Consider the following 72089-nt stretch of genomic DNA (forward strand, 5'->3'; position numbering starts at 1 on the left):
TTAATGGTGACTCTTCAGTCCTCCCAGGAATTGACAAACTATAGGGAACAATTTCCATTGTACCCATTTAATGCCTCCATAAATGGGATGAAACCACCTTCCTTCAATATGTACCACACTAGTGGCATCCTAGCATTCTCCTCTATCATGGAAGGCTCAATTCGCAAAAGGTCACCACCCATCTCTACAATTTCCCTAAAGCTCTCTTCTCTTTCCAAACCTAGAGGCAATTACTAATCTAATGAATTCACACTTAGGCAGAAAAATAGTAGCCCTTAAGCGGACATAAAGGCCTTTATTGTTAATAATAGTAACGTCCCTTCTAGATAATTATTTTTTGTTAAATATGATTCATTGAATTTGTTTTGTCTAGACCCCTTTCTTTCGAAGGCTCACATGATATTCAATCACCATCAACTAAAAGATAAATATCACAATTTATTACATATTTATGTAACCAAATTTATCTAGTTATAATAGTTATCCTTTCTTACATATTTTGTATATATTTTAGGAGAGTATTTTGTTATTTTACATTACTAGTAACCATTGTGATATTTATTAAATTTTGGTAATTATTAACAATTAACATAGGTTAAAATAATAAATTAAGTTATTATTACCAACTATAACACATAAGTACAATTAAATGAATAGAGAAAAATAGATTATTTTAGTTTCTAAACTATAATTATTTTATAAACTAAAATTAGATTTTTATTAGTTTCTAAACTAGATAATTATTTTATAAACTAAATTAGACTATTATTAGTTTTTAAAGTATAATGACAAGTACATACCACTATGTGGCACTTGTCAGAAGTAAAAACAAACTATGCTTTGGCCAAAGTGATGTTGCCCATTTCTGTACTTTCTCCTTTTCACATCATTGTGTCGATCATACTACATTGTTAAAGGTGATATGCAGATAGGTTGCAATAGTGCATCAGATTCCATCTAATTTTCTAGTTCCAATTTGCTAGGTTCCACATGCACAGTCGGATGCTCAACCTTTTATGTTGAGCATTTGGGCTCAAAAAGCATATGGACCCCATTCTCACCCTTGAGCATACTGAGTAGATGGAGAGAAGCCCGCAGCTAGAGGAGGCAAAATGAATGCAATACCAATTCATCTTGTGTTTGTGCCTATTTTATCTATCTTCTCATGTTTTGAGATAATAGTTACAATTTATTTATGTTAATGATATAAGATAAGATAAGATAATATAATATAATTTTACTAATGTCCTACAAAACACCATAAAACACATAGATTATCTCTATTATGAGAGATGCTTAAATTTATTTTTTTTAATCTATTTTGACTAAGAAATCTAGAGTAAACTTTGGAAACTTATTCATAGATGGATTTGCGTACCTTACATTTGAAGGTTGCATCTCAATGTAAATATAAGGTTGTGATGTTTTTTGATAGGTGTATTTTCTTAATCACCTTTTTAGCATCCTCACACCTTTAAAATTCATAGTTTCTCAAAGTTGTAAAACAACATGAAAAGTTAATATTACATTTCTAAAGTGATACTAGAAGGTTCAAAAATGTCAAATTTATAATACAAATTAAGTTTAAATATACTTGTAGGTGAATGCAAGTGTGAATTGATATTTTGAATACAAATTATCAGATATCACACAATGTATAAGCTTCTTAGAAACTTCAATTGTAGGTTTGCAATGTTAGTTTCTTATTCCACCAATTTAGATTTAAATATGCTCACATAAATGGAGTCCCATGATTTAAATATAGTCCTCTAAAAATTTATAATTTACTTTTTACAATTTACAAATGGTCAGAGTTGATTTTAGACACAATTCTATTAAAATCAACAAAAAAAAATAGTGTATCAATTAAATTATTTATGTTTATATTGTTTAATTAGATGAAATCATAAAATTTGGTTGTATTCAACCATTCATCATGTTCTTATCTAATTGCTATGTGAAAAGTTTCAAGATTAATTGACTACATATAAATCATAAATGATAAACTAACCAAATTAAAACATCACATATAATAATTAAAAATATCTTTTGAAAATCTGATTCATCCTTAAAATATATAAATATTACCTTAAACAAACTATTATTCTATTATGTTGAAAGGGTAAAAACCGAAGAAAAACAATATTTGTACTAGAATATGTATTTTTCCTAAATAAAACCATTCTTTGTAAGCCTTTGACACAGCTACCCATAAAATACCATTTCCTTTCATTTCTCCAATATTAAAAACTCCTTTCCTTTCCCCAATTTTGAAAAAAAAAACGGTTAGATTCCATTCCCCGCATACCACGCTTTGTTTCCCCAATTCGAATCTGGAAAAACAACGGCTACATTCCTCTCCCTTTAATGGGAATGTAGAAGCATGCTTTAGTACATGACCTGGTCATTCATCTTTCATGCTTCTGAACTTTCAGATGCTTAGGTACTTTATTTTTAATGAATCGTTGGCCATTAATGTAGCATGTAAACAATTTCAAGGTTTCCCTGTTCACTCTTTCATCTGGGTTTTGCGTGAACTCCCATGGCTGCAGAGCCTTTCATTTCAGAGGGTTTTGCGTTAACAGGTAGATGTTTCTTTCATTTTGCACAGAAACTTGATTAAATGTGCAATTGCAGGCAAGAATTTGTGCAATTGCATGCAAGAATTGCAAATGCAGCATGAGAATTGTTCACGAGGCATGACAAAAATGGGAGAGTTGTGTAAATAAATAGATGACAGTTTTAAGAACCCAAGGAGAGGATTTAGGGAGTGCGTGTAGCATGTAAACAATTTCAAGGTTTCCCTGTTTATAAAGGACAAGAATATGGTTTTTGGGTGAAATTTTTGATAGGTTTTTTTTTCTAGTGGGAGTGAAAATTTTGGTCACTCTTTCATCTGGGTTTTCTCTTCTTTTCTTTTTCTCCATCTAGATACCCAGTTTTATGATTTCAAGGCCAATCAGTCCTTTGATATGGTATGCCTCTTTTGCTGTGCTAATCATGAGCCCAATGGATTGCAAGGGAAACATAACACAATGTCTTCGCTAGAATAAGTAAAATTTGACACAGGATCTAATGCTGAATTCATGTCATGAAGTTTTGTTTACTCCATGTCTAGAACTGGTGGAGAAAATATATAAATTACCAAATCTCCCCATCTTGCATCTGAGATGGAGATGTCCCTAAAGAAGCCTATATAATAGACGTGTAGAGGAAGAGCAGAGTTGTAGTAGTAATGGACCCATGTCATGGAATACTGGCTTTAACTCGCGCAAAAGGTCTACCTCAAGTGGAGATGAACCTAAAGATTTTGTTAGTAGTATACAGAGGAGCTCCAGCACTGTTGAGGGAAGAGTCAGATCTGCATCATTCTTTTATGCATGATGTTCAGCGCCTCGGTGGCAAAGCCAGTAACTTAATTTCTCAGAACTATCAGATTTCTACATTTTATAGGAATGCAGTGTTTGTGTCAACAAATTTTTTCATCAATGTTTCAAATTATATTGTATGTTTTATTTCTTTTGCTTATGAATTTTCTTGTTGTCTGACAATAAATCATATCATATAGTATGATTCAAAACATTAATGAAGAAAATATTCATATGATCTAGTCCAAAAACTTGCGCTGCGTGTCAACTTGTCTTCTGCTGATATGTATAATTATGTATGGGCATTCTGTTCAATCGAGTTTGTTATGGAGATTTTGTGTAGGAATGATTCAGAAGGGAAATTAGGCAGGATCCTTCGAATAGATTTCCCTTCTGATATAAGAACTCTTTCAGGAGCAACAGCCAAACTTGTGCTACAGCTAATGGACGTGAAGGGATTGAAACCACCTGCAAAATTCATAAACGAGGCAACATGTGTGGAGGAATTCAGGGAGTTCTATGTCATAAATGAGGCTCATATACTGCAGGGAATCAAGTTCAAGCCCGAGGTTGTCAAAGTCATTCTGGCCCAGGTTTGTTCCTTGTCTCTTTATTTTGCACACCTCTAATACAAACATTCTGTTTAATATTATCTTTAAGATTTAAATGTATATATTTCATTCTTGCATCTGGAAAGCCCTTAAAATAGTAGAGGTCATAGGAGCCCTGCAATAGGTACAATTCTTCTTATACTTCTTTAAGAAAATGGATTGACTGCACAGAGTAATACAAAAATGGATGGACTGGACAGAGTAACACAAAAATAGACTGGATTTAGTAGTGTTTTAAGAAAAATGTTGTTGTTTACACATTCTTCACGTCTGAACTTAAGGAGAGGATTTAGTTTGGGTTGGTGAATCGATCTGAATTTTTTTATTTGGTCTGTTCAACTTCATTACTACTTAGGAGATTTTATCAGCAGATAGGTTCATCGTTTCTTTGTTGTTCTCTGATGTTCTCCACTGTAAAAAAGTCTTCTCTTACCGAAAAACCCTTCAATTGTGGCCACTATACGATTACACCATTTATCCTCTTATCTAACCAAATGGAGTCTTCATCGTTGTCCTCTTATATAGACAATGCAAACTGCGAAAAATGCATACTCAAGACTCTTATGTTTGCATTAAGGTTTCTCTACTTCTTTTCTGATATTAAATTGGGTTCGATGTAAGGATTTTCTGTTATTGCATTCTCCCCTGGCCATTTACCATTTGTGCTGCCCACGCAATCAGGGGTATATTGAGTTTGTTTGTTCCAATTTTCAGTTTTGGGTGTGGGTTTGGTTTAGTGTAGGTGCATGTATGAAAAATCCAAATACACCAAGCCAATTAAAATGTCAATGTTATGTTATGTAGAAGCTAAACTTGACAACTGAGAAAATCAGGGTTATGTTGTTTTCTGGCGTTCTCACCTGTTGAGAAATTCAGCTTTGGCCAATTGGAGTCAATCTGATTTGTGTCAGTCATGTTTTTTCATGAGTTTGTAACCAATTGGATTCGTCGCATTTTGTGTGAGTCTTCACGCCCTGTGTGAGTTTCAAATTATTTTTTAATGCAGAGTGATGTTTGCATTAAGGTTTCTCTATTTCTTTTCTGATGTAAGGATTTTCTGTTATTTCATTCTCCCTTGTGCTACACGCGCAATCACAGGTAGATGGAATTCCTAAGTTCCTCAAACTTTGATGTTGGTTTTTTATTGGACTTTAATTCCAAGTTACAGTTAAAATCATCTTATTGAAGATCATGTAAAATACACCAAGCACTTGTGGGGGAGAATTGTTAATTTTCTTCAGGAAACACTCCTTGCTAAATGTGACATCGGCGGGGGTTTGGATTCTATTGATGCTGGTATTTACTCTCGCCTCTCCTTTCCTCTTCAGGGTTGTTCTCCCTCGATCCCCCACACCTGCTCTGCGAATTGAGCTAAGCAACACCCTCAGCGAGTTAATCGTCAGGGACGTTGGTCTCCTCCTGAGGTGGGCACTCTTAAAATCAACACTGATGGTTCTTCTCGGGGAAATCCTGGTCCGGCTGGTATTGGGGGAGTTGGGCGTGATAGTTCTGGTAATATCCAGTTTTTGTTTTCTACTTACAAGGGTTACTATACTAATAACTATAGTTGGAAAACTCGCCAAATCCAAAAACTCGCCGAGCCCCCCAAAAGTTTAATCGGGAAAAACTCGGCCATTTAAAAAAAAAACTCGGGAACCTAAAAAAACTGCTAAAATTTAATTCAAAATACATTTTTTTGCAAATTTCAATGAGAAGATGCATCTAATGAGTTCATTATAGAGAACACAAAAGAAAGAAGCAGGAGTTTAGATATATATAAATGCATAGTGGGTACAAAATCACATTCTCATGCTGAATGCTGATGGCGGGAAGCATAATAGTAAATAATTTGTGTCAAACTAGAAGTAAAAACATCATTACAATCACATTTTCCTCTTCCTAGCTCTACTAGCATATTGTAACTCTCTATCTTACATAATATATATAGGCTTTTTGTCTTTTGGTTTTAACAAATTTATTTATTTTTTTTAAAATTTAACAAAAAAAATTTTTTTAAAAAAAAATTTTAAAAAAAAAAGAGTTTTTCTAAAAAACTCGCCGATTTTTTGCAAAAACTCGGCGATTAGTCGGCGATTTTTCACAAAAACTCAGCGATTTTTTCTTACGATTAAATTTGGAAAAAACTCGTCAGTCCCAAAAACTTGGCAATTAGTAGAAACTCGCCGATTATTCGGCGATTATGCCAACTATGCTAATAACCTCATGGAAGCCTTGGCTATCTTGGTTGTAGTGGAACAGTGTTGTCTACGTGGTTGGAAAAGAATCCTCTGTGAGACTGACTCGCAGGTGGTTGTGAACTTATTGTATAATAGGAACCTTGTGCATGTGGATTGGCATTGGCTCTGGTTATTCAGCAGCTCATTCAGTTATGCAATTCTCTGGATTCTGTGTCTTTTATGCATATCCCTCGTGAGTGGAACGGTGTGGTTGATTGTCTGGCTAAATGGGCCTCTGAGCAGGGGCCGACTTGGAACATTCTTGATCCGAGGATGCTTCCCCTTGATTTATCTCAGATGCTAAATCAACTTGTGGGCCAGGATAAAGCTATGTAGTTCTCTTTGTTTCTTGTGTTGTTCAGCTCTCTTTGATATTCAATAAAATTTTTACCCCTCTTTTAGTAAAAAAAAATACACCAAGCCAATTAAAATCATCTTATCAATAATGTCAAATACCAATGTTATATTTTGTAGAAGCTGAATTCAATAATTGATTTTCTGTGTTCATAACTTTATTAGTACGGAAAGTTGTTATAGTTGTTATTAATAGTATCACACACGGGATAGCCAAGGCATGAATAGTATCACGCACAGGGGATCACACATGGTATCACTCTGTTCGTCTAGAATTACAATTTCCAAGGATTGCAAAACCAAAGTAAATTTCAATTTTAATATTTATTAATAGTTTTACAAAATGCACTTGGGCAAAGGCACAAAGGATTTAGCATCCATTGTCATACAATTCAGATCGATTCACTTTTAGTTCGACTTCTTTATTAGTACTTTCTTCTTCCTACATCAAACATATTTTTGCCTTTAATTTTCCAATTTGTGGAAAAATCCAGATGTTTAAATGAGTTCTATTTGCACCCAAGGAAAAGTTGGTAACACACCTACTCTGGTTTCTTTCTCTGCAACTGACTTCATCAATAACTGATTATCAAGATACGAAATGAACTTTGAATGGCTCCTCTTCGGCTGTCAACTGTTTTTAAGAACAGTACTTAGTTTCTTAAGACCAGTACTCCTATTTCTTTGATTTCGTTATTTTTGTAACCATTCTTCACAAAGATAGGTTGATTATGTTAATTCTATTAGCTTTTCTTTACAACACTATGGACATATAAGTTCAGCATTTTACATCTCCCTTTTCTTCCTTTCTCCTTAATAGTCATATCACCTTACATTTGGCTGGTCCAATTCAAGCTTCACATTTAAGAATCAATATCAATTAATACATGCTTGTGAAAAGCAGCATTAAAACTATTTAAAATGAAATAATTTGGTGAAAAAAATGAATAGCTACACAATTTCCAAATCCCATTCAAGACTGAGAAGAATACATCCAATCTCTTTATTATTGTGTTGTCTTCTTGCCCACAATTCATCCTTCAAATGGTTCCCATTTTAGATTCAATATCTATTAATGCACACAAGAAGAAAAACATGTGACTCTTCTACATTCCTTTCATGTTTTGACTAAAAAGGGGTAAAAATTTTATTGAATACCAAAGAGAGCAGAACAACACAAGAAACAAAGAGAACTATAGAGCTTTATCCTGGTCCACAAGTTGATTCAGCATCTGAGATAAATCAAGGGGAAGCATCCTATGATCAATAATGTTCCAAGCCGGCCCATGCTTGGAGGCCCATTTAGCCAAACAATCAGCCACACCGTTCCACTCAAGAGGGATATGCATAAAAGACACACAATCCAGAGAATTGCATAACTATGTGATCTACTGAATAACCAGAGCCAAATGCCAATCCACATGCACAAGGTTCCTTCTATTCGATAAATTCACAACCACCTGCGAATTAGTCTCACAGATAATTCTTCTCTAGCCACGTTGACAGTACTATTCTACTGCAACCAAGATAGCCAGGGCTTCCATGAGGTTATTAGTATGGTAACCCTTGTATATAGGAAACAAAAACTGAATGTCACCAGAACTATCACGCCCAACTCCCCCAATACCAATCGGACTAGGATTTTCCCGAGAAGAACCATCAATGTTGATTTTAAGAACTCCAGCCTCGGGAGGAGTCCAATGCCCCTCACGATTAACACGCTAAGAGTGCTGCCTAGCTCTATTCCTAGAGCGGCTGTGGGGGACCAAGGGAGTGCCGCCCTGAAGAGGAAAGGAAAGGCGTGAGTAAATACCAACATCTCTAGGATCCAAAGCTCGACCAATGTCACATTTAACTAGGAGTGTTTCATAAAGAGAATTAACAATTTTCCCCCATAGGTGCCTGATCTCAAACTGCACATCATGAAAGAAATATCTATGTGTTATCTTATAACTGCTTAATTCTTCGATGTGCGAGCTTCAAAGTTCCATTATGCATTAGTGGACCATCATTGTTTGTCAACCTTTGGCCAGTCATGGGAATCTGTAAAATCCTCTGATTGTTGCTTTCTTGCCATCTCCTTCTTTCATAATAAGTTTTCAATGCAGAAGTAATTTTATCTTAGCTCCAACATCATTCTGGTAATTTTGCTAAAAACAGAAATGTGCTTCCTACTCATTTTCCTAAAACTTTTCCTTTGATGAACTTGAAGTTTTTGTATTTATGTCCTCAATTGTGTTACATTCGACCTGCATTATTTTATTCTTTACAGTAGAATCCTTGAACAGGGAGTTTGTTATATGATTCAACCTGAAGAGTCTCAGATAATCTAGGAAGAGAGAAAGCAATGGACACTTTAACTCTTGAAGATGGAATTGGGCTGCACATTACCATGTATTACCATGTTGTCTTATATATTAGTGCTCAAGAAAAATCATTTCCTTGGGTACCAAAGCTGTTTGAAGGCATTGTTTGAAAATTGATTATGGAGTATGATTATTTAAAATCTGCAAGCTTCTTGTTCTGAAAAATAAAACATCAGTTTTGTTACTTAATTATTATGTAGTAATGATTTTGAATTAGAGAAAATTCTTGTTCTGAAAAATCTGATTTTTAACATGAGTTTTCTTGCTACATGGAATGCAGATTTTGGGAGTTGCCATAATTTAATGGGCTGAATTGGTTTCTGATTTTTGAATTCTGATTTTAATTTATTGCTTAGATGTTCTATGATTTATTCAGAAGAAGAAATTAGTCGAAAAGATGACTAATTGAGGGAAGAGATTCATGTCTGATTATTGCAGATTAACTTATATCGGGTGACACCAATAATGCTTGTGCAGCAGGGGACTCCTTTGGTAAGAATAGTTTTTTCCATGTTTCAGTTCTATTGGGTTTTAAATCAAGCAAATCTGCTATTTATGATGCTTTTTATTTAGCAACGTATATCCATACAGTCATTTGTCCAAATTTGACAGTATGATGGAAATATAAATGTGGTTTTGATTAACCATTTAAGTGCTTGTAAAATCAAAGGAAGTCAAATCGTAATCTTTGTGTTGCTACGAGTTTTTGTTGAATATTTAAAAGTGGTGATTAAAGTCTCTTTAAGATGATTCAAAAAGTAAAGAAGTTTGTTGATAGAGGTAAAAATAATGAGCACCTATATTTGAAATTGTGAGTTGTGAAATCTTCTTCCGCATCACTATTGCACTTGTTTAAGAATTTACAAATGGTCAAAATTGATTCTAGGCATGCTATTAGAATTAACAAAAAATTGTTTGTCAGATCAATTAAATTGTTAAATTAATATGAATCTATAAAATTTGATTGCATTCGCTCATCACTCATCATGTTTATATCTAATTATAATGTAGATAACTTTCAAAATTAGTTGACACATATATAAATCATAAATGATAAATTATCTAAAATTGAAACATCACATGTAATAACAAAATGTACCTTGTGAAAATTTGATTCATCAATATTATCTTTAACAAACAATTATTTTGAAAGAGTAAAAATCCAAAAAATACAACAAATTTGTGGGAGAGAATATGTCTTTTGCCAAACAAACTAATCCATTTTAAACCTTCCTTTATAGTTGCCTTGGCATGCTAGGCATAAAATATCATTTCCTTTGATTTATCCACTTCAAACTATAAAATATCGAAGGTTCCTTTCATTTCCCTACTTAGATTCAAAGGCTCTTGCATTTCCCTAGTTAGATTCCATTCCCAACATACCATTCTTTGATTCCCCAAATGAATTTTTGAAAATATTAAGAAACCCTTTTGTTTCCCCAATTTGATTCCATTCCCATTTTCTAAGCATGTAGAAGCATGCTTCGATACATGATCTGTCCATTCATCTTTCACAATTAGCTAAGGGTATGTACAAGCATACTTTTGAACTTTTGGATGCTTGGGTGCTTATTTTTTTGAATCATTTCATTGGTTTTGATATTTTGTTCATTTTGATTTTACTCATCTCATGGGTATCGACATTCATTAATGTCATACTCCATTCTTCGGGTTATGTACAAATCGTTATGGGTGTACAAGTATTCTTCTTAAAGATGGCATGATTAGGGCTATAGAGCTCAAGTTCTATATTGAGGATAATGCATACCTTGATAACCTCTCTAATATCTTCAATAGGTAGATGTTTCTATTTCACATGTTCAGTTTTATTTATATGCAAACTTGATCACCATGTTAAACATGGACAAGCAAGTTGAACAACTATTGAACAAGTTTTATGAAATAGAGTTGAGAGCTCATAGTTTATTTTCTTAGGTGCATGCATTATGCATAAAAATTGGGGAAGAAGAGTTTATGAGCCTCCAGAAACATTTTCAGCCAGAATTTCTGAGCCTCTAGAGACATTATGCAAGATTGGAAGGTGATGTCATTTTCAGCAACGAAAAAATTGTGAAAGAGCTACAGAGTTGGATGAGAATGTTATTCTTTATATCGTGTTTCCTTGTTATTGCCTTTATGATTTGTTTAGGGTGTACTATTTGGCTTTTAGTGATTAAGGTTAGGTTGGTTGCAGTTATTTCCTTGGTGCTATCACTCGGTCATATATTTCTAGCCACACACCATTGTTTTCAATATAGGTTTGAATGATAGCACAAAGGAAAGAACTCTAGCCAGCTTGACCCCAATCACTGAAAGCCAAACCCTACACCTCAAACAAATCATAAAGAAAACAACAAGGAAGGAAGGTATAAGGAATCAAATTCTCATCCAACTCCGTAGCTCTTCCACAAATTTGTTGTCAATAGAAATGGCATTGGCTTCCATTCTAGCATAACGTCTCCAAAGGCTCAGAAGTTTTGGCTGAAAATATTTCTAAATATTTTTCACCCCTCCTCATTCCAATTTTTGTCTAATTCTATTCAATTGCGCATTTACTGGAATTTCTTCCCCATCTTTTATGCATAATTTGTGCACCCAAGAGAACAAACTATGATCTCTCAACCCCATTTCATAAAATTTGTTCAAGAGTTGTTCAACTTGTTTGTCCATGTTTGACATGGTGATCCCTGTAACATTTTCCTCTGTATTTGCTAGAAAATTGTGAGCTTCCTTCTCTATGTAAAACATACTTTTTATTTTTCTATTGACACATGACTTTTGAAGGTTAGACTCAACATAAGATTCTTGTACTTCATTGGAGATGCCATGGAATATCTTCAAACTATACTCTCTAGCATGGATGTTATCATTGCTTCTAGAAATTCAAGTCCTTTGTTTTTTCACAACCTGTTTAGAGTTTTAATTATACACCATACTATTGTGTATGACTTCATGGAAGGGATGGAGTGACCACGATTCATAGAAGCTTTTAAAAGTGAAGGCCATTTAGTTAAAGGCTTGAAGATCATTGCCCTTAAATGGGGTTATGGTGATGATGATTAGGTGCACACAAAATGGGATTATGCCTTACCAAAGCATTAGGTTGATCACCAAATATTTTGTGATTGGGCTATGACTTTGGTTGTGTCTCTATGTATACCAAGGCATGAATACTATCACACATAGGGGATCACACTCTATTCCTCTGGAATTACAATTTCCAAGGATTGCAAAACCAAACTTAATTTCAAATTTAATATTTATTAATGGTTTTACAAAATTCACTTAGGTGAAGGCACAAAGGATTCAACATCTCTTTTCATACAATTCAGATCGAATCACTTTAGTTCAACTTCTTTATTAATACTTTCTTCTTCCTGCATCAAACATCTTTTTGCCTATAATATTCCAATTTTTGTGGAAGACTTCTATGAGATTTATTTGCACCCAAGAAAATGTTGGTGACATAGCTTACTCTGGTTTCTTTGTTTGCATAACTTCATCAATAATTGATTATCAAGACCAGAAATGAACTTCAATATTTCCTTGAACAGTTCCTCTTGATCATCATTATTTATTTCTTCTTCGTTTGTCAACAGTTTTTTAAGAATAGTACTTCTATTTCTTTGATCTCCTTCTTTTTTGTAACTACTCTTCCCAAATATAGGTTGATTGTGATAATTCTATTACCTTTTCTTTGCAGCACTATAGACATGTAAGTTTAGCTTTTTACATCAGCAAAAATCCCTTTCTTCCTTTCTCCTTAATAGTTATATAACCTTGCCTTTGGCTGGTCCAATTCAAGGTTCTTTTTAAAGAACCCATATTGATTAATACATGTTTGTGAAAAGCAGCATTAAAACTATTTAAAATCAAATGATTTGGGTGACAAAACTAAATGAATACACATTTATATTTCCAAAGCCCATTCATGATTGAGAAGAATATATCTAATCTCTTTATTGTGGTGTTGTCTTCTTGCCCACAATTCATCCTAGAAATGGTTCCCATTTTAGATTCAATATCAATTAATGCATATTTGATTAAGAATTGTTTAAAATCAAAATAATTAAGAGGAAAGACTAAATTATTTACACAAATCTCTTTTGGATTCATGAAAGTGTTGGATTCAGTTGTTCAAGAATTTACAAATGTTTCAATAATCTTTATCTAAATTTGTATAGGACTGTAAACATTTGAAAGGACAAAATTAACTTCTCTTTATTATATTTTTAGAAATATATCAAATTTTATAGTGGGTTTGACAATTGGTTATACATTTAATTTTAGTTGTTCAAGGTTTTGTAAATTTTTTAATACTCCATTTTACCTCAGACCTTATTGAACCATAAACAATTGAAAGATTAAAATTCACCTTCTCTTTATAATTTTTTCTGGAAAATATCAAATTTTACAATATATTTGGCAGATAGCTGTACCTTTTATTTTTTATTCCATAAGACAATCATATGATTCTTCTACATTCCTTTCATATTCAGCTCAAAATACATTCTACCTTCATTTCTGCAATTAAAAAAATATCTATGTTTTATCTTCTTATAACTGCTTAATATCTATGTTTTATCTTCTTATAACTGCTTAATCCTTTAATTGCCAGCTTCAAAGTTCCATAGTGGAACCATCGAAAACTTGCCCCTTCCACCAGTCCTAGAAGTTCTATACTCTTATAATCATGGGATTTACACCTTTGACCAGTCAAGGGAATCTCTAAAATCCTTTGATTATTACTTTCTTGCCGTGTCCTCCTTTCAAGATGAGTTTTCAATGCAGGAGTAGAAGTTATCTTAACTGCATCTCTCTTGATCTGAAGAGAAAAAGTCATTTTTCAAAATTCTGCATCACTTGCTCCAACATTACTACAGAATTCTTCTTCCTACTCAATTGTGTTACATTCAACCTGCATTATTTTACTCTTTACATTAGAATCCTTGAACAGGGAGTTTATTATATGATTACAACTGACTAGCCACTACTATGGACCTATACATTATTTCACATATTGATGAAACACCTTGTTGAGACCAATTAGCTACCACTAAAATATTTTTTGGAAAATTGAGATTAGAGACATTTAAACACTAATGCACAAGAAGGAAAACAATCAAGAACTGAGAAGATAATCTACGAAGGGAGAAAACAATGGACACTAAACTGTTGAAGCTGGAATTGGAAATGATGCTAATTTTTTTTAGTATGTTATCAATAATGACCAAGTTCTTTCTGTAGGTCTTATTTTGTGACATGGAATTAACCTCTAAAAAGAAATAATGAACAAGTTCTTTCTGTAGAACTAATTTTTCTGGCACATGTTTTGATCTCTGCCTATTTGCTGAATCCACCTTATTAAGCAGATTAAAATTCTAGAATTGATACAGTTAGGGTTCGAACGGTAGTAAAGTAAAGGAGATGGTGTGTATTTAAGGAATCAGTCCTATTGGACTTAAAAAAATTGGCCAACATAAAAGCTCAAATAGGTTTGGACTCAAAGAAGTGTTTCCACTGGTGGATATCAACTACAAAACTAGTGCAAAATAGTCTCTTTATAGTTGGAATTAATTGAAATATGTTGAAATATGAAGACTAGAAATATAATCCTATAGAACTCAAGTTCTATATCGTGTATCCTACTAACTCTAATAAGCTCTCTAAAATCTTCAATAGATTGATGTTTCGATTCCACATGCTCAATTTCAATTTTGCACACAAACTTCATCATATACTGTAATGGGCACTTGCTCAACACAACTGATGGGATTTTGTGTGCTCATTTTTTCAATAGGACAAACTTCATCATATAAAGTTGTCTCATGAGGGACTTGTTCATACATTTGAGGCATAGCATGTGAAAAGAGTGGTGTGACTTACAAGACACTGAATGTTTACAAGACACAATGCTCTAGAAACAACATCATGGGGTTTCCCTCAAGCGAATCCCTCAAAGAAAGCTATTTGTGAGGTGATTTATCTATTCTGAATTTTTGTATTGGGTGTGTTCATTACTATTTCAGAGATTTTATTCATCGTTTGTTCCTCTTTTATTAACATCAATAGATCATCTCACTGAACATTCAGGTACATTCATCATTTCTTTGTGAGAGGTTTTCATACAACAGGAGAATAAATATAGAGAGTGTGAGTCTCTCTCCTCCTATTTCTTTTTTGATATTATTTAGGGTTTGATGTTAGGTTTTTCTGTTATTGCTTTTCCCTTGGTCATTTACCATTTGTGGTGACTGTTGGAGTTTGAAAATGTTACCCATTTCCAATTACCCTGATGAGAATATGACACATTTAGGGGCAGCTAACTCCCATTATCAACACATCCATTCAGACACCAGGCCAACTATAAGGCTATACTCCTTCTGCACTTCAGGCTCTGCAAAACCTAGGCGGGTGAACCTATAGATTCCTTATATGGTACCAGTTATCAAAGCATACACTGAATCTAATACAAAGCAGATAGAAACCCTTATTTCTCCTAATAATTTATGAAATAACATATATCTGCAGTAGCTAGATGCAAAACAATGAAATTCATAGGCTGAGTGAGGGCATTCTGTTTATAGCTCTTCAACATGAAAGGGAAATTCATTTGATTAAAGATGTTGATTCAACAAAACCTCAAAAATGCAACAGTATAACCAGTGATCCTATAACTGATCAGTGCCTACTCCATTGGGCAATTCCATGAATTCAAAACATACATATGTGACATCAGGGCGTATCTCATATACCCAGACATCAGATCTATCCAACCACCTTGTGATTCAGACATCAGTGTTCATTCAGATCTCATTCTCACAAAATATCCTTCTCAAACAACCAGTAACCTTGTTTAAACATATTGAGCATTTACTTGGCCCTTTGGTCCAATAGCAAAATACATCAAACATACAACCTGAAAGGGATGCAAATGGGTCTCAAATCTTTGTTCCAAAACCACATAAGACTTACAGATTACTGAGACACGAGACAAGAACCAAAACAAAACTAGTGAAATTGTTGCTCATATGTATTCCTTTCCTTGAAACTATACATTCAGATGCATAAAATTAAAACATGAAACAACCTAATATCTCAGAACTATCTATATTATCTCTACAATGTTGTTCACATGAGAGTTCTGCTGAAGAAAATGGTGTCACAGTCATGGAAACATGTCAAAATACTGGAACCAATGGTCTCACAGTGCAAAAATTGGAATCCCCAATGGTATCACAGCAATGAACTTTTTCTTCCCAGAAACTGGAACCCGCTCAAAGTATCAGAGAAAGAAAGATATAAACAAGAAAGAAATCTCGGATCTGTTCTGAAAATGACAAGTGTCCATTTGAAAAGCAATCCTCTGTAACTAAAAAACTTCTTTCTTCCATCTCTCATTCTAATCTGATCTTGTTTCATCATTTCTGTTACTGACTTGCACAATATCTCTGTTGAAATGATGCAACATTGCTGAGTCACCACAATATCTGATTTACCCATTGAAATGCTTGGCAAAAATCGAGTTAAATTGAGTGAATGTGAGAGACGTGAACTCCAACCGCATTCTTACCAAGTTTTACTGATCCCCTAATTGGATTTTTAATTTTTTACCTCTTACATTGAGAAAAACTCCAAAATTTACATTTTTGGCTATAACTCAAGCCAGGAGGCACATGTGCAAGAACCAACCTCAAAATCGAAAAATTCAGCTCTTCCCGGTTCTGGTGCTATATTGGAGCATCTATTTTGGGCAAAATTTGACCCAGATATAGCCCTCTGAAGTTCAAGCCTCTCCTCATGTCTCTATGACAATATTTCACAAATATATGAACTTTCAAAAGTTAAAACTATATCAGAAGTTCAAACTTTATTTTTAAAAAAAGTCCATGTCAGTTTCTTGGCAAAATAATTTTAAAATGAAAATTTTAAAATCATTTTATTTTTCCTAGCCTCTTTAATTTCGGGTCAACTCCAGGTTTGACCAATGCCACATGTCACTTTCTGATTGGTTGTTGACTCTTGCCAGATTCCTGAGTTTTCCAGCGACCTCGCTATGTTGCTAGCCAGATTTTTCAAGATTTTCCAGCTAGCGAGGTAGCGACCGCCGGATTTTTGGACTTTTTCGGTCGAATTTGAATTTTTCGGCAAACTTGAATTTTCCGACAACATTTTTGGATTTTGCTTCAAAATTTAACATAGGCATCCTGCCAACTGGCCGACCATAGGCCCATGCACATGAGTTGGCTTTCACAAAAGCCTCTTGTCTTTTAGACATTATAAGATGTGTAAGCCTTTGTATTTAAAGACATAAGAAAATCATTTCCCACTCAATGTGGGATAATACTTGTTGCATTTTCCTCAACTCCCCTGTAGATGTTGATTTCTACACAATGAAGAGCTATCCAGCTCCTTTGGCATGAGTTGCTTATTCTAAATGTGGAGCTCCATCTTGCTGGTCATTTTTTACTATGAATCTACAAACTTTTCATGGTAATAGTCATTTCTTATGCACATGGGCATTTATAATGTTGCTGCTCCCTTCAAAAACGTGGATGCACCTTCAGAGAAGCCATGGGCTTGAAAAATGGGGGTTCTTTGCTTCCTTTTTTATGCACATATGGTCTTTTATTGATTGATTGCTGCGAAAACGTGAATCACATGCTGCCTTGAGCTTTGTTTCACCAACAAATTTGTTCATTTCTCTAAAAAAACGTGGATGCTTCTTCCTCTGTGGATGTTTGACTCTTTTCCTGGTGATGCCTTTGTTATGGCATGAAAGCCCTCTATTTTGCTCAATGCATCTGCACATTTTCTTAATTTTCTTCTTGTCTTAAAACATTATATTGTCAAAACAAATAGCCCCTCACATTTATTTGATTCTTTTATCATTGAGAAAAAGTCCAATCTCATACATTTAGTGAACTAAGATAATGGCAATGACTACAGTGAAGCATTGTAATGATTGTATGTAAAACAATCAATTTAAAATTTCATTTTAAATAATTTTCGCACTAGTGTGAAATTTGTGTCTAAAGGCCCGCCAGGTGACCATAAAAACTAACTCAATCAAGTAACCAGGCCATGAAAATCGGCATGAGTGTTCAATCCTGCATATGATTACTTCAATTACTCTGCAGGCAAACAATGTTAAAAAACATAAACTAGGCTCGGATTCGGCATTATAAACTGGGTTATTGATCACTTGGGGTTTTGAAAACTAGGATATAAGTTCTTTGCCATGAAGAGGATATAATTCCATGTTTTGGGCTCATGAAGAATCACAGGGCACATTTGGCAAATTTTCGAAAACAGGCACTTGGAAATTTTAACTGGCAAATGTGTCAAAAAGTGATTTTTGACAAATGTACGGACATAAGAAAGTATGCAAATGGATTCATCATGACTTAAGAACTAGCATACTTCAAGGATTTCTAAGACACAACACAATGGTACAATCCATTTAGGCTAGCCAATCACAGGATCAAAGTTATAACATGCCGAACAGGGGTACGGATCAATCTGGATACCTTAGCCGTAACAAAACAATGCAAACTGAGTTTTTGATCATGTTAGCAAACCGATCAAATGGATTCGACATGATCTCAAAATTGGAACATATGAAGTGTCTTACCCCTAGAACACAATGCAAAAAGAATTTTTTCATTTGGGTCAACTGGGTCAAAGATATGATTGGTCGAACAGGGCTTCCCAGAATTGTGAACAACTAGTTAAATGCACAAAACAATAAATGACCAACTTTGCGGGGTGCAAAACCTAGTCAAACGGATTTGAAATGACTTGAAAATTGAAAAATAGGTTCTCTATTATGGACACTAAACATCTCCAAAGTGACTAGTCATGACACAGTCCTAAGTAAAAGATATTCAGATGCAAACTAGGCCTCTGATCGCTATTTGACACTTGGTAGAATTGCAAATTTTGACACTAGCTCAAAATGGGACTTCACAGAATGATTCGGGATGGCAAAATAACATTGTGGATCATATGCATATGTCAAATGAAAGGTGTTAAGCCACTCAAACACCATCTAGGCCTCAAGCTACCAACTAACCACATGCATAAAAGGCACTTTAGGACATGATTTTTCAAAATTTTCAAAATGTGACTAAAAATGAAGCATGCAATTTCCACTCCCAACAGTGGCTCTGTCTGGGGATGCATGCCCCTTGCGAGCATGGCAAGGATTTAGATCTCTTGGAGAAGTAGACCACACAACTGAACAACAAAACTCTCTCGAACAGCTTTATTGAAAACAGGAAAACTACTCTTAACTATGTACAAGAGATGGCCCCAAGCCACCAAAAATTTTCAGAACTCTTTACCTTTGTCATACACCTTATTTTCATTTACATTTTCCTGAGACAAACTGAAACTCTCATCCTTATTTGTTTCACCCATCATATCAACACTTTCAATTACTTCGTTAGGCAAAACAAAACTGCTATCATCATCTTCATAGTGCATATAAAAATCAGACAAACTTTCTACACCTTGCTCACTGTGAAAATATGAATCAACGTGATCATAATAACTTACATCAGACTGAAAATGAAACTGATCACTACCGATTGAGTCATAGATTCCTTCCACCGGAAACACAAAAGCTTGATATTCTACATCATTCACCAAATTGCAAACACCAAAATCTTGCAACTCACCTTGTGCCTCCGGCTCCAAAAAATACAATGGATCTGAATCAACTTCATGTATCATGTCATCACATACCGAATCAAATCTGAAACTTACTGAAAAATTATCACCATAGTCTTCAAACAAAGATTCATCAGACATATGAAAAGAATCTTCAATAAAATTCTCATCAGCAGGAACTCTACTGACATCAATATTCTTATCAAAGAAATTGCTAGAGATACTTGTGAATTCGTCAAACTCACTAGCATAAGACTCACCAACCTGTAGAGAAGATTTAACTATAGATTCATGTGTACCACCGTCGGTATTCACTTTATTGCACGAATCATCAAATCTCATCTCAAGTAACTGCAGATTACTGTCACATACTCCATCTGGATCAGATAAAAAACCAACTGATCTCTCGTCATCATTAGTAACATCAATCATAGGAATTTCTTCATTAAATGTTAAATCAGAATCAAAAGACGTCAACAACCTCTCATTATCATCTCTATAACATAGATCTGATTTAACATCACTCATGACTGTCATGTCCCCTATTCAAATAACTAAAAAAAAATAAACTTTGTTAAGGCAGGCAGGCTCCAAAAAGGTGAAATTTCAGAAAAAAGGGTTAATCTTTGGAAACCAATGGACTAATAAATAAAAATTATTATTAAATTATATTTTATTAACCCCTCTTGGACGTGAGTTAGGGTTATGCCCTCTTTAAAAGGGGTTTGGAGGCATTTTGGGCTCATTCTACATCTTGATTCTTGATAATTTTCTTGTTGTTCTTCAAAGGCTGCCAAACCTGTGGAGAAGGAGATCCAAGAACGGGAGTTTGCAGGTTTCCAAGAAGGCTAAGGACGGGAGTTTGAAGCCATTTCATGTGCATGCTCATACAGAGTTTGCCCTTGTGCTGAATAGTGCCGATTTGGGTGTTTTCGGGGTTGTTTTTGGTTTGAATTTGGGTTTTCAGTTGAGTGTTTCATATCAGTTTGGTTTGCTGTTGTATTTCAGACTTTATGATGTTAAAATAGAGCTGAATATATGTATTGGGTCGTGATTAAACTTCTGAGATAATTTATGAGTGTTTTGTGGTGTTTCTGGGCATTTTTGTGTTAATTTCGGGAGCCCGATTGAGCATAGTTTTGCCCTACATTTGTGATCTGTTGTGTAAGGGCTATACAAATCTGGAAATATCATTTTGTAGGCTGTTATGCTGCTGAAATCTCTGTAAAAATGTCCATTTTTAGATTTATTAATAATTTGTGAAATTGTGAAGTTTTTGGCACTAATTTGGACATACCCGATTTGGGTTTTATTGGAAAAATTGGCAGATCTTTGTAATATTGGTTGTTTGATTTTAAAGTTCTGATTTGAGGCTGGAAATATCATAAAAAATCAGTAAAGGGACATTACAGTGGTATCAGAGCCGTGATCTTGCCAGCCTGAGGGTTTGTAGAAGTTGCATGTCAGTTTTAACAACTACCCAGATCTTGCATGTCAAGTTTTGATAACTACCCAGATCTTGCATGTCATATTTTATGATTGCATGCAACTGAGTGAAAGAGAAAAAAGATATTTGCAGCGAGAAAAGAATAAAGAAATTTTGATTAAACCCCCAGTTGAAAGCAAAAGTACAAAATCCAAGGAAGAAAAAAGTATGGCTGATCCAGATGAGATGGCAAAGAAATTCTTCCAAGACATCCAAAATACTCAGAAGCAAACAATGGATGGTTTGGCGGAAACTAGAGAGGCTTTGCGGATATTGACAGAAAAATTACAAGGAATTGCATCTATTAATGAGAAAGGGAGCACTTCAGAGGAGCCGAGAAATGGGAGATCCACACCATCTAAATCAACCAAATCCATTTTCTTGCCTGCAGATGAGCCACCGGTACCAAATCCAGCCATTAATCCAGTGGAAGAGGTTACAGGTAATTTGATTACATTAAGAGCTACTTACAATGGCTTAGATGATGACTTTCGTAGTTCAGTTCCTTTTAGAGAATATGTGGATATGATGAACGCTTTGATGCCCAAGAAAGAGAATAGGAGGGAGCATGACGCAAGTGGAAGAGAGCTCAAAAATAAAATAAGCAAGTTTACAGCGCCTACTTTTGATGGAACAAATAAAATTTCAGCTAGAGCATGGCTACAAAAATTACAAACTTTCTTCACACTTAACCCCATGAAAGAGAGTGATGCTATTCAATTTGCAAGTCTACACTTGGAAGATGCAGCCTATGATTGGTGGTATCATGGAATGACTACTCAAGGTCACGATCAGGTAACTACATTTGAAGATTTCAGTCAAAGGGTGATAGATAGATTTGACCTCAATGATGATGAAGAGTACTTTAAAGAATTGTCAAAGTTGAAGCAAACCAAATCAGTTAATGAGTATATAGAAGAATTTCAAAAAGTGGCTGTTATGGTACCTGATATGAGTGAAAAGAGGATCATTTATCTTTTCCTTGATGGTTTAGAAGATTCTGTTAAGGGTTTGGTTAAGGCTTTCTCACCCTCAACCTTACAGGAAGCTATCAAAAGAAGCTTGCAACTCGAAACTTGCGTGCCTATGAAATCAATCACTAATCAAAAACCCCCAAATCTTTGGCAACATAAGGGAAATTTTAAGAAAAAGACTTTCCCAACACTACCACCAAAAGATGTGACAAATGTGGCAAAAAAGAAGGTAGATGAAGAGACTAGGAGTGAATTACGAAGGAAAAAGCTTTGTTTTACTTGTAGAGAACCATGGGTTCCAGGACACAGATGTTTGGGGAAAGGTCAAGTGCACTATATTGAAGTTGCTTTAGAATCTGATTTAGATAAGCATGAGGAATTTCATGATACTAAGGAGGAGGTAGAAGAAGAGAAAGTAAAAAAAAATAGCAAGGATGGCACTTTAGCAGCATTATCAGGAGTCCCAAGATACCATCCCTTCCGAATTCGAGGGGTACTAGCAGGGCAAAGGTTGACTGTTCTTCTTGATAGTGGGGCAACTCACAATTTTATTGATGAGGGATTTGTCATGAAAAGAGGGCTTAAAGCAGAAGATTTTGAGGGATTCAATGTTACTGTAGCTGATGGATTCACTATGCCTTGCACACGGGTGGTGAAACAACTCAAGATGACCTTAGGAGATTATGAGTTATGTGATGACTTCTATGTGGTTGGTATTGGGGAGACAGATCTTGTATTGGGTGTTCAATGGTTGCACTCTATCGGAGGCTATTACATGAACCATCAAACTATGGAGTTTAAATTTCATTCCAATGGGAAAGAAGTCATATTGAGAGGGTTATCGAATGGAGCACCTAAGGCGGTCTCTGCAAAGAGGATGGAGAGGACTTTTCGAAGAGGACAAGTAACATGGGCAGCAGGAGTCATAATCCAACCAACAAGCTCTCCCAAGAATCAAGGTAATTTCCATTTTGAAATTCAAAATATTCTTGATAAGCATAGTATAGTTTTCAATGACTTGCCTCCAGGATTACCACTAGATAGAGGTTTTGAGCATGTTATAGAGTTAGAACAGGGTGCCAAACCAGTTATAACAACCCCATACCGCCATCCAAGAGGTTATAAGGAAGAAATTGAAAAAACTATTAAAGAACTCCTGGACATGGGATTCATAAGGCCTAGCTCTAGTCCATTTGCATCATCTGTGGTACTTGTCAAGAAAAAGGATGGTACAATGAGAATGTGTATAGACTACAGGGCTCTAAACAAGAAGACCATAAAAAATAGGTATCCCATACCACGCATAGATGAACTCATTGATGAGTTACATGGTGTTGTATACTTCTCAAAAATTGACTTAAGATCAGGCTACCATCAAATCCGAATGAGGAGTGAAGATGTGGAAAAGACTGCTTTCAGATGTCACTATGGGCACTTTGAATTTCTTGTTATGCCATTTGGACTCACTAATGCACCAGCAACATTCCAATCTTGTATGAATAAGGTATTCAGTCAGCATCTTCAAAAATTTGTTTTGGTATTTTTTGATGATATCTTGATATACAGTAAAACATGGGAAGAGCATCTAAAGCACATAGACACTGTTTTGGGAATCTTGGAGCAGCAATCCTTCTATGCTAAGCTATCTAAATGTGAGTTTGGTTTGACAGAGATCCTATATTTGGGACATATTATAAGCTCTAAAGGAATACAGGTTGATCAACAAAAAATTCAGGCAATTTTGGATTGGCCTCCACCCACTAATCTTACATAGTTGAGAGGTTTCTTCGGGTTGTGTAGCTACTATAGGAGATTTGCCAAGGGATTTTCTCAGCTTGCTGCCCCCTTGACTGATTTGACAAAGAAAGGAGCTTTTGTTTGGACAGAAGAGGCACAAAAAATATTTGATAAGCTTAAGGAGGTAATGAGTTCATGCCCTGTGCTTGCAATTCCAGATTTCTCTTTACCTTTTGTTGTTGAATGTGATGCTTCGGGAGAAGGTATAGGGGCTGTCCTAACTCAAAGGGGACATCCAATAGCATTTGAGAGTCGAAAATTAAATCAATTAGAGAAAGGGTACTCCATCTATGATAAGGAAATGTTGGCAATCATGCATGCACTTCATAAGTTTAGACAATATTTGGTATGTGGGAGATTCATTGTAAAGACAGACCATAATAGCCTCAAGTTCTTCTTGAACCAAAGGGATTTGAATGATCGTCAATAAAAATGGGTAAGCAAATTGCAAGCTTATGATTTTGATATTGAATACATGAAAGGAAAGAATAATGTGGTTGCTGATGCTCTCTCAAGAAAGCCCACTTTGTGTTCCTTATCATCTATCTTTGCTGATTGGAAAGTCTCCATAATTTTAGAGTATGCTAAAGATTCATTTGCCACCAAGATTTTGGATAAGTTAGTGGATGATAACAGGTACAAGGTTGTTGATGAATTGATTTATTACAAGAACAGGATCTTCTTAGTGCCAGGGTCAAAAACTAAGGAGAGGATATTGAGGGCCTTTCATGACACACCTTTGGCTGGTCACCAGGGATACTTCAAGACATACAGGCAAATTCGAGAGCGGTTTTCATGGAAGGGTATGAAGGAGGATGTCCTTAAACACATTAAGGAATGTATGGTATGCCAACAAAGCAAGAGTGAGCAAAATTTTCCTGCAGGGTTGTTGCAGCCACTTCCTATTCCTGAACAAAAATGGAAAAGTATTTCCATGGATTTCATCACTGGGTTGCCCAAGGTTCAAGGTAAGGATTGCATATATGTGATGGTAGATAGACTAACTAAGTATGCACATTTCTTTCCTATCACATCTGATTTCAAGGCATCACAAGTGGCCGAATTGTTCTTCAAGGAAATTTTTAGATTACATGGTTTGCCTAGAAACATTGTTAGTGACCGGGACAGTAGATTCCTCAGCTCTTTTTGGAAGGAGCTCTTTCATTTGGCAGGAACTGAACTCACTCCCAGTACTAGCTATCACCTTCAAACAGATGGACAAACAGAGATAGTTAATAAATGGATAGAAGGATATTTGAGGAACTATGTTTCAAATCAACAACATGCTTGGGTGAAATGGTTACACCTAGGGGAGTATTGTTACAATACATCTCATCACATGTCTATTGGTATGCCTCCTTTTCGTGCTCTTTATGGTTATGATGCCCTTTCCTTTGTTGATCTAATACTTTCCGATAGCAGAGTACCCGGAGCAAGTGATTTCATCAAGCAAAGCCAAGACATAATAAGGTCCCTCGAGGATAATCTACAACATGCACAAAACCAACAAAAGATATATGCTGACAGGAAAAGGATTGAAAGATCTTTTGAGGTGGGAGATTTGGTATTTGTTAGGTTGCAGCCATATAAGCAAAGCACCTTGAAGAGAAGTGGGCCAGAGAAACTCAAGCCAAGGTTCTATGGGCCTTATAAAATCATCAAGAAGGTAGGAGAGGTAGCTTATGAATTGGAGCTCCCACCAAACAGCAAAATACATAATATTTTTCATGTATCTTGCTTAAAGAAGGTTCTAGGCCAGCAAACCATAGTATCTACAGAATTACCACCTCTTGATGATGAAGGGAAATTAGTTTTGATACCAGAAGAGATTTTGGATACAAGAGAGAAAAGGTTGAGAAACAGGAGCATCACAGAGCATTTGGTCAAATGGAAAGGATTACCACTAGAGGATGCAACTTGGGAAGGAGAACATATTCTTGAGAATTCCAACCTTCATTGCTTGAGGACAAGCAATATTTGGAAGGGGAGGACTTGTCATGTCCCCTATTCAAATAACTAAAAAAAATAAACTTTGTTAAGGCAGGCAGGCTCCAAAAAGGTGAAATTTCGAAAAAAAGGGTTAATCTTTAGAAACCAATGGACTAATAAATAAAAATTATTATTAAATTATATTTTATTAACCCCTCTTGGACGTGAGTTAGGGTTATGCCCTCTTTAAAAGGGGTTTGGAGGCATTTTGGGCTCATTCTACATCTTGATTCTTGATAATTTTCTTGTTGTTCTTCAGAGGCTGCCAAACCTATGGAGAAGGAAACCCAAGAACGGGAGTTTGCAGGTTTCCAAGAAGGCTAAGGATGGGAGTTTGAAGCCATTCCATGTGCATGCTCATACAGAGTTTGCCCTTGTGCTGAATAGTGCCGATTTGGGTGTTTTCGGGGTTGTTTTTGGTTTGAATTTGGGTTTTCAGTTGAGTGTTTCATATCAGTTTGGTTTGCTGTTGTATTTCAGACTTTATGATGTTAAAATAGAGCTGAATATATGTATTGGGTCGTGATTAAACTTCTAAGATAATTTATGAGTGTTTTGTGGTGTTTCCGGGCATTTTTGTGTTAATTTCGGGAGCTCGATTGAGCATAGTTTTGCTCTACATTTGTGATCTGTTGTGTAAGGGCTATACAAATCTAGAAATGTCATTTTGTAGGCTGTTATGCTGCTGAAATCTCTGTAAAAATGTCCATTTTCAGATTTATTAATAATTTGTGAAGTTGTGAAGTTTTTGGCACTAATTTGGACATACCCGATTTGGGTTTTATTGGAAAAATTGGCAGATCTTTGTAATATTGGTTGTTCGATTTTAAAGTTCGGATTTGAGGCTGGAAATATCATAAAAAATCAGTAAAGGGACATTACAATGACAGTAGTAAATACATCTCTATTGGTCTTCATTTCTTCAAACAAATCTTCATGCTTATGCTGAAAGTCTTCAAAAGAATAACAATGTTGATATGCAAGAGAACAAACATAGGGGTATACATCATACCTTACATCATCCTTACAAGATGCACGCACTAATAAAGGTGAAGTTGAATCACACATTGACATATACCTTTCAAACTCATGTTGCAACAAGGCTGAGACCTCATTTGTATTCAACAGATCTCTTTCGCAAACTTCTTCATGTTGATTGCAATTATTTCTTAGATAATCTGAAGAACTTATAATAGTGACACCATTAGTCATACAATCTGAACAATTAGTAGTACTTTCACAATATATATCCTCTTCCCTGCACCACATCTAGACATTAGATGCTTCACTACATTCAACTTCATTGCAGGAAGATATTTCAAGACTACTGTTATAACTCTTTTCATTCTCAAACATATTGTCATAGGACTCATCACTTTCACTATGACTATCAACATCTTCAATTTCAACAATACAATAACCATTCTTTTCTAAATAGCCTTCACATTCTGTAAATATTCTCTCAAAGTATTTAATCTTTTCAAATCTTGCTTTTGTTGTCCAATGTACTGAATCAGGCATGAAGACTAATAAAAACACAAAAGCCCATGATAATTCATTGGGTCTTGCTGAAATGGGAAGCTCTAAGATTTCCAACTTGAATTGCATGTAAATCTGAACTGCATCTAAGTCATCTACACTTCCCACATTCCTTCGGATAGAAGAAATGACTTGACTATGAAGCTTTCCATACAACATAAACAAATTTTCATGTACCTCTTCATAGCTTGACAGAGTATTATCAGATCTACAATCTGAATCCATTTTGAGAATGAAATTTTTACCTCTTTATCCTAGTGCTAAAAACCACTGAATAGAGGCAACCATGTTTTTAACGTTTGACTTCCATGAAAAGAAAACATGAAAACCAAAATACCTTAAGTGCTGGTGCTAACTTCGATCTGCTGATTTGGCGTAGATGCAAGACTGAAAATCCTTTACACCACTGGTCAAAACTTTGTAGAGTCGCCACCTCTTTACAAGAGGAATATAACAATCACTGCTGTGATTCACTTTTACATTTCAATTTCTTTATAACAGCAGATTTCAAACAGCACTTTAAAACTTATCAAGAATTTAAAACTTCTTTTCCAAGATCTATCAACAGTTTCAGATCTGCCCATACAACTAAAATTCTTTCAAAATTTTGCAATGAAATCAACTAGGAACAAACTGGTACAGAGATTTGAGAGCCGCCACTCACACTTGGTGAGAAATAAAATATAATTTGTCACTTGACAAATCTGAACTAGACCTTCAATGTAGGAGAAACTTGCAGATCACTAACATCTTGAAAAGAAAATATACTTTATAAATGAATTCTTGACTATGAAACTTTCTCAACAGTATTTGCAAAAACTAAACTGATTGAAGATAGACCTATGACAGTCATAGAACACAATTTTCATCCAGTTTCAACATACTGCTGATAATGAATAAAGCTTAACTGGAGAACATGAAACTTCAGCAAGGAAAAGGAACACATCTTGCTATTGATATGATATATCCAATCTATTTCACATCAGAGGCTCCTGTTCTTTCAACAAAATGGATTGTCATCTTATTTCCCCAACAAAGTCGCCATTTTGTTGGAGTTTGAAAATGTTACCCATTTCCAATTACCCTGATGAGAATATGACACATCTAAGGGTAGCTAACCCCCATTATCAACACATCCATTTAGACAACAGGCCAACTATAAGGCTATACTGCTTCTGCACTTCAGGCTCTGCAAAACCTAGGCGGGTGAACCTATAGATTCCTTATATGGTACCAGTTATCAAAGCATACACTGAATCTAATACAAAGCAGATAGAAACCCTTATTTCTCCTAATAACTTATGAAATAACATATATCTGCAGTAGCTAGATGCAAAACAATGAAATTCATAGGCTGAGTGAGGGCATTCTGTTTATAGCTCTTCAACATGAAAGGGAAATTCGTTTGATTAAAAATGTTGATTCAACAAAACCTCAAAAATGCAACAGTATAACCAGTGATCCTATAACTGATCAGTGCCTACTCCATTGAGCAATTCCATGAATTCAAAACATACATCTGTGACATCAGGGCGTATCTCATATACCAAACATCAGATCTATCCAACCACCTTGTGATTCAGACATCAGTGTTCATTCAGATCTCATTCTCACAAAATATCTTTCTCAAACAACCAGTAACCTTGTTTAAACATATTGAGCATTTACTTGGCCCTTTGGTCCAACAGCAAAATACATCAAACATACAACCTGAAAGGGATGCAAATGGGTCTCAAATCTTTGTTCCAAAACCACATAAGACTTACAGATTGCTGATACAGGAGACAAGAACCAAAACAAAACTAGTGAAATTGTTGCTCATATGTATTCCTTTCCTTGAAACTATACATTCAGATGCATAAAATTAAAACATGAAACAACCTAATATCTCAGAACTATCTATATTATCTCTACAATTTTGTTCACATGAGAGTTCTGCTGAAGAAAATGGTGTCACAGTCATGGAAACATGTCAAAATACTGGAACCAATGGTGTCACAGTCATGGAAACATGTCAAAATACTGGAACCAATGGTCTCACAGTGCAAAAATTGGAATCCCCAATGGTATCACAGCAATGAACTTTTTCTTCCCAGAAACTGGAACCCGCTCAAAGTATCAGAGAAAGAAAGATATAAACAAGAAAGAAATCTCGGATCTGTTCTGAAAATGACAAGTGTCCATTTGAAAAGCAATCCTTTGTAACTCAAAAACTTCTTTCTTCCATCTCTCATTCTAATCTAATCTTGTTTCATCATTTCTGTTACTGACTTGCACAATATCTCTGTTGAAATGATGCAACATTGCTGAGTCACCACAATATCTGATTTACCCATTGAAATGCTTGGCAAAAATTGGGTTAAATTGAGTGAATGTGAGAGACGTGAACTCCAACCGCATTCTTACTAAGTTTTACTGATCCCCTAATTGGATTTTTAATTTTTTACCTGTTCCATTGAGAAAAACTCCAAAATTTACGTTTTTGGCTATAACTCAAGCCAAGAGGCACCTGTGCAAGAACCAACCTCAAAATCAAAAAATTCAGCTCTTCCCGGTTCCGGTGGTATATTGGAGCATCTATTTTGAGCAAAATTTGACCCAAATATAGCCCTCTGAAGTTAAAGCCTCTGCTCATGTCTCTATGACAATATTTCACAAATATATGAACTTTCAAAAGTTAAAACTATATCAGAAGTTCAAACTTTATTTTAAAAAAAAGTCCATGTCAATTTTTTGACAAAATAATTTTAAAATGAAAATTTTAAAATCATTTTATTTTTCCTAGCCTCTTTAATTTCGGGTCAACTCCAGGTTTGACCAATGCCACGTGTCACTTTCTGATTGGCTGTTGACTCTTGCCGGATTCCTGAGTTTTTCAGTGACCTCGCTATGTCGCTGGCCGAATTTTTCAAGATTTTTCGGCTAGCGAGGTAGCGACCGCCGAATTTTTGGACTTTTCCGATCGAATTTGAATTTTCTAGCAACGTTTTTGGATTTTGCTTTAAAATTTAACATAGGCGTCCTACCAGCTGGCCGAGCATAGGCCCATGCACATGAGCTGGCTTTCACAAAAGCCTCTTGTCTTTTAGAAATTATAAGATGTGTAAGCCTTTGTATTTAAAGACATAAGAAAATCATTTCCCACTCAATGTGGGATAATACTTGCTGCATTTTCCTCAACTCCCCTGTAGATGCTGATTTCTACACAATGAAGAGCTATCCAGCTCCTTTGGCATGAGTTGCTTATTCTAAATGTGGAGCTCCATCTTGCTGGTCATTTTTTACTATGAATCTACAAACTTTTCATGGTAATAGTCATTTCTTATGCACATGGGCATTTATAATGCTGCTGCTCCCTTCAAAAACATGGATGCACCTTTAGAGAAGCCATGGGCTTGAAAAATGGGGGTTCTTTGCTTCCTTTTTTATGCACATATGGTCTTTTATTGATTGCTTGCTGCAAAAACGTGAATCACATGCTGCCTTGAGCTTTGTTTCACCAACAAATTTGTTCATTTCTCTAAAAAAAACATGGATGCTTCGTCCTCTGTGGATATTTGACTCTTTTCCTGGTGATGCCTTTGTTATGGCATGAAAGCCCTCTATTTTGCTCAATGCATCTGCACATTTTCTTAGTTTTCTTCTTGTGTTAAAACATTATATTGTCAAAACAAATAGCCCCTCACATTTATTTGATTCTTTTATCATTGAGAGAAAGTCCAATCTCATACAGTTAGTGAACTAAGATAATGGCAATGACTACAGTGAAGCATTGTAATGATTGTATGTAAAACAATCAATTTAAAATTTTATTTTAAATCATTTTCGCATTAGTGTGAAATTTGTGTCTGAAGGCCCGCCAGGTGGCCGTAAAAACTAACTCAATCAAGTAACCAGGCCATGAAAATCGGCATGAGTGTTCAATCCTGCATACTCTATCACACTGCAAATTTTCAACCCATGATGGATTCCGAGTCAAAAGATTTTAATTGCCGAACATCCATAATTCAATTACTTTGCAAGCAAACAATGTTAAAAAAACATAAACTGGGCTCGGGTTCGACATTATAAACTGGGTTATTGATCACTTGGGGTTTTGAAAACTAGGATATAAGCTCTTTGCCATGAAGAGGATATAATTCCATGTTTTGGGCTCATGAAGAATCACAGGGCACATTTGGCGAATTTCCGAAAACAAGCACTTGGAAATTTTAACTGGCAAATGTGTCAAAAGTGATCTTTGGTAAATGTACGGACATAAGAAAGTATGCAAATGGATTCATCATGACTTAAGAACTGGCATACTTCAAGGATTTCTAGGACACAACACAATGGTACAATCCATTTAGGCTAGCCAATCACAGGATCAAAGTTATAACATGCCGAACAGGGGTACGGATCAATCTGGATACCTTAGCCGTAACAAAACAATGCAAACTGGGTTTTTGATCATGTTAGCAAACTGATCAAATGGATTTGACATGATCTCAAAATTGGAACATATGAAGTGTCTTACCCCTAGAACACAATGCAAAAAGAATTTTTTCATTTGGGTCAACTGGGTCAAAGATATGATTGGTCGAACAGGGCTTCCCAGAATTGTGAACAACTAGTTAAATACACAACACAGTAAATGACCAACTTTGCGGGGTGCAAAACCTAGTCAAACTGATTTGAAATGACTTGAAAATTGAAACATAGGTTCTCTATTATGGACACTAAACATTCCCAAAGTGACTAGTCATGACACAGTCCTGGGTAAAAGATATTCAGATGCAAACTGGGCCTTTGATCACTATTTGACACTCGGCAGAATTGCAAATTTTGACACTAGCTCAAAATGGGACTTCACAGAATGATTCGGGATGGCAAAATAACATTGTGGATCATATGCATATGTCAAATGAAAGGTGTTAAGCCACTCAAACACCATCTAGGCCTCAAGCTATTAACTGACCACATGCATAAAAAGCACTTTAGAACATGATTTTACAAAATTTTCAAAATGTGACTAAAAATGAAGCATGCAATTTTCAGTCCCAACACTGACCATGCAATCAGGGGTGCATGGACTTTGTTTTGCATTATTTTGTTCCCATTTACATTTTTTTGGTGTGGGTTTGCTTTTATTTTAGTTGCATATATGTAAACTTCAAATACACCAACCCAATTGAAATCATCTTACGTAAGTACACGTCAATGTTAGAGCCCGTAGAAGCTGAATTTGATAACTGGTTTGAAAAGTGCCCTTCTGAGTCTAATAAAGAACTAGTGTTAGCAGTGACTTTATTAGTCCACAAAGTTTTCTCCGCACATGTAAAATTTAGAAGTGTATATAGAAATCCTGATTAAATTGATCCAATCAAGAGGATAACCAAAATTTGGTTCCTTTAAGAGGAATTCTCATTCAACTATATTGTGCACCTTAGTAATGTCTAGCTTAACGGTATCACTCTGTTCCTCTAGAATTACAATTTCTAAGAATTAGAAAACCAAACTTAATTTCAATTTTAATATTTATTAATAGTTTTACAAAATGCTCTTGGGTAAAGGCATCTGTTTTCATACAATTCAAATCGATGCACTGTAGTTCTTCTTCCTACATTCTTCTACGACACATCAAACATCTTCTGCCCATAATGTGCCAATTTTTGTCGAAAAATCTAGATCGTGATATGAGTTTTGCTTTCCCCCAAGGAAAAGTTTGTAACACAAAGAGCAGTACTCGTATTTCTTTGATCCCCTTCTTTTTACTATCCCTCCAAAAGATAAGTTGATTGTGTTAATTCTATTACTATTTCTTTGCACCACTATGGACATGTAAGTTTAGAGATCATGTCATCTTCTTTCAACAATTTTATCCTTTAATTATTGCTACTAGTCGGTTTTTTCTGTTAACTTGAATTCAACCATCATTATTCCTTCCGTTAATCATTATTCCTTCGGTTTTTTCTGTTAATCTGAAATATTCCTTTGGAAACGATTGTCTTGGTTTCAAAATCAGTTTGCTTAATGTCTATAGCAGCACCAATCGGGCTGCACATTACCATGCTGTCAAGAAAAATTATTTATTTGGGTGCCAAAGTTGTTTGAAGGCATTGCTTGGAAATTAATTATTTAAAAGCTGCATGCTATTGATTTTGAAGTAGAGCAAAATCTTGCTACATGGAAACGGTTCCTACTTGCCATAATTTAATGGGCTTGGTTTTCGTTTGGAAACGTAAATCAGATTCTGTTTTGGATTAATTCTGATTTTGGTGCATGTGATGCATGGTGTTTTGGATTTTAATATGAATGAATTAGATGTTCCATGATTGATTTATTCAGAAGTAGAAATTAGTTGAAGAGAGTTATGTCTGATTGTGTAGATCAACTTATATCGGGCGACACCAATAATATTGTGATAATACAGTTCGATCTTGAACCATTTGACAAAATGCTTGTATAGATAACTTCAGCAGCATGGTACTCCTTTGAAAAATGTAGAAGTGGTAAGAATAATTCTCTTCTGGTGAGTTTTAAATCAAGCAAATCTGCTATTTATGATTGGGGAAATTCTGTAGCAAGGTATTCCCATACAGTCGTTCTGATTATTCATTTAAGTGCTTGTAAAATTATAGGAAGTGGAAATCGTAATCTTTTTTTCGCTACGAGTTTTTGTTGAATCTAAAAAGTGGTAATTAAAGTCTCTTTATGATGATCTAATGAGTTGTTTTGGGGCGTTTTGTAAAGAAGTTTGTTGATAGAAGTAAAATTCTATTAAAATCAACAAAATTTATATCTACTTACTATGTTAAAAAGTCTCAAAATTGGTTGACAAATTTATAAATCATAAATAATAAATTAACTAATATTGAAACATCACATATAATAATAAAATATACCTTTTGAAATTTTGATTCACCCTTATTACCTTCAATACATGATTTGTCCATTCATCTTGTACAATTAGTTGGGGGTATGTACAAGCGTGCTTTTGAACTTTTGGATGGTTAGGTATTTATTTTTTGAATCATTTTATTGGTTTTGATTCACTGTGATTTACTCATCTCTCATCTTGTTATGTAGGCACTCCATTATCAAGGGTATCGATTAATTAATGTCATACTCCATTCTTAGGATTATGTACAAATCATTGAGGGTAGCTCAAGTTTTGTATTAAGGATCATGGAAACCTTGATAAAATCTTTGAGATATTCAATAGGTAGATGTTTCTATTCCAGATGCTTAATTTTTTTTTAAATTATAGGTAATTGCTCAATCAGTATTGAATATTTTCAAGATTACTGAAATGATTTTGGGTGCACTTATTTTTCAACAGGACAAACAGATTTGCCAAGGCAATTGCAAGAAAGAATGTTATAGAGTATCTTCAAATCACACTCAAAATGGAGATTATTCTCCTTTAAGAAGTTGTGTTAACAGAAAAATAAAACGTATGTATTGAATAGAGAGGGAACCTCCAAATTCTTGGAAAATGTGGAGGAAAATGTTATAAGGATCACCACGTCAAATATGGACAAGCAAGTTGAACAACTATTTGACAAGTTTTATGAAATAGGGTTGGGAGCTCATAGTTTATTCTTTCAATTGCATGCATTATGTATAAAAGTTGGGGAAGAAGAGCTAGAAATCACCCAATTAAATAAAATTAGAAAAGAATTGGAGCGGGGAGGAGCATAGAATATTGAGAAACATTTTTAGCCAGAATTTTTGTGCCTTCGGAGATGTTATGCTTGACTAGAAGGCGATGTTATTTTCAGGGATAATAAATTCATAGAAGAGTTGTGGAGTTGGATAAAGATGCAGTTCTTTATACCTTGCTTCCTTTTTGTTGCCTCTTGTTGAAAGCTAAATAGTACACCCCAAACAAATCATAAAGGTAACAACAAGGAAGCAAAGTATAAGGAATTGCATTTTCATCCAACTCTGTGGCTTTGACACGAATTTGGTATCCCTGGAAATGAAATTGCCTTCCAGTCTAGCATTACATCTCCCGAGGCTCAAAATTTTGGCTAAAAATGTCTCTTAATATTTTATGCCCCACCTCATTCCAATTTTTTTCTAATTCTATTCAATCAGGTTTGTTCCTAGCTCTTCTTCCCCAAATTTTATGCATAATGTGTGCACTTGAGAAAATGAACTATGATCTCTGAACCTCATTTTGTAAACTTGTATAAGAGTTGTTCAACTTGTTTGTCCATGTTTAACATAGTGATCCTTGTAACATTTTCCTCCTCATTTTCTAGAAATGTGGAGATTCTTGCTCTATTTAAAACATAATGTATATTTTTTTGTTGACACATGACTTTTGAAGATTATGCTAAACATGAGATTCTTCTACTTCTTTTGAGATTCCATCATGGATGTTATCAACACTTTTGGCAATTCAAGGACTCCAATTTTTTACAATTTATTTAGAGTTTTAATTATACACCATACTATTGTGTATTACTATATGGAAGGGATGTAATGACCACCATTCATAGAAGCTTTGAAAAGTGAAGGGCACATAGTTAAAATTCTAATGATCACTACCCTTAAATGGGGTTGTGGTGATGATGATCTAATGCAAACAAAATGGGGTTATGGCTGAATAAAGCATTTGATTGATCACCAAATATTTTTTGATCAAGCTATACCTTTGGCTTGTGGATTTTATACTTGAAAGTACTTTGTGTTTGGCCACAGTGAGTATGCTTATTGGGCAATTTTAGTTAATGTAGATTTATTGCATTTCTTTGTTAAGAGTCAAAAATTGGAGCTCAAGATTACCTATGATTCTTATGGGTAAGACATTAAAAACCTCAAAAATAGTGCCAAGACATTATGTTTAGAAAATTAATATGATTTAATCTCTTTTTAAAAATGATTATAAGAAACCCTTTGTTTGATTTAATTGATTTCATTTTAATGGTTGTCCAAAAACATGTGATACTCATAAGTCTACTAGGCAATTTTAGGTATTTCAAATTGATTGTGTTTCTTGGTTTAATTTCAAACATTGGAGATCGATACTACCTATAATTTCTTATAAGTAAGAAATTAAAAATCCTAGATATATTACCTAGACATAATGTTTAGAAAACTTATGTGGCTTAACCTCTTTCTAGAAATGATTATAAGAAATAAAAAATTATTGATTTAATTGAAATGTGTGTTCAAAACCATGTGATATATTGAGTTGCTTTAGGTATTGTAGATTGCTTGTGTTAAAATATAATAGAACAACTATTGCATGAATGATCCTAAGAATAACTTTATGTTTGATATTAAACCAAAGTATCATATTCCAAAGATATAAACAAAAAATGCTACAACAAAATCACATAGGTTATATAAGAAACTTGACCCAACCATTATCCACATGGTGCACCTTGTGAAAAATTCTACACACAAGCATGCTTCAATCTCAAGGCAATGGGTGTTAGGTCTTCTCCTTAATTCATACTTTTTACAAATGCATAGAGACAACAAATTAAGAGCATTCACATAAGAAAACAACATACCTCACCAAGCAACACATTAAACCATTTCATGTTAACCAATAGAAAGAATATAAATAAATATATAAGAGAATGAATTTACACGAGTAAGAATTCCCTTCTCCACAAAAGATTAACTCCCTCCTCATTTAAATTTGGGAACACCATATTTGATGAATATTTGTTGGTTTAAGTGAATACAACTTACTGGAAGTGTCTTAATGAATCTCTTGAAAATCATATTAGTGGTACAAAAGGAGTAGAAGATCACTAAGGATGAAGTAGGAATGATTGAGGGAGAGAGTAAATATATGCACAACTATAGTATAAAGGATAATGTCCAAAAGGATTTGTCTTTTAAAACAACATCAAAGTAGCATATAGAAGTGAAAAAGACCCTGTTAATCCCTAAGTCATGTTGTCTATTAGTGTTAAATACTTGGTCATTCACAAGGTAGGGTTATTTGGTCATCACTCCAACCGAGTCATCCTATATAGGCTGAGCTAAGGAGTAAAGGCTTGTAAATATTCCAATTCATGTGCTAGCAGTAGTTATTTCCAAGTGAGCTAATAGTCACCAAGTACTCTAGTGAATATCAAGTCTGTTAGGGATAACAATTGATGCCAACTGATATGGAGGCCAAGTTGTTCAATTCATGCTAAGAAAATTTAAGCTAGGGGGAGTATGTGCAAGATCATGGTCAACCAAACTATGGCCTTAAGTGGTAGTGAAAAACCAAAAAATCAGGGTTATGTCAACTTGACACATAATTTTAAAGTGATTTTGGACTTTATATCAAAAAGTAGTAAGAAAATAATCTATAGGAAATTGAATGTAGTTTCTAAACTACTAATTCTTATCTTGAGAAAATAATAATTGATTGGTCAAAAGTTTGGATTTTAATGCAGTACTATGAAAATTTCAAGGCGAAAATAAAAAGTAGGTGTATGTCTTACCACCTTAATCAAAATCAAATGATAATATTTTTTAAATATAATTATAGATATAAAAAGTAGAGTCATGCTCCGATGTGATACATATTTTTGGGTATTTTTATTCCAAATAAATAATTAAATATGAATTTTCTACTAAAACTTTTTTGAAAAAAAAATTCCCATGTTTGACCACCTTAACTAATAGAAAACTTTACCAAATTTAATTTTTATTTTATTTTTCTTATAATAGGCAAAGCATAAAATGTGACACAACTTTTGGATTTAAAAAATGTTATACCATTTGAAAGTTGAGTTATTTTTCAATCAGTATGTCAATCAACACTTTACAATCATCTTCATTGAAAATTAACTAATAAATATTTATCGAATTCAGAATTTGATAGCAATTATATCGATGAAATCTCGAGAGTGTTATAAAAAAACTATTTTTGTTTCATTCAATTTCGATGAAAACAACATTGTTAGATGGCTACCCAAAGTCCGAGTGTCAGTGAAACCCTTCTCAAACACATTTTTTGGGTTGACTGAATAGGCTTAGTAAATACCAAGGCTAATCGGATACCCGAATTGAAATTAGTTATCTGATCAGGTCTAAGATTTTTCAATTGAAATTTGGAGAGAAATTTGAGAGGAGAGATTTTCCAATGTCAAATTTGGAGGGAGAGAAATTTGAGAGGAAATAAATTTAAGAGGGAAACTTTAGAGTGTTTTAGAGGGAAATTTATTTGGGGGAAGTGTGGACATTGATATTATTATTATTAACTATTATTATTATATATGATTATAATTATTATTATATTATAGCAATATGTATGATTATTATAATTAAATATAATATAGTTATAAATATTATTATTATTATTATAACTAAATATAATATAGAAATATATATGATAAATATTATTATTATTAAATATATATAGTAATATTATATGACTATTATTGTATACAAGAATATATATGGTTATTATTATTATTAAATATATGATTATTATTGTTATATAATCTAATAATATATTACTATTATACTAAAATATATAATACTATATTATTATTAAATATAATATTGTCATAAAATACATCAAAAGGGGTCATAGGTTAACCTATGACCCCTTTCAACGCATTCCCAATCGGTCCCTAGGGGTCCTAGGGGTCCTAAGGATATACATTTTCATGAAATGCTTCGAGAGGGGTCATAAGTTAACCTGAGACCCCTCTTGATGCATTGGAACCAACCAAATGCATCCATAGGGGTCCTAGGACCCCTTGGGACATAGGTTGTGATGAGATGCATAGAGAGAGGTCATAGGTCATCCTATGGCCTCTTTTGACCCATATAATAGATTATAATATATCCCTAGGGGTCCTAGGACCCCTGGAGACATATGCCATCATGGAACATGTCAAAAACCTCTTTCAACCCATAAAAACAATTATAATATGTCCCTACGGGTCCTAGGACCTCTCAGAGACATATGTTGTAATAAATTGTGTCGAAAGGGGTCATAGGTCATCCTATGGCTTCTTTTGACCCATATAAATGATTCTAATATGTCCCTAGGGGTCCTAGGACCCCTAGAGACATATGTCATCATGGAATGTGTTGAAAGGGGTCATAAATCATCCTTGGGTCCCTTTTAACCCATATAAATGATTCTAATATGTCCCTAGGGGTCCTAGGCCCCCCAGACACATATGTTGCAATAAAATGTGTCGAAAGGGGTCATAGGTCATCATATGACCCCTTTTAACCCATATAAATGATTGTAATATGTCCCTATGTTTCTTAGGACCCCTAAAGACATACGTCATCATGGAATGTGTCGAATGGGATCATAGGTCATTCTATGGCCCCTTTCAACCCATATAAACGATTATAATATGTCCCTAGGGGTCCTAGGTCCCCTAGCGATATGTTGTAATAAAATGTGTTGAATGGGGTCATAGGTCATTCTATGGTCCCTTTTAACCCATATAAACAATTCTAATATGTCCCTAGGGGTCCTAGGGCCCCCAGCGACATATGTTGCAATAAAATGTGTTGAAAGGGGTCATAGGTCATCCTATGGCCCCTTTCAACCCATATAAATGATTGTAATATGTCCCTGTGTGTCCTAGGACCCCTAGAGACATACGTCATCATGAAATGTGTCAAATGGGGTCATAGGTCATTCTATGGCCCCTTTTGACCCATATAAATGATTCTAATATGTCCCTAGGGGTCCTAGGTCTCCTAGTGATATGTTGTAATAAAATCTGTCAAAAGGGGTCGTAGGTCATCCTATGACCCCTTTCAACCCATATAAACAATTATAATATGTCCCTAGGGGTCCTAGGACCTCTAGAGACATATCTTGTAATAAAATGTGTCAAAAGGGGTCATAGGTCATCCTATGGCCCCTTTTGACCCATATAAACAATTCTAATATGTCTATCAGGGTCTTAGGATCCCTAGAGACATATGTCATCATGGAATGTGTCGAAAGGGGTCACAGGTCATCCTTTGGCACCTTTCAACCCATATAAATGATTATGATATGTGCCTAGGGGTCCTAGAACCCCTAGTGACATATGTCATCATGGAATGTGCCAAAATGGTTCATAGGTCATCTTATGGCCCCTTTTGACCCATATAAATGATTGTAATATGTCCCTAGGGTTCCTAGGACCCCTAGAGACATATGCCATCATGGAATGTGTCGAGAGGGGTCATAGGTCATGCTATGGCCCCTTTTGACCCATATAAATAATTGTAATATGTCTGTAGGGGTCCTAGGGCCCCTAGAGACATATGTTGTAATAAAATGTGTCAAAAGGGGTCATAGGTCATCCTATGACCCCTTTCAACTCATATAAACAATTATAATATGTTTATAGGGTCCTAGGACCCCTAGTGACATATGTTTTAATAAAATGTGTTGAAAGGGGTAAAAGTCACCCTATGGCCCCTTTTAACCATATAAATGATTATAATATGTCCCTAGGGGTCCTAGGACCCCTAAAGACATATTTCATCATAGAATGTTTCAAAAGGGGTCATAGGTCATCTTATGGCCCATTTTGACCCATATTAATTATTTTAATATGTCTCTAGGGGTCCTATGACCCCTATAGACATATGTCATCATGGAATGTTTCGAAAGACCTATGGCCCCTTTCGACCCATATAAATGATTGTAATATGTCCCTAGGGGTACTAGGACCCCTAGAGACATATGTCATCATAGATTGTACTCAAAGGTGTCATAGGTCATCCTATGGCCACTTTCGACTCATATAAATGATTGTAATATGTCCCTAGGGGTCCTAGGACCCTTAAGACATATGTCATCATGGAATGTGTTGAAAGTGGTCATAGGTCATGCTATGGTCCCTTTCGACCCATATAAATGATTGTAATATGTCCCTAGGGGTCCTAGGACTCCTAGAGACATATGTCATCATGGAATGTGTCGAAAAAGATCATAGGTCATGCTATAGCCCCTTTCGACCCATATAAAAGATTGTAATATGTCCCTAGGGGTTCTAGGACTCCTAGAGACATATGTCATCTTGAAATGTGTCAAAAGGGGTCATAGGTCATCCTATGTCCCCTTTCGACCTATATAAACGATTGTAATATGTCCCTAGGGGTCCTAGGACCTCTAGAGACATATGTCATCATGAAATGTGTCAAACGGGGTCATGGGTCATCCTATGGCCCCTTTCGACCCATATAAATGATTATAATATGTCCCTAGGGTTCTAAGGGGTCATAGGTCATCCTATGGTCCCTTTTGACCCATATTACAATCATTTATCGGACCCCTAGCGACATATGTTGTCATGCAATGTGTCGAAAGGGGTCATAGGTCACCCTATGACACCTTTCAACCCATATAAATGATTGTAATATGTCCCTAGGGGTATTATGACACATAAAGACATATGTCATCATGGAATTTGTCAAAAGGGGTCATAGGTCATCCTATAGCCACTTTCAACCCATTAAAATGATTGTAATATGTCTTTAGGTGTCCTAGGAACCTTAGAGACATATGGCATCATGGAATGTGTCGAAAGGGGTCATAGGTCATCCTATGGCCCCTTTCGACCCATATAAATGATTATAATATGTCCCTAGCGGTCCTAGGGCCCCTAAAGACATATGTTGTAATAAAATGTGTCAAAAGGCGTCATAGGTCATCCTATGACCCTTTTTGGTCCATATAAATAATTATAATATGTCCCTAGCCATCATAGGACCCCTTGAGACATATGCTATAATAAAATGTGTTGAAAAAGGTCATCCTTTAGCCCCTTTCGACCCATATAAGAAATCATAATATGTCCCTAGGGGTCCTAGGACCCCTAAAGACATATGTTGTCATGAAATGTTTTGAAAGGGGTCATACGTCATCTTATGGCCCCTTTTGACCCATATAAATGATTCTAATATATGTCGTCATGGAACATGTCGAAAGGTGTCAAAGGTCATCTAATGGCTCCTCTCAACCCATATAAATGATTGTAATATGTCCCTAGGGGTCCTAGGGCCCCTAGAGACATATGTTGTAATAAAATGTGTCGAAAGGGACCCATATAAACAATTATAATATGTCCCTAGGATCCCTAGAGATGTATGTTGTAATAAAATGTGTCAAAAGGGGTGATAAGTCATCCTATGGCCCCTTTTGATCCATATAAATGATTATAATATGTTCCTAGTGGTCCTAGGACCCCTAGCGACATACATCATTATGAAATGTGTTGGAAGGGGTCATAGGTCATCCTATGGCCCCTTTCAACTCATATACACAATTCTAATATGTCCCTAGGGGTCCTAGGACCCCTAGAGACATATGTCATCATGGAATGTGTCGAAAGGGGCCAAAGGTCATCCTATGGCCCCTTTCAACCCATATAAATGATTGTAATATGTCGTTAGGGGTCCTAGGGCCCCTAAAGACATATGTTATAATAAAATGTGTCAAAAAGGTTCATAGGATGACCTATGGCCACTTTTGACCCATATAAAAAATTATAATATCTCCCTAGGGGTCCTAGGACCCCTAGAGACATATGTTGTAATAAAATGTGTCGAAAGGGGTCATAGGTCATCCTATGGCCCCTTTCGACCCATATAAATGATTATAATATGTCCCTAGGGGTCCTAGAACTCCTAGAGACATATGTCATCATGGAATGTGTCAAAGCCCCTTTCGACCCATATAATAAATTCTAATATGTCTTTAGGTGTCTCAAGACCCCTAGAGACATATGTTGTCATGAAATGTGTCAAAAGGGATCATAGGTTTTCCTATGGTCCATTTTGACCCATATAAACAATTATAATATGTCCCTAGGGGTCCTAAGACCCCTAGAGGCATATGTTGTCATGGAATGTGTCAAAAGGGGTCATAGGTCATCCTATGGCCCCTTTCAACCCATATAAATGATTCTAATATGTCCCTAGGGGTCCTACAACCTCTAGAGACATATGTCATCATGGAATGTGTCTAAAGGGGCCATAGGAGGGGTCATAGGTCATCCTATGGCCCCTTTCTACCCATATAAACAATTATAATATGTCCCTAGGGGTGCTAGGACCCCTAGAGATAGATGTCATCATAGAATGTGTCGAAAGGGGTCATAGGTCATACTATGGCCCATTTTGACCCATATAATCAATTCTAATATGTCCCTAGGGGTCCTAGGGCCCCTAGAGACATATGTTGTAATAAAATGTTGTGAAAGGGGTCATAGGTTATGCTATGGCCCCTTTCGATCCATATAAACAATTCTAATATGTTCCTAGGGATCCTTGGACCCCTAGAGACACATGTCATCATGGAATGTGTCGAAAGGCATCATAGGTCACCCTATGGCCCCTTTTGAACCATATAAACAATTCTAATATGTCCCTAGAGGTCCTAAGGCCTCTAGATACATATGTTATAATAAAATGTGTCGAAAGGGATCATAGGTTATCCTATGGCCCCTTTCAACCCATATAAAAATTATAATATGTTGCTAGGGGTCCTATGGCCCCTAGATCATAGGTCATCCTATGACCCCTTTCGACCCATATAAAAAACTATAATATGTCTCTAGGGGTCCTAAGACCCCTAGAGACATATGTCATCATGGAATGTGATGAAAGGGGTCATAGGTTATCTTATGGCCCCTTTCAACCCATTTAAACAATTCTAATATGTCCTTAGGGGTTCTAGGACCCCTAGAGACATATGTCATCATGGAATGTGTCAAAACAAGGTTAGAGGTCATCCTATGGCCCCTTTCAACCCATATAAACGATTATAATATGTGCATAGGGGTTCTAGTACCACTAGAGACATTTTTTTAATAAAATGTGTCGAAAGGGGTCATAGGTACTCCTATAGCTCCTTTCGACCCATATAAAAGATTCTAATAATAATAACAACAATAATATATGTTGTTATTGTAACAAGTAAAAATAATATAGTAAAAACATAATGATATAGTAAAAATAATAATAATAATATAATAATCGTATATATATATATATATCATATTTATAGATAATAATAATAATAATAACATAATATGTTATTATATATTAATAACATATATAATATATTACATTATTATATTTAATAATAATATAGTAAAAATAATAATAATAACACAATATATTATTATATATTAATAGTTAGCATAGGTCATAATAATAATAACATATATTATTATATTAAATAATAATATATTATAAGATAATACATAACTCATTACTCAATAATAATGAATAGTAATTCATTTTCCCCTCCAATATTTGGGTGGCAATATCGGATACCTGATTTGAGATTAGGTATTCGATTTGAAATTAGATACCTAATTTTACTAGCATGATTTTTCCAAAATTATTCCATGTGATTGCAGACCTGACAACATCGCTTTTTGTGAGCCTTTTTCACGGGTTTTAGGAAAAGTCATGTTTTGGGACCCAAACAATCAAAAAATGTTTGATAATATATCCCTAAGTGTCCAATATTGTCATGTGAATGGGGAGCAGTAGTCATCGAAAGGCTAAACGCAAAAGGAAGATATCTAATGAGGACATTGTGACATATAGGGAAAGGGACAAAATAGAACACTGAAGGAAAAGACAAGGTATGTTAAATGTGAGTCAAGTTGATGATGAATTAGTTGAAGGTGAAATCATAGAGTCAGATAATGAATATGTATAGTTGGAGAATGAAAATGTACCTATTGAAAATGATGATGCCGGAATTGAAAATTTAGAGAATGAAAATTTTGAGGATGAAATGCTACTAGGTCATGATGTAAATTGCATAATTGACCATGTTGAACATGACAATGCATAGGAACCTAATGCACAAGAACCTTACATATCTCTTAATTATAATCAACATGAAAGTTCTAGAATACCAAAATGGATAATTGAAATTGATGAAATGATTATTACCAATTTGAAAGAGAAAAAATTAGAAAGAACCTTTCAGTTATGGGCTTCAAGACTATTTAAGATGTTTTTCGGCAACAAGACAGTGGTGGAGCAATGTCAACTTTTTATTCACTTATTAAAGATGCAAAAGATGAGATCTATGCTTTCCAAATTAAAGATTTGTGTCAATAAAAAGTTGGAAAGAAATGTCATTATTGTGAAGAATCTTTTCAGTGCTCTCAATAGCATTGGAAAAAATAATAGGGACAAGGATAAGAGAGCTGCTCGAAAGGTTATTACAACCTCTTTGGTAAGTCATCTTTTGAGAAAGGGTAGATATATGAGACAAACTTGTATTGACTTGAACCTAAATCATACTACTTTGAGAAGAGCACTTAGTCGATGAGAGAGAATTGATGATCCTTTTCAAAATGAAACATGGGCTTTTGGTGCGAGACTTCCACATTTTAATAAGAAGCTATCAGATGATGTGAAGGAAGAAATTACACAATTTTGGCACTCTAACTCATGAGTATCACCCAATGCTTAAGATGTGTTAAAGTTGAGAACTAGCATCAGAGATTGCACGCCACATCCTAAACACTATTTGGAGGTAAGTCAAACTATGTTGTTCAAACAATTTAGAGAGAGTCATCCAAGTCTTCATATATCACAAAGGGTTTTTGAATCTTTGAAGCCATTTTATTGTGTGCCACTTAAAATTTGAAATACATGTTATTGCAAATATCATGTTGAGTTTTCTATGCACCATGAACTATTATGCTCCATTCGTTCTACTTTGCATAGTAAAGAAATGTTGGAGAATTGTGGTGCTAGTGGGCTTCCAAAATCATCAAGAGACTTGCTGGATCAATTTTTATGTCATAGAGTTAATGGTTGTTTCTTTTATAGAAATGCTTGCTTAAATGAGAAGTGTTCAAAATGTGGTGGCTTATCCAAGTTTGACACATATTTTCATGAGGTGTGCAAACAAGATCTTGGAAAGAAAATAGTTAAAAAAAAGGTATATGAAATAGTGAAATACACACTGAAGAGTGGGGGTTAGGGCTTTAGATGTGAATTGGTTGGAAAAGAAATCAATGTGGCTAGTTTTATTTTATATTTTAGCGCAAATATTTTTTACAAGTATGCAAGACGTAGTCACAGGTCTCAGTGGTTGGATCAACAATTTAAAATGTGTAAGAAGACTTTTCCCATTGGCACTATTATATCAGTTGTTGATTTTTATGAGAACTACACATTGCAACCTCAAAATGAGACACAATCTCAATATTACAACTCCATTTAGATTGTTATTTTCATCCACATAACATATAGACATGCCCCTGATAGTGCAAAAGATAATTAGAAGATTATTAGAGAGTATCATTTTTATATGAGGGATGATAGATCTCACTCTCATGAGTTTGTGAAACATTGTTTCGAGAATTATTTTGATTTCTTACAGGAACATGCAATTTCTATGGATAGACATATCATTTGGTTAGATAACTATACAGGTTAGTTCAAGAATGCTTGCATGTTTTATTGGTTGTGTAGGATGCACGTAGAAAGGGGGTGCCTCATATTTGGAGTTTTTTTTGAGTCTGGCCATGGAAAAGGGGAACATGATGGAGTAGGGGCATGTGTGAAGAGAGCTCTAGTTAAGGAGCAATTGAAGATTTCAGCAATAGAGCTTCTTGATGCTCGTAGCATTGTTGATTGGTGTAGTTTAGCATTATCACAGAGGGGGACTCTTGATTTAGTGGTACACAAGTTCTTTTGGTTGGTTGAGGAAAGGTCCATAAGTGATAGATCAGATTGTGCTATAGTGAGAGACTCATCAAAAATTCATTCATTCTAGAGCTTTGATTCTAGTACATGGACCATTTGGACATGACAACTAGCTTGCTTTTGTCCTAGTTGTTTTCAGTGTGATTGGGACCATTGTGAGTTGAGTGAGTAGGTGGAAACATGGGCTCCACATTATCTTACTCCATTGTCTATCATAGCCTCTATTATAAATGATGACATGGAAAGTTCACTTGAGTATAACCATTTATTAGATTTTCTTCATCCGGGACATGTCTTTGCATTGGTTGCACCACAGGGGAATGATGAGAAATCTGATTATTGGTTAGCACATTGTGTAAGAGGTAACCAAAAGCTTACACAACTATGATGATGGATTCACATATCCTACTGGTTTAGTGGTTGTCGTTGGAACATGGCTGTAGACATTCATGCTTAGAAGGAATTGAATTCCTGCATTCGAAGACTATCAGAAGCACAAAATAATTCTCATAATTCGCATCTTATTATAGTAACGAATGTAATGTTGTTGAAGCATCAAGGAAGACCAAAAGTAAAAGAACTTTTTACTATTACTAATGTTGATCATGAAGCCCTATTGGAGACCCTAAAATAGAGAGAGGACCGTACTGGAACACTTGACTAGGCATATTTACTTCTTATGTTATTTTCTTCACAATGATTCAGTGAACCGATGATTATCTTGTTTAATACAATAAGTTACTAATTTTTTTATGATATTGGAATGTGGGTACATCACAAAGAGTGGGGGGGGGGGCGTTGTTGGGGATAATTCTTAACATTTATGATGTAAAATGTGAATTTTTTTGTATATGGTTTTTGTAATAATGAAAAAAGATAGGTTAAATTAGTTACATATTATAACTTTTATTTTGGTAGGTTCTTTGTAAGGAATTATAAGAGGAAGATATTGAACAAATTCTTGCAAATCATATTTGCATGTGGTACAAGGCTATAAGGATAATTTTAAGAGCATTTATAACTATATGAGTATTGAAGCAAGGAAACAATGAAAGGTAATTGCTTACGGATATCTTATTACAAATTTGGCTTTTTTCTTATTTGATGTAGAGCTGACATTATGATTATTAAAATCATTTTTATCAAACTAATCAAATAAGACAAATCTAGAAAATACGAATGAACAATTAGAATACTTGATTCCTTAAAAAATAATTTGGGGAAGGTATCAATAAGTTTGAATACTCATTCAAAATGAGGCATTGAAACAAGAAGTGATTTTATGATGCTAATATTGTGTACGCCTTTTACTACAAGTCTTATCAATGCATTTTATTTATTTTTTATGGTGTGAGGTTTCCATTGTATATTTTACTCATTATTTTATTCTAATAATGCGATCTTGTATATTGTCAAAGTTAAACCCTTGTATATTGTCAACATTTGGGATTGAATCAACATGTTGCATTTGATCCTCTCCATAATCATCTTCATGTTCAAGTGCTACTTTGAATGGTGACTCCTCCCTTGACTTGAGCTGGGAAAAATACCCAATTGTACAACCTCTTGAAAGCACAAACTTTAAGCTTCATTTTCTGGTTTCTATAGTGTTTATCCTTTTTGTTGGTTCATCATGGTTACCATGCATTATTATAACCATGCCAACTCTTCCTCCATTGGCAAAAAGTGTGGCAACAATGCTTACCAAATTGATTTGCCCCTTGATATTAACTTGTCTCCTATATTTAATGTTTTTGATTTGTATGCTTTCAAAGGTACTTTTTCAACTAATGTGGATCTAGGTACACTTGAAGAACCCAAGGAGGAGTTAAAGAAAACCATACCACGTATGCCTAAACCAGTGGTGGAAACTATTTTGGACAAGAGGATCAGTAAGAAAACAAGGAGGAAAACATATTATGAGTATCTAGTACAGTGGAAGGGGCAAACAACAACAGATGCCACTTGGTTGACTGAGAAGGCTCTTAAGGCCTATGGCATTGAACCTTCACTTCTCAACATTATTGAGACTGGAGTTTCTATTATGCACGGGAGAATGGTGTAGAGCACCTAATTTTTTGTTTTTTCTTTCTTGATGTAATAAGATCTAGGGATAGATCTAATGATCTCCCTATGACCATCCACTTTTGTAATGGACACAAGACCCCATGGTGCAACTATAAGCCTTGGGCATCAATTGGTCCAATAAAGTGGATTTTTGGTTATTTCTATGTTTTATAGGTATTTTAGGTGTTTAGAACACTAGTAGGGTCCCTAGGAGTTTGTGGAATCCATTTACAAGCAAATTTGCAATAAAAGTTGTCTTAGCACAAAAATTGCAAAAATTGCAAAAAGTTGCTTAGCAACTTTTGCAATTTTCTTGACAACATTTCAAAATGTAACTCCCAATGGCTAAAAATGTCCATAGGTTGGTTTAATCATTTTCAAATAGCCTATAAAGGCTCTAAACATTTGAAGGAGATAGATTGAAAAAACACATTGTACTTGCTCTCAAATCAATAAAAACTTCTTGTTTCCAGTGCATTTTTTTTAATTTCTCACATGCAGTATGAAACAAAATGGTTGAAGGGTGAACTTTTTGCATTGATAAGTTGGCACTATTCATTTAGAAGATCTTGGTTTTAGTTTGAAGTTCCTATCAATCATTTTGCAAAAGATATCCTATTTTCTTGGTTGTTGGTCTTAAAATCAGGGTTTGGTCAAAAAAATGACCCTAACTTGATTCTCCATTAGTGGATTTCTTTCCATTTTTGCATGGAGAAATTTAGGGATGTAATTTATCATATTTTGGAAGTTTTGGAGTAGGAGGTTGCATTGGTGAATTTTGAGAGCAAGCCCTAGGTCAAATATCTCTATGCATTTGACCTTGTTTTGGAGGAATTTGAGTGGATAGGATGGTGGAAAGAGTTTGAGGACTTGGTGTAAAAATAAAGTACCCTTATTTGAGTTTTAAGAATATCTTGGTGGTAGAGATTTGACTTCATGCACCCATTCTTGACCATTTTCCTTGAAAACCAAGCCTAAAGTGGCTAATTAGGCCTATGTACTTGGTGTTGGTTGAGATATGTTGGAGTGGAGTTGGTCTTTGAAACTTTGGACACACCCTTTAGCATCTCTAGAAGAGCTAGTGATTTTTGTGTGGATTCTATATCACCCAAACATGTTGAGCCCTTAGGCCCACCCATTTGAATTAGTAGGAAAATTGATTGGTTATCCAACAATGCTCATGCTAAGAAAGCTTATTAATTGATCACATACCAATCACATCTCATAAAAAAAAATCAAGTAATGCATACATGAGGCATGCACAATCACTAACCATTCCATGCACTTTTTTATAACATCAATACATGGAACACTGGTGTAGAGCACCTAATCTTTTTTCTTTTATTGATGTAATAAGGTCTAGGGATAGATCTAATTATCTCCTTGTGACCATCCACATTTGTAATGGACACAAGACCCCATGGTACAACTATAAGCCTTGGGCATCAATTGGTTCAATAAATTGTATTTTTGTTAAATTCCATGTTTTCTAGGCAAGTCTAGGTGTTTAGAACATTAGTAGGATCCCTAGGAGTTTGTAGAGTCCATTTGCAAACAAATTTGGCTTAGCAACTTTTTCAATTTTCTTGACAACTTTTCAAAATGTAACTCCTAACAGCTAGAACTATCCATAGGTTGGTTGAATTAGTTGTAAATAGCCTATATAGGCTCTGAGAATTCGAAGAAGGAGATAGATTGAAGAAACACATTGTACTTGCTCTCAAATCAATAAAGAACTTACTATTTCCAGTGCATTTTTCTAATTTTCCATGTGTAGTATGGAACCAAATGGTTGAAGGGTGAACTTTTTGCATTGATAAGTTGTCACTATTTATTTATAAGTTTTTGGTTTTGGTTTCAAGTCCTTGTCAATCATTTTGCTAAAGTTATTCAATTTCCAAATACACATCCATAAAAGTGAATAAAAATAACATTCTACGACATTAAAGGATCACCACAATGTAACTTTGAAACCACTAATCTTTGCATTGAATTGTTAGCCCTATTAGCTTTGGGTGGGTGGGTGAACCCTAGTGACACCCTTGTTTTGGCCATGGAGACCATCCATCGTCTATAGCCACCCCATATCAAGGAGTCTCCAAGGTGCTCTAAGTGCATTTTGAGGTCGATCTTCTGAGGGTCATAACTTGGAGCTCATGAGGGCTATTGATTAAATGTTAAATTCTACAAGACGATGATGCTAAGGCCTAAAATAACCTATCTCATTTTTGAGAGATCACATTCCATTTGGATTAGGCATTCCATTTGGATTAGGCACAACGATCTCACCTGATGCCAAAACTCGTAACTTTGAAACTACTGATCTTGGCATCAAATCATCACTTCCATTAGCTCTAGATGGGTAGGTGAACCCTAGTGACACCCTTATTCTAGCCACGTAGATCATCCATCATTTGCAGCCACCCTGTACCGAGGAGTCTCCAAGGTGCTCTAAGTGCATTTCGAGGTCGATCTTCCAAGGGTCATAACTCAGAGCTAATGAGGGCTATCGATGAAACATTGAATTCTATAGGATGGTGATTTCAAGGCCTAAAATAACCTATCTCATTTTTGAGATATCACATTCTATTTGGATTTGGCATAGTAATCTCGCTCGATGTGCAAACTCATAGTGTGCTTTAGTTCATAGGTGTACCACAATGTAACTTTGAAACCACTGATCTTGGAATCAAATCATTAGTGCCATTAGCTTCAGATGGGTGGGTGAACCCTACTGACACCCTTTTTTTGATTGCTAAGACCCTCCATCATCCGCGGCCACCCTGTACCGAGGAGTCTCCAAGGTGCTCTAAGTGCGTTTTAAGGTCAATCTTCTGAGGACCGTAACTTAGAGCTCATGAGGGCTATTGATAAATTGTCAAAGGATACAAGATGGTGATGCTAAGGCCTAAAATAACCTATCTCATTTTTGAGAGATCACCTTCTATTTGGATTCGGCACATCGATCTTGCTCGATGCCAAAACTCACAGTGTGCCTTAGTTCATAAGTGCACCACAATGTAACTTTGAAACCATTGATATTGGCATTGAATTGTTAGTGCCATTAGCTCTAGATGGGTGGGTGAATCCTAGTGACACCCTTGTTCTAGCTGCTAAGATCTTCGATTGTCTGTGGCCACCCTATATTGAGGAGTCTCCAAGGTGCTCTAAGTGCATTTTGAGGTTGATCTTCCAAGGGTTGTAACTTGGAGCTCATGAGGTCTATCGATGAACTATCAAATTCTACAAGATGATGATGGTAAGGCCTAAAATAATCTATCTCATTTTATAGAGATCACATTCCATTTGGATTCAACACAATGATCTCACTTGATGCTAAAAATCACAATGTGCCTTAGTTCATAGGTGCACCACAACGTAACTTTGAAACTGCTGATCTTGGCATCTAATTGTCAGTGCCATTAGCTTTGTATGGATGGTGAACCCTAGTGACACCCTTTTTCCATCTACGAAGAACCTCCATCATCCACAGCCACCTCGTATTGAGAAGTCTCCAAGGTGCTCTAAGTGCATTTTGAGGTCGATCTTCCAAGGGTTGTAACTCAGAGCTCGTGAGGGCTATCGATGAAATTTCAAATGCTATAGGACAATGATGTTGAGGCCTAAAGTAACTTATCTCATTTTTGAGAGATCACATTCCATTTGGATTGAGCATAACGATCTCGCTCGATGGCAAAAATTGCAGTGTGCCTCAGTTCATAGGTGCACCACAGCGTAACTTTGAAACTGATGATCTTGGCATCGAATCATCAATGCCATTAGATCTAGATGGGCGAGTAAAACCTAGTGACACCCTTGTTATAGCTATGGAGACCCTCCATCATCTGTGACCACCCCATATTAAGGAGTCTCCAAGGTGCTCTAAGTGCATTTCGAGGTCAATATTCTGAGGGTCATAACTTGGAGCTCATGAGGGCTATTGATGAACTGTTGAATGCTATAGGATGATGATGTTGAGGCCTAAAATAACCTATCTCATTTTCAAGAGATCACATTTTTTTTGGATTTGGCACAGTGATCTCGCTCAATGCCAAAACTTGTAGTGTGCCTCAGTTCATAGGTGCACCACAACATAACTTTGAAACCACTAATCTTGGCATCGAATCATTAGGGACATTAGCTCTAGATGGGCGAGTGAACCCTAGTGACACCCTTGTTCTGGTTGTGTGGACCATCCATCATCCATGGCCACCCCATACCAAGTAGACTCCAAGGTGCTCTAATTGTCTTTCGAGCTTGATCTTCTGAGGGCGATAACTCGGAGCTCATGAGGGCTATCGATGAACCATCGAATGATATAGGAAAATGAGCCGTAACTTTTTCTTGCAAAGTGAAAATGAGTACAAAGAGTTAGTTAGGAGTTTGAGCATGACCATACAAGGTTGGAAACACCTTTATAAGGTGTGAAACAATAACATGCATTAATGAAGCCAGTTTTGTTAAGTGGATCAGTATGGATAATCTGGTCAATGTGAGAAATGTATAGATGTTATTCATATGGATATGGTATTAGGGAACCAAGTTAAAAAGGTTTGATCCAATCAAGTCTCTTAAGTAGGGATATTTTGAGGTTATGTTGAAATTGAAAAGTTGTAGTATGAGGATAGTAACAAAGTGAAGTGCTAGTTATCAAAGATTATGAGTCTAGGAATGAGTTCATGGTTGGGAATAGAATCCATGGTTGAGGAGTGGATTCCTTAACTATGTTGAGATTAGATTCAAAGCCAAGAGTTATTTTCAAGGTTGAAGGTGGAGTTTAAAATCAGATTTGGGGTTATGTGAACCTTGTGTAGGAGGTTAACAAGTGTGTTTATGTCATGATAGCACTTCAAATTAAACATTGCATCCAAATTTGATAATAAAGGTTTTTAAAATGTTATTAACAAATTAATGCATTTGAATCAAATATAATAAACATAATCACAATTAAAGATATTCCATAAACATGAACAATACACATGATCCACAATAAATTGAACAATACTAGATACTAAATTAATATGTATATCATTGTGCACATAAATGATAAAAATATATATCAAAATACATGTATCCATAGAAATTTTTTTACACAAATATATATCAAAGATCATGTATCTATAGACAAAGTACTCAAATATATATATCAAAATACATAGATCCATATACAAAATGTGGCTGATCATGCCATCAGAATGTGTATAGTATCAATGTTTATGTAAACAATGTGGCATATGCCATCTCAAAATGTCTCATGATGCATCTTATGATAACTATACTATCCTAGGGTGCTAGGTGGATGATCAAAATGTAGCCTCTTCACTGCACTAGGTGGATTAGATGCCTCCTACATAAAAAAAAAAAGGAAAACCCGAAGTTAGACTACTAAATTTATACAATTCTTTGTATCTAACATTGAATTACTCAAATGCATAATGATCTTTTTTTTAATGAAGATTTATACTATTAAAATTTCATAATAAATACCTCTCTCGTCGACCTCCTACACTAGTCAGGAGTCCTCTCATATGCCCTCGGCAATGCTTGTACCTCACTAATTGTGGGTTGTGTATGTTCAAATATGTTTTTTAGATGAATCTACAACTTAAAATATAAAATTATTATTCATAGCATGCTAAATTTATAACATATTTAATCATGAATCCAAACTACAACTTACTAGTGTAGGCTCCTCCTCAGGATATAGTGGCTACATCATCAAATCTACAAAACTCTCTCGTCAAACCTCATGTGCACTAGGAGTCTCCTATGAGATACAAAATAGTAGTTGTTAATATCACGAAAAATTAGTTTTAAATTTATTTATGAAGATAAGGAAAATAAAAAATAAATAATACTTATACATACAATGGGGCTCTCGGTGCGAATGGAAATGCTTGAGTGTCTATGACACAAAATATGTATGGGCTCATTGCCAATAGCCATGCCCTATATACAATAAAGAATGTAATTAAATTTCATTACCACAAACATTTTACAAGAATTCATCAATATTTAATCAAATAGAAAGCACCGAACTACCTTGCCTTTGTCAATGGGTACTGGCTCATCCCCCACACTTTGTCACCTAGGGACAGGTGGTACTTGCAAGATAAAAGAAAGATTAGCAACCATATATGCTACAATATCAAGTAGAAAAAACAATGAGAACACAACATAATGTACTATAGATGTCTCAAGGCCAAATGAAATGGCCAAGAGCGTGGCATCATCAACCTATCTAAGCTCCTCCTCGTTCATCAACTAAACATGAATGAAGATCACATACATGTATAAGTCAGTATTGCTTAAAAATTAAAATTACTCTATTATAAAAATTAACTTTAAATTGCATATGTCATAACATAAAAATGTATACACATACCAACACAGAAAGAGTCCATGCCTCTACATTCCCCTCCTCTCTCACATCAGGGTTTGTAGCCTTTCCATGTGTGTCTAGTGTATCCTCATCTAATACAAATTGATACTCAGGAAGATCACCTATGGGACCTAGGAAAATATTCTTACATGTAATACAAGTGTGAGGCACACAAACATGTGATGAGCTAGTAGATGATGAACTGGCACTAACATCATTAACATAGGGAGGCAGGACTGAGCTAGCCTAAGATATCAATAGGCTACTCAGCCTATGAATGGCTCTAATGGTCTCTGAGCTAACCTCTGCCATAATATCAGGATGTTGCACTCAAGGAGGGGAGGAGATATTAGTAGGGGGATAGAAGTGCCAGCTTTCTTCTACTGGGAAGAGGGTCTATCCTGAGGAGCTCCTAGTCCTACACCCATGTTGGGCTTCATGCTCCAATAGTTCACTTTGAGTTTCAACACAAATTTTGCATATAATTTTCTAAAGAAATAAAATGGCACCTCTAAATTGCTATGTGGAGGGATATCAAAAACCATCCACCAACAATCCCAAAAGTTTGCACGTATGGTATCATTTGTTGCACCATTTAATCGATAGTTTGGGTTTTTTGTGGTCAACTAGTATATCAGTTTTTGGGTTCTCAAAAAGGCTAGCCAAATCATCTTTGGTTATATTGAGGGCCACAACCTTATCATAGTCCAAGCCATCATCAAACATCGCATGCATTTCATCATGCCAATGAAAAGCAACATTTTTTTGGTTGGTAAGGGTTTCAATGTTATCCACTATGGTGTTTAATGTGGATAACATAGGGGCCAATGCAGGTGCATTATTATATGTTCTTTGCAAAGTCCTCAATTGGGTGAGATTTTCAATTATCAAAGCCTCAATTCGAGGAGGGTTTTGAAGGGGTAAAGGATCATTAGGTGGATAGTTTTATGGGGGCACTGGATCTTTTGGTGGGGGTTTACAAGGAATGGTATTCCTTGCCTCAGTGTCATCATTTTGATCAGCCATTCCTATTAATTTGCAAAACATAATTTATATTAAAAAAATCTTAATGTTAACAATTTCTATCAAAAAATCCCTAAGTTCAACTAAAACTGACAAATTCATGATAAAATTTATTAAATTTATATTAAAATTGATAAAAAAACAAAACAAAAAAGACTTACCTTATATCGGATACGTGATTTTAAACCCAATACCTGAAACCCTACGCATGAACATCTCACTATGATAACAACCCGTAGGTTGTCTTTTATTTATTTATAAACACTGGTAGATATCGGGTATTTGATACTATATTGGATATCCAATATAATACCATATATCCAATACAATATTGGATATCCGGTATTTGCCACATCAACCCCACGTCAACTCGCATGTTGTCTTTTTTGAAATAACTCGTGAGTCAAAAAAGACAACCCATGGGTATATTGGTAATTTATAACTTAATTTAAACTATTATTTCCTATAATAACATATGTACAATTATACTATAATTAATAATTAATATGTTAACTATAATATAATAATTACCAATATTAGTGATTATAAATTAATTATATTATTATATTATATTATACTCATATTAATATTTGTGAATGATTTTCAAAGTATAAAAATATTAATCTTCATAAATAATTTAATATATATTTATTATTTTATAATTATATAATGTAATAACTATTTTATTATTTCATATTACTTTATATATATTTCATACTATATATTTTCAAGTATTCGATATTGGGTATCTAATATAATATCGGGTATCTAATATCAAATCGGATATCCAATAAGAGTTGGGCCTTACTTTCCAGGTTTGGTACTTGGATAGGTGAAAAATAGTCAAAGTGGATTTTGAAACACTTTTAGATGTTTTCAAACTTTATTTTTTTCACATCACCACTTTTTGGCACACCGCGATCCTGCACATACCTAGGGACAACATGATGAAATAGTTTATGCTAAGTGTGAGTGTGATGTAAGTACGAGTAACATAGTTTAAGATATTTGTTTGGAATAACACTAAATCTTATGATAACCATTTTTATCAAGGTTGAAGCATTTTTTGAACATTGAGGAGATAATCAAGGAGGTGATTACATATTTAGAGGATGATCATTAATCCCCATCTACAAGAATCCACTAGTCATAAAAATGCAAAGACTAGACAACAAAAGGATTGATTCTAGATTGTTGATTTTGATCTAGAAGGTTCACACAAACATCTATTTAAGGAGGGTCTATGACCTAGTTCAATAAATGAGTATGTTTGGGCATGTGTGAGTATATGCAAGTTTTTGGAGGTGAAATAAAGTATAGAGACCAAGTGGTGTAGTGAAGAATTTTGAGTAGAGATAGAGAAGATGTATCATAATAGGGTGATATTATATTGCTTAGAGGAGATCTGTTATTAAGCATTGAAGTGCTAATCGAAGGATCAAGTATTGATCATTCTAATAGGTGTTTCAAGGTTTAAATTTCTTAATAGAGTATCTTTAACAGGCTTATGTCAATCTCCTAATAGACTACTCACTTAACTATAAATCCTTTAACCAAGGTAAAACCTAGTAGTTCTTTTAGCCTTTAATAGGGTAGACCCCTCATAGGGTAGATCACTAGAAGTGATCAAATCATTGTAGCCTTAATGTGCACAATGTTATTACTATAGTAGTGAAGACTTTGTTGATGTTATCTCCACCACAATTTTACCTTCTCCTTGGAGGGTTTTTGCATTACCAAATATGTGTGTTGATTTTTTATGTATTTATGAAGTTACATTCATGAAGTTAGAAGGTAGATCTGATATTATTTTGATGTAAAAGGTTACATTGATATGAGATGAATGCTTAAATGAAGAAGTTATGTGATGATATCACATATGTTTCATGTTTGAAGTGAAAGAATTTTATATATCCTAATTCACCCCCCTCTTAGTATAAAACTTTCACTATTAAATTTTCAATAGACCTAACATACTATGACCAAGGATATACAAGAAGGGTCAACCCTAGTAATTTTAAAGCAATCACACACACACACACACACACACACACACACACACACACACACACACACACACACACATGGAGGGAGAGAGAGAGAGAGAGGAATGCAAGGTATATAAATAAGACAAAGTGTAGACAAGATTGGGACGTGACATAGAAAAAAGTTGATAGCCTCATGAAATAGAGAAAAAACAAGATTATTGAGAAGAATATAGCTAAGGAGACAAATAATGTATATGTGAGTAATTTTGTATCTAGGAAAGACTATCTTGATAGGAGTTTATTCTATGAAAGACCTAGTTCTAAAACCTTAGGATAATCTAAGAAAGAGGACTATTCATGGTAGTAAGGGGTAAGATAGTCTACAAGTATAAATTAAAGGGAAGTTTGAGATAGAGGGCATAGTTTTACAAACATTTTTGAACGTAGACAATAAAGCATGGCATGTGATAGTGAATTAATGATATAGAGCATAAGGATCACAAGTGAACAGATATGCCAATGTGGGTTAAAATGTAAACCTAATCACAATCTTACTTTTTATAGTAATATCTATGAGGACTATAGGCTTTAGAAAATAGTAATATCGCAACAACATTAAAAAAGGCCTTGTGTAAAGTCATGTGTGCTAAAATATAAGAGCAAAGAGAATTTATTTCATATAATATGGCATAGTAAAAATATGGAAAAGACATGAAAATTCATGAAGAAAAAAATCATGGTACCACACAAAGAATGATGAACAAAGTACTACCAATGAACTCCACAAAAATAGAAGTAAACTATTTTTATTATCTTTAGTAAAAGCTTTAAATGTTTTAGTGTATTAGGAACTACTACAACTTGGATACTAAAAGTAGAGTGATAGTTAGTGAGAAGCTTAGTTTTGAGGAACTAGAGAAATTAATAATGGAATGGTGCAGGGAGAGGAATTCTCACTCATGTACATAATATCTTCTATATCTAAACTTATGTTATTTCTATGTATTTTCTATTTACTATGAAATAGTGAATGTGTTCCTCACTATGGTTCACTATCTTTGCATGTGAATTCTTTTAGATTTTGTGTTTGTATTTGTGAGGTTACTAATTGTTCTGACAATATGAATTATCTCTACATGCCAATTAGATATTTTAAGATAATTACAAGAAAACACCTCTTGGCCCAAGTTATCACCAACTCTTCACAATCTTTAGCTAAAGGAAAATCCTTATTGCACTTACAAAAAACCAAGATTCTCCTCTTTTTGTCTGTTGAATCATCAAATCCTATACACTTCATTAATTATAGAGAAACTTAAAGGAGTTATATTTTCATCTTAGTAGAGCACTCACAGAAACCTTTAAGTCCAAGAAGAGTAAGGAAATTCAAAACCAAAAGAAATCTCTCTAACAATTGATCTATATCATGTGAGTTTTTTTTTTCTAAACAAGGCCCCCAACCCATTACCACTTATTCATGGTGTGTTAAACCCACTTCAACTAAACCATGTAAATAAAAATTGTTCGCTCACCTTCTTTTCACAATGAAACAATAATATAAGTGGATGGCTTAATAGGGAGTAAACATTAAAGAGGAGCAAGCATTCAAGAAGCCTCTAGAACTTCTTATTTCATATAGAAATAAAATTTAACCAAAGGAACATTAATTCAAGCACAACCAAATCTAACAAGCTATATTCCATTGGGAAATAAGCCTTTTCCTTGAGCTACAATGAAGTGGGAAAAATTTCAAACTATATGATATAAATATCAATCCAACTCCACAACCCCAATGATCTACAATCTAATACCAAACAAGCACAGAGGCTTTGGCTTCTAAGTTCAAATTATAGAAATATTTAGTGGCCACACAAATATATATAGGAAACTAAAGAGCATTCACATGTGAAGATAGTTGACCATAGTAGGGAACACATTCACATTACATACTAACTAGAAAATATACATTAAAAATACATTTATGAATAAGAGATAGTATGTACAAGAGTGAGATTTCATATTCCCTCAAAAGCTTATCTTCTCCTCTGATCTTTTATTTCATTTCTTACTTTATGTCTCCCCCAAATAGGAAAACTCATAAACTAACTTCAACAATCTATTTTTAGTATGTATGTTTCATTCCTAATAGGTTGAGCCACTTAAAGTTATCTCTAAACATAACAAAATCAATTTCAGCTTCTATAGAGTTAGTTTTTAGTCAACCTCTTCATTTTTAGGAACCCATTTTCATCAAATCCCACACCACGCAAGGGAGACACCAGCTTTCACCAACTCTATAATGGATACTCTAGCCAACAACATGAATTGATTCAATTGGAAGAGCATGTGACTCTTCTACTAACTCCAAACTATGATTCACAACCCATGTGTGCACATGTAAAATTTTTGTCTAAATATGAAGGGGAGGAGGTTAGTCTATTAGAGTAATTTTGGCATGTTTCTTATTTAATGGCCACTAAATGTATTTTAGTTATCTTTGGAAGTTTCTATTTTTTGTTTTAGTTTATGAGTATTTTTTTAGAAACACCATCTTTGTAATTTCTTTAACTTGAGCTTTGGATATCCATCTTTAAATCATTCAATTACCATTTTATGGTATTAGAGAAAAAAATAATTTATTGTGAATTCTTTTAAAATAATAAAATGTGTGTTTTCCAACAAGATGTTTGAAAAAAAAATTAGATGTTATTATTTGATATTTTTAGAAAAAAATGGTGGTTCTTTATGAAATTCTTTTCAGCATCTCAAAGAAGCTAAACATTACGAAGGTTTTTAATTGCAAAAATATGCACCAAGGGTTCTATAAATTTTGTACCTTTTCTGCAAGTTTTTAGTTACATTTCTCTAAAGAAATTATAATTATTTTTGGTTATTCATGATAGATTACAAGGATTCTCATGAATTTAAGGTTAGGATTTCTATTTGATTGTTTCTTATGCATCATTTTGTTTTATCACAACACTCTTACAAAGCCTATGTATTTACGATAAAACTTTTTCAAAGCCCACATGACCTTAGATTAATCTATGTGATTGCACCTCTTCTCTTTTTTGTGCACCATCTCCAAATATCTTTGTCGCTCATATTAGTCACATTTTCTTCCTATGATTGTATTTTCTTACAACCAACCGTTTTGGTCTTGTTTGGTGAGAATTCACTATTAGCAATAGGGTAGTTTCTACTCATTTTAACCCAAACTATGAATCTCAAATCCTCTACCTAACATAGATTTTTACAACCTAAGATGTCAAAAAACAAATCACTTTTTTTCCAAAAAAAATTGTGTATTACTTCTTCCTAGTTTTCTTTAAGGACCTAGGGTTTTGCAAAACAAATGTGGGTCTTTTTATGTTCTAGAACAAAATTATTATGTTTTGAATTGGTTATCTTAGGATTTTTGCTAGTATGTTGTAGTCTAAGTTTTTAAAATATTTAGAATAACTGTGGGGGGGGGGGGGGGGGGGGGGTGAACTAGTTATCCAAGGTCTAGATGTAATAGTTGAACAAACAAACAATTAAACAACTTTAGATCTTATCATTTCATCGCTCAGTCACTACTATAGACTTTTAGTAACATTAGTTAGATGTCCACTATTCTAAAATGATAGACTTGCAGAATGTGAACTTTAATCAGTAAAACACCATAATAACATCCACACAAGTTTGACACTAGGATTTAATGTGGAAACCCAGTTTGGGAAAAACCACTAATGATATGTCACTAATTTTCACTGTTTTGAAGTGAAATCTATTAGGAGCCAACCTTGTTAAAGGTTACAAAATACACCGTTAAATATGACCTTGTTAAAGGATTTGATCATCCTATTAGGAGTGGCCTTGTTAGAGGACTTTAGAACATTCCATTAGAATGTCACCCTATTAAAGGATTTACATATGATTGTTAGGTCACTATGACTATCAAGTCAACCTTGATTAAAGGATTTCAAATACTATTCACAATGTTTAGAAAGTACTAATGGGTTTTGATTTATTAAGTACAATTCATTTTGCATGCACAAATATCTATTCAATTCATGAGTTGATTCACTAATATGCCTCCATTTTCATCTTTGTCTCTGATTCTCTTGGAAACCCTTCAAGCAATCACTCTTCTTCTCAACTCTGCTTAGCCATCTACTTAGATTTTCCTATTAATAACATCAACAACTGTTAGAATGCTCTAAAACTCTTCCACAGAAGAATATCCTCTCTACACACCCTAAAATTTTTCCCTTATACCTCCTTAAATAGGTAATTCTAATTTTTTTTGCTTAAACACCATAGTAGATCTTAGGGTTTGCAATTAGATCCATCAAATACAATGTATCTTATCACCATTTTGTTTTTCTCTTATTTTCTAGAGACTTCTCTTAGAATCACATCCTTAGGTCATTTACCTAATTCTCTCATAATATGAAATGATCCAACTCATCAATCATTATCTTCAACACACTTTCCATATCCCAATAAATCAATTTAGTTAGCTAGAAATTATGATTCCTCATAAATAGTTAAAATGTTATGCCTTGACCAACACTGTTTTAGATGCTTAAAATTTTCCCAAAAACTATATTAATTTATTTAATATTTCCCTTGACATTATAATTAATTAATAATATTTTTCATATTCTTCTACTTATTTAATTAAAGTTTCACTTCCCTAATGTATTTAAATTTAATTTAAATACATCCACTCTAATGTGTTAAATTTATTTAATGTATAGTGCTCCATAAATCCCTTTTTAAGTAAATTCTAATTTATTTAATTCCCTCCACTTTATTAAATTCTATAATCCTATGATTAAGTTAAATCCTATTTAATTTAATCTTAATCCCACCTAAAACCTAGACTACCACCCATCACTCACATCCTTCTAAATCTATCCACTAGTTAATCCCACTTAATTATCCTAAACACATTTTAGCTCCTACATGTTTTCTCACACATGTCTGAGCAAACCTTGAGCCATCTCTATCACCAAAAAGGCCTATGTTGACCTTTGCATGGCTTGTCTCCTTAGTCCATGTGTCTCCCTTGTGACACCTATTTGGATTCCATGTAGATGCGACCTCCCTAAGGCCTCTCTCAAACCTATAGATATAATCCTTGTCTGAAGCATTCATCATCTCCTCCATTGCATTGTTATCATGCTAGTTTAGTTTTAGAGCTTTTAGAGAATTTTATGCTTAGAGCTAACCTTTGGTAGTTGTTTGTATTCTAGTTTTAGATATTGCATTCTCATTCTAGATTTGTATTGTTATTTTGATTATTTGCACCCATCTTCACATCCTTTGAATGCTTTCAAGTATGGTTGTTTCCATAGCCATTACTTGAAGTGTTCTCCATTCATCTTAGCATGATTTCATATCATTGATCATCCATAAAATCATGGGATTCACCCATAGTTGTGTTTGAGGAGAGCATATCCACATCCCTCATCTTGAGCACACCAATTGGGCCTCTTGTGGGCACCCTTGTTGAGCTGCTTTGAGGTTGCATGAGGATTTTTCTTTTTAGTTGCATGAAGTTTTAAAACTCAAGTAGAATTAGTTGTGTTTCAATCTTATTTGAATCTTTTATATACATATACAACTTTTTTATGCATGCTTCCGACAGGTTAGGTTTTCTTGTATACAACTTTTTTCTGACACTTAGTCATCACTGGGTTACTCTATCACTATTGAGCTTCTTTCTCAGCACAAACATTGTCACTTAGTCGATATCAATGCTAGGTCAACAATAACTTTTCTCACCACTTACTATGGCTCGGTCGACACTAGCATCACTTGGTATCTACTTCAAAATTCTTTAGTATTTTTTTTTGTAGCTTGGTTAAGCCTATGCATTTGATCTATCTTTGTTCACACTTTCAAGACTTGAACATTACTATCTTCTCCACTTGTATCATGATTTCAACAATCAATTTATCTTGTCAAAGTCCAACTAATCAAATGTCTGTTTATGGTTTCTTCTTCATAACTCAACATATCCTCTAGATTCTTTTGTTATGAATTTTTTTTCAAATCATCTTAATCAATCAAATAGATATGACACTTAGATCAGGTAGCAAAATTGTCTAACGTATAGATTTGACATCAATGACAACATAACAATTATTCCAATTGTAGTTTCCAATAGTGGGAAAGATAGAAGTAGAATGTAATATATAATTGTAAAAATGATCATTTGAATATATTATAGAATATGACAATAAAAAGTGCACGTAGTTTTATAAATATAGTGTACATAGAGAAGAACATGACTTACCTTGACAAAGGCATGCCAATCATGTGTTTTCAACCCTAGCTCAAAATCACTTTTCTTTGATATAAGACTTCTTATGTTTGTAATAAATCTTGTGGGAAATTTTGTTTTTTATATGACTTCTTTCATGGCATAATTTTTTTCTCTCTGTTAATAACCAAGGAAGGGCACTCATATTAATCCATCCTCCATTGCTATTTGATTCAATGATAGTTTTCAATGCATGATTGGATTCATGAGAGTCATTACAAATTTTGACAATTTTTCTCTTTTTCATGCCTTCTATCTAATATTTTCCATAGTTTCTATATACATTCTTTCGAATATGCATAACATCAAACAAATGTATGATTGGGAGGTGCTTAAAGTATAGTAACCTAGTAAATTGTCTAGGATTAGTTTTTAGACATTTTGGAAGTTGGTCATTAATGCCTTGACGACCTTCACAAGTATCAATTACATCAATACTAAAAAAATACAATTTCAAAATAAAAAATTAAAACAAAAATAATTAGAAAAAATGAAATTACCTTGATGATTTATTCTATTCTATTCAAGCTTCCATAGGTGAGGTGTCATTCTTTGTTGCTTTGATGTTGTCTCTTTTTTCCCCATTGAAAAGATGTTTTTTAGTAATTTGATACTTATGATTATTGTGGAGAAAGTTCACAAACTATTGAACAATTTCTTTCCTAAACTTTTTGCATGACAAGATTTTATCTTTCAACCACAAACTAGACATGAAAATTTTCCCTTTGTTTGACAATCTACAAGATTGCATGTATAATTGGATTAAATATGTTGATTTTGATATTTACAATTATTATGCACAAATTAAACACACAACAAAAATGTGTTAGCACTACAACATACCAAAATATGTGTTAACAATATAACATACCACAAAAAATTATTTTCCCAAGGGCATCATGTATTGTCCATACCAAAATTGCAAACCAAAAATTCACAATAAATCCATGACTCGTGATATGAAAGTGAGCCTCAATTAGTAGGCTAATATATCTAAGATGAACATCCACCTCTAAAATTGGGACATTTTGAGCCCACGTGACTGACTTACTAAGTAGCAAGCCTCCACAGACAACAACTCTACATTAAGACAACCCTTATTCAAACAACTAAAATTAATTTTATTTAGTTGATGCAAGATTGATCTTACACCCAAGATGCTCATGCATCAAAAAACCATTGTAATTTGAGAATTGGCCCCATCATGTATTAAGTATTCAGTGAAAAATCAATATGGTTAACATTCTCCCTTGCTATCCATGATGAATCTATTGATCTCATGATGGTTTTGAAAAAGTAGTGACAAAACACTTAGTTATTATCTAGCATAGTTGGTTGGTCATCACTATGATCGAGCCACCACTTAGGTTGAGTGCATAGAGCATGTTGAGCATAAGTGTACAAACAATACATGTTGAGTGATATAATAGTTAGTTTTGAGCACTAGTAGGTGTCAAGAATTCAGTGTGTACCAAGTCACTCAGGTGTTGGGAAAACAAAGATGCCAAGAAAATAGTGTGTGTTGAGCCATTCAGAAGCTAAGTTACAGTAAAAAGAGCAAAGTTAAGGCCAAGCATCAGAAGCCTATTAGTGTCAAGTAACTTGTTAATGACATAGATATTTTTAATGGCACAAACTCCTAGGTAAAAGCACAAACCTATGTCATCTTTTATAAAGAAACAAGATATCAAAATGGTGATAGTTCAATGTTAATGACAAAAAAAATGGTATTTGTGTTTAGAATATGAAGATGATGTAAATTTATAAAATGTGTAGAATTGGATGAATTTTATACCTATAATTTTTGTAATTTTTTTGAGTAAGAATTTATTTATTTTATGTTATTTTGAAGTCCCTTTTAAAACTATAAAACATATAGGATGTAGTTCCCATCAAACAAGTATATGTAAATCATCTTTTTTTGTTCTGATTTAAAAATATCTTATAGATGGAATGTATAGCTAGAGAAAAAGAAAAGAAATAATTATTTTTGATGAATATTTTCTTTGTTATAAGTACTCAAGTTTGACCTTATTAGAATCTAATAGTTTTTTCCTCTCGTCAAAAGCTCCCTATCAAATCTCTACCTTCTTGAAAAAAAATTACATATTTGTGAAGAGGATTCTCTCCTCTAGAGATAAATATGATTTTTAAAATTTTTTGATATGATTTACTATTTTTTTCCTTTTTTAAGGGAGCATCTTCTGAAATGTTGAAATATCAACTTATAATATTTTGAGATTATAACATATTATAACTAATCAAAACACTCAAAAATTTATATAATGATGATATTGAATCTGAGATCTATAAAAGGGTATTTTTAGTTTTTGAAAAAAATTGAGTTTTCATAGAGAAATGAGACTTGACCAAAATAGGTTTTGGTATTGTAAATAGTGACATAGATCTATGCTTTTATCCTCAGGCTATGTAAACCATTTTTGGCCAAAATGAACATTAATTTTTGATATTAAGAGATAAGGATCAAGTCATATCATGGATGCAACACATGCAACCAATTAGAAAAAGGGAAGCATTAGATGAAAATAAAAATCAACCAAAGCCATTTATTATGACTTAAATCATTTTTGAAATTCCTATTAAAAGAGGTAAATCAAAAGGGGGCTTAAAAAAATGAGCATATGAGATGAACAAAGATGCTAAAGAAAGTATCATGTGTGAAAGAAGACATAGAGAAGATACTAAATTAAAGGATAACTAGTTGATGGGAACAAATTGGTTGTGAAGTCAAGTAGTGAAAAGTTAGAGAAGATATATTAGATCAACAAGATCAAAATACAAATTGTAAAGAAGAGATTTGACATCTAGCAGAGGTGCTAACCAAAGGATCAAGTACTAAATCATTTTGATAGGTGATATAGGGTAAATCTCTTAACAAAGTAGTCCTAATAGACTTTTGTAAATATCCTAATAGAGTTCTTACTTAATTGTGAGTTTAAATCCTTTATTCAAGGTTAGACCTAACTGTCTTTGTAAGCCTTTAATAGGGCATACCTCTCACAGGGTAGATCATAGTTTATGATCAAAACTACGAGGCCACAATTGTCCACACTTTAATGTTGTAGTAGTGAAGAGTTGTGGGTTTCATTCTCACCCCGTTTTTACCTTCTCGTTGGAGGTTTTCTAGGTAACCAAAATATTTTGTGTTGTGTTGATTTACATTATGCAATGGATGTGATGCATGCTTACTTATTTCAGTATACATGTTAAGTTATGAGATGGATGAATGGTGAAATATTTTAGTGTAAAAGTTTTAAATGTTGATTCAACTGCCCCTCTTAGAACTTACTTTCCCATTTATATTACAAACAATTGATATCAAAGCCAAGTTCTCTAGAAAGTAAAAATTTGATTACTTGAGAGTGAAGATCATGAAGATGGAAGTCTACAAATTGGGAAAGACTATTGAGAACTAGAAGATTGAAATAGACCTTTCCCTACATTAACTAAAGGAGGTAAGAGATGAACTAAAACAATCATTGAAGAGAAGAAAAGATATGTCCATTCAAAAAAATGACACTCAATATCAAGAAGAATAAATTTAAGGATTGTTTGAGGAAAAGAACTCAAATAAATTTGATGCAACAATTATAGATCTAATGGAAAAGAACAAATGCCTAAATGAAGAAGTCAAGAATCTGAAAAGAGAAAAAGAAACTCAATTAGTAATGTTAAACTAAAAAAGAAAGATAAGGAAGATAAATGCATGATTGAAGAAGACAAAAGATTATTATCAAACAAACTTAAGGAGAAGTCATCAGATGTGTATAAAATGATAAACAATCAACAAGATATAATGAATTAGCCGATGATTGCAAATCAGTAATTGAATAGAAAAAATATTGAGATTGCAATTTTGAAATCTTAGAATGTCCTACTACAAAATTAATTGAAAACTGAGAAAGAATTCATTGAAAATTTTAATAAGACTAATAAATCCATAAAGTACTTTGGAACTAATTGATGAAAACACCAAGGACAAATGGTGATACTGTGAAAGGAGAATCATCTAAGAGTGGTGAAAAAAGGAGTGACAAAGGAAAGAATGTCAAACCTACCTACCATCATTTTGGAAAATTAGGTCATATAAAAAATGTCTACAAAAGAAACACTGGAAATCAAAACCCTAAGAAAAAATACAAGGGACATTGCCTTAACTACAAGAAGCAAGGACATCAAGAACATGAATGTAGGACAAAGACTATCAACACTTAGGGATTTGAAGGATATTGTCACAATTGTCAGAGGTATGGACACAAGGCATATGGATGCAAATCTAAACCTAAGTGGGCATCAAATGAAAAAACAAAGGTACATCATCATGGAAAATCTTACAATTGGGATTGCAATACAAGGTAGAGTTGTCACTACTGTGGAGAATATGGTCATGTTGCTGTAAATTGCACAAGGAATCACTTTAGAGATAGTTACAAATAGTGGTTAAATGGAGAGATTTTATATTTTAGTTGTCTCAAGGTTGGCCATGTAAGCAAAGACTGTCCAACTTGGTCACTTGCACCAAGTAGTGAATTCAACCAAGGAAAAGGAAAGGTAGATTCTGAAAAGTTAAAGATGTTGATGAAGAAGACATGAAAAAAGAAGGAAGATTAAAGCACATCAAGTCTAGATAAGGTCACTTTATCTAATGGATTAGGTGATCACATCACCCCTAACTAGGCAATCAAAGTTATGTATGGAACTAAGATATGAAATGACATATTTTGCATCAGTTCCAAGCATTTAAGTAATGAAAATGATTTATTAGCATACATTACAATGCAATGAAGTGATCAAAAGAAAGAGACATTCTATCATTATGATATTTTATGTGTTGTTGCCAAGTATTAGAATAATTGTAGTAACAACTAAGTAATGAAGGTACTATAGTGACTATCAAGTTAGCTATGTTGACTGAGTGTATCCAAAATCCTATAGTGACCAAGCTTATAGATTTGTATATGCACTAAGAATTAATTGCAAGGTTTTCAAGGCTATTTATTCAATTTCTCGAGTGATTTGCATTTACAAGAAGATCGAAGAGAAACTAGGAAAATTGTGAAATTGATTCCAATGACTGCAAACAAGATTCAATTACTACAAGAAAATTTTCATCATATCAAAAGGTATTTCACTTGTGCTGAGTTAAATTGTTTTGAATTTTGCAAACCCTAGCAAGTGAGAATCATAGTGAGTTCATCCATGAGAGTAAGCAAGGATGGTATAGAGGTTACCAATGTTCAATTGATCAACAATGACATTCGACAACCTCCATTTCATACAAATCCTGAGATCACATACAAGGGTGATTCATCAGGAATTTTATCAATGATCCTAGCCAAGGTTCTAATGATTCAAGATGTAAGATGTTACACATGCAAGGCTAGAGATATTAGTGACCTAGAGATTAGAGAAACTTACTAGAAGTTGTGTGAGAATGGAATTTTGAAGGAAGAGAACAAAATTGTAGATTGAAAAGGGTTAACATGTGCCCTAGATTTTCCCCAAGTATTCAAAATAGAGTAGATCAATATTGTATTGAGTAGAGTTCATGACATTAAATTTTTGTTAGATAATGGACCTATCAAAATATCAAAGAGAATTATTCATAAGGTGATAGGGTATCCTACCCTAGACAAACCAAAGAAATTGAGGAGTGACATCAAGGAAACAATTGAAAAGAATACTAGAGCAGTATGGAATAAGAAGGGAATGTCAATTGATATAGTTACAAACCCTATTATTGCATTTACAGTGTATGTGATAGCATACAAATTCTACAAATTAAGTTGACTCAACAGTGTGCCATGCATTTCCATTGACCTAGGTTACAAGATTTTAAAGAAAGATCATACCTATGACCTAGCTGAGTTACATTTTCAACAATTATTAGAAAACCTTGGAGCAATTAGGAAAGAAAATAATTTTGCATATGCTAACTTAACCTATGTTCAAGCATCTATTCCAAGGTTAAGATGGTTGATACCTCTACCTTATGAGGTGAATGTAGATAAGGCATCCACAACCATCATTACACTATTGGAAGAAGAGATAGACAAGGATGCTACATCATTTGGAAACTATGAAGAAGCTAAATCAAGGATTACCATAAATTTGCAAACTACCACCATTAACAAAAAGACAAAAAAAATGGTGAAGAAGCTCAATGATAAATTTGGTGAACAAGGAGGAGGAGGAGGAGGAGGAGAAGAAGAAGAAGAAGAAGAAGAAGAAGGTCAAGGACCTCTATAGATAGCACAAAGACAAGGTGAGGATCAAGGCTCAGAGGCTAAAGAGGAAGCCAAGAAAGAACCTAAGGATACTAGAAAGAAAAGTAAGGTATATATCAAAAGAAAGAAAGAAATCCAAAGAAGCCAACAAAGAGGATAGATTAGAAGCTAGCTGCACCTTTGACAAGGTCAAGCATATGGGCTACCACTGCACAAGAAAAAGAAGCACAATTAGCTAAAGGTAAAAGGAAGAGTGGTATTGCAAAGCTGAGAAAGCATGCACAGAGACTAAAGAGGATCCTAAAATTACAAGAATAATAAGATGACAAGAAGACTAAATCAGATAACATTAGTCAATTCAAAGTGCTAAGCCACAATCCCTCATCTAACATTGAAAATCTATGTGAGAATGTAAAGAATAATGCAGATTTAATTGGTTTTCCACATATTGATTTTGATAAGTTAGCTAAAGAAAATAAGAATAACATTAAAGAATCTATTTATGATATAATGGTTACTTTTAAAACTACTTCATTAGAAATTGCTAACTCAATACCTAAAAGCTTATATGAAAGTGTTGAGTAGAAATGGAAGTTTAGTATGATGACTAAAAAACATTTAGAGAGGATACTTTAGCTCAAGTTATGCCTACTTTAGGTAAGAAAATGATTAAAAATGCTATATAGAAGTACAAAGGGTGATTTTTTCCTAAATATAGAGCCTTTTATATTCTAAGGAATCAAGTTCAAGAGGTGGTAACCTAAAGTAAACTACTTTGGAAATCAATCTATGGGTTGACCACATAAACAATGGAAGAGAAGGAAGGAACAAAGGAAGAAAAGGATGAAATATAAAAAGATGACACACAAGAGACTACAAATGTTAATGAACCATGCACTAGTCCCCCACATGGAGAGAAAGAGTGTCAACAAGACTCTGTGACTATTTCATAACACACTTGATAATTTTACACAGAATGTAAATCCACTAGGTGATGATGACATAAAG

At 34.3% G+C, this 72089-nt stretch overlaps 1 protein-coding gene across 3 annotated transcripts; it reads left to right on the forward strand.

Moving 5' to 3' along the window:
- Positions 1 to 2413: 2413 nt before the first annotated feature.
- Positions 2414 to 34100, forward strand: LOC149563784 (uncharacterized). Of its 3 annotated transcripts, XM_089824072.1 has the most exons (4): positions 2416 to 3410; positions 3783 to 3961; positions 9375 to 9428; positions 33764 to 34100. In XM_089824072.1, exons 1-4 carry the CDS (start codon positions 3236 to 3238, stop codon positions 33797 to 33799), a joined length of 444 nt encoding a protein of 147 aa, XP_089680198.1. In that variant the 5' UTR covers positions 2416 to 3235; the 3' UTR covers positions 33800 to 34100. The 3 variants fall into 3 exon arrangements, with proteins under 3 accessions (XP_089680199.1, XP_089680198.1, XP_089680197.1); XM_089824073.1 differs by lacking the exon at positions 33764 to 34100 and having other exon boundaries at positions 2414 to 2585; positions 9375 to 9631; XM_089824071.1 differs by lacking the exon at positions 33764 to 34100 and having other exon boundaries at positions 9375 to 9631.
- Positions 34101 to 72089: the final 37989 nt, after the last annotated feature.

The sequence above is a fragment of the Cupressus sempervirens genome, chromosome 4 (assembly GCF_028749045.1).
Source record: "Cupressus sempervirens isolate cs-2001-9-10 chromosome 4, ASM2874904v1, whole genome shotgun sequence".
NCBI classification, from domain to species: domain Eukaryota; kingdom Viridiplantae; phylum Streptophyta; class Pinopsida; order Cupressales; family Cupressaceae; genus Cupressus; species Cupressus sempervirens.

What these genes read in the sequence shown, in the direction of transcription:
- LOC149563784 (XM_089824071.1), top strand. Translation starts at nt 3,236, where the DNA reads ATGGACCCATGTCATGGAATACTGGCTTTAACTCGCGCAAAAGGTCTA. An exon ending in GCGCCTCGGTGGCAAAGCCA is followed by an intron (nt 3,411 to 3,782) that starts GTAACTTAATTT and finishes GAACTCTTTCAG; the next exon opens with GAGCAACAGCCAAACTTGTG. An exon ending in TCAAAGTCATTCTGGCCCAG is followed by an intron (nt 3,962 to 9,374) that starts GTTTGTTCCTTG and finishes TGATTATTGCAG; the next exon opens with ATTAACTTATATCGGGTGAC.